The sequence below is a fragment of the Ruditapes philippinarum genome, unplaced genomic scaffold (assembly GCF_026571515.1).
Source record: "Ruditapes philippinarum isolate M1 unplaced genomic scaffold, ASM2657151v2 ctg3552_1_1_1_1, whole genome shotgun sequence".
Taxonomy (NCBI): domain Eukaryota; kingdom Metazoa; phylum Mollusca; class Bivalvia; order Venerida; family Veneridae; genus Ruditapes; species Ruditapes philippinarum.
In genome coordinates this window covers 18,563-79,545 of record NW_026853167.1, presented here as the reverse complement: position 1 = coordinate 79,545, position 60,983 = coordinate 18,563, and the positions used below count along the sequence as shown (strand labels likewise).

Genomic DNA, 60,983 nt, shown 5'->3' with positions numbered 1-60,983 from the left:
CATAAACCCAAAATTTAATTCGACATCTCAATGTTTCAAAATTAAAAAAATTTAAACCATTTTTCATGTTTTAAAATTTTAAAATTCCCTGCAAAGGGCCCGGGGAAAGGGGAATGGACGGGAACAGCAATTTTCAATTCCGTCCTGAACAAACTTAAAATCAAACGAGCCTCAACAATTTTCAATTTTTCAATTTTGGGGAACTTTTTTTAGGGATTCCCGTTTTTTCTCTTTTTGTTTTTCACATCAAGTAGATTATCCATGTTTTAATCTCTACACACTATAGGAGGCCACAAAAATGAATATACATTGTTCATTAAAAAAAACTGGCTGTTTATTTATAGAAAAGGCCAAAATTTTACTATACCTGTACAAGAGAATGCAGTTTCGCATGATTTGTAACATTTTTTAATTCAAAAATTAGGCATGTTCAGTAAGAATTTAATTGATTTTAAAAATTTTTTTTGCGATAAAATTATTTTACTCAAAGATGAGCAATAGAATATATTTAAAGAAATAATATTTCGTCTAGGCATACAAAAGTCCTTCTGAATACGTATGCGAAAAGGACTGCTTTTCGCTATTAAGTCATACCAGGAAAAAAGTATTACAAACAGCTATTACATTTCAAGGAGGCACTTTGTTTACATTGATATTTTCGCTTGACATGAACGGGTTTGATAATTGTTAGCTGCGGTGGTTTTGTTTTTCCTCATTGCAATTTTTTTGCCATGGGCTTCCAGAAAACGATGATACGATAAAAGCAATAAAAAACCCAGTGGAAAGGGACCAAAGGCGGACCCCAAAAAAAAAAAAGGGACGGGGAAAAACCAGAGCAGGGACAGGTTAATCCTAAAGATTTTTTTTAATTTTGTAAGGGGATTAAAATTTCCCAAAAGAAAAACAAATAAATGATTGAAAAAAAGGGCCCCAAAAAGGGGAAAAGGGGGCCAGGAACAGGAAAGGGGGGGGGTTTTTTAAATAAAAAAGAAAAAAAAAACCGGGGGGGTATATGGGAAAAATATTTAACCGGGTATCGAGAAAAAAAAACCAAGGGACCAAAAGAAAAAAGGGGTCACCAAAACGAATGAAAAACATAGATAAAAATCTTAAAGGAAAACAAAAGGGGCGCCACTGGGAACGGTCAGCAGCATAATAATGAGCTGCTGGGGAGTTTTAAAACCAATGGTGCACCAACCTCGCTCTTAGCCCCACAATGTTCCTATAAACGAGACAATCACCTACAAGGGCCCCCGACGAAGCAAGGCAGAAGACGAACATTAAAACAATTCAGTCCCCAAAGGGCTTTACGGAACTATCCATCATAGAGTCTCCCACTTGGTCCGTCAGATGTAGTCAAAAGAGGAAAGCGTAGTGTTCAACTGTATAAGGGTTCAACACTAAACATGCAGTATGTCTTACAATAGTAGGGTCATAACCTCTTTTAAAAAAATGTTTAATGATTTTAGTAAAAAACAGCAGAAAAATTAACCATGACCCAAAAATTTTACGAAAGTTTGTAAATCACATCGCCATAAAAAACCAGGCTGGGCTAATCCCTTGTCGCAGAAGAATTTTTAAATCACTATTGAATTTAAAAATTAAATCAAAGTTACGATTGTAAAGTTGTAAGTTCCTCCTTTTGTATAAATTCCGGGTAACCATTGCTTGGCTTGTAATCTGTTATATGATTATGGTACCTAAATGTTTAAAGATGACGCTAGTTTGCTGTATTGACACATACAATATTTTTGCAGAAACTTAATTTGAAGGATTATCAAAATGTTAGTGGTATGTGTTGTGTTCATAGCTTGTACTGATATGGTGATGGAAAATTAATATTTCTAAGTCTAACACACCTTTAATTACTAGATATTTTCTGCTACTTGTATATATATTAATAGACTAAAACAGCATTACTCCTTTGCCATTGTGTTATATTGGTCTACACTGTTCAAGGCATAACACTTTAGAACGACTGATCAAGGTTTATAACAATTTCGATGTAAAATGGAAATTAAAAAAAAAATCATAGACCCAAAATTCTGTTTATTTCCGGTCACATTTAAAAATGAAGTGGCGTCAATTGAATGTTTTCATCCTTTATACATCTAAATCAAAATATTTTTTAAGTGAATTACAAAATTTATGTGTATTAAATATAATAAATAAAAGGCAAGGATAATGTTTAGTCACAGCTTTAGTCTTTCTGCTCACATTTCCTTTTTATAGTGCTGTCCTATCAGGCCTATGTTCAATTAATTTTGAAAAAGTAATAAACTGTTTACTAAAAGTCGATATGTAAATATGCCAGTTAAAAACTTTTAAAACGTTGTTTTTATTAATTAGCTTTTGATATTAACAGTTACAATTACATTCTTTATAAGGAAAATGACTTGACTTACTAAAAGATATTCTTATCAACAATCATTTTCATTTATTTATTATTTACCTTTAATTCCCAGACAATTATATAAATAGTAATAAAATTTATATGCAAATGGGGATGCTGCCCTTATTAACAATTCAGTTTTGGTGCTTTAATGTCATTCTTTTAAGTGATGTAACATCTCTCTTCAGCTATGGGACTTTGTCAAACACTCCCCCACTTCTACCTAAGTACTTGTATTATTATTGTTTTGGATTGATCAATAATTTTTTAAAACAATTTGCAGTAATTTATAATTAATTTTTAAATGAAATTGGATTGAAGTTGGAAAGTAACATACAGTACTTGTAAATTCTATAAAAACGTTATCTGTCGTATTTTAAAATGAAGTAATAAACATTTTATTTTTCTAGAAAAGTGTGAAAAAAATTATTGAGAGAAGGGACATAGTATGAATTAAATGTGAATAATATTATAATATTTGCACCATATTTAATAACATGTAATTTCAAATGTCTCAAGGGAATGATGCACAGTGGTTCAGGTCCATACACAAGTATAAAATTTTATGTCAGCTCTGGAAAATTGAAGGCCCCTCCATCACACATCAAATGAAGAAACGGGAACTTTGAAGTTTGAACCTCATATTGGGAAAATGTTTTGTTGTAAGGTCTTTGTGGCTGTGCTATACATGAAAGAAATAGAACTTCAGAAAGAAAAATGACAGGTAAAATTGTTTAAGAGGTGAAAATTAATATTAAATTTAATGTTATGTGATGGTCCAGGTGGTGATTCAAAAAGGCTTCATGATTCACAAATGATACCACAAATCATGTTATTGTTCTGATATTAAAGGGAATTGTGTAAAAGAATTATATTTAATATTCTAAATGAAAACTATAATATGCAAGAATGACATCTACATAGTTCCTTTAACAATAGTTTAAAGTTTAAATTTAGCTTAAAATAAGTGATGATTAATAAATGAACACCAGAAATGAATTGTCAAGGTCTGAATTGTGAATATTCAAATATTAGCCTTGAGTTTGGTGGTGTTTAGTGATTTTAGCAATATTGCCATGTAATATTGCATTCATTTTGGTGACATCATCAAATCATGATCTAACAAGGTTCATATTAAAAAAACATGTTCTGTGCCATTTCTTAAAAAAACATTTTCATTTTTTACATAATATTTGCAAAGATTTATGTGTTCCCATAATCATAAAAATCCGTTGTGTGTTCTTTCTAAGGAAATTTCCATTCATTGATTATAAATTTAATTTAATTCATTCGCATTAAAATATAGTTTGGTTTATTACATTGATAACTTCAAAGTAAAACCATAAATTGTAATTCTACTATCTACTGAAAACCATTTAATAATTTGATGCCTTTCTTTTTAAAGCCCTGGAGAATGTGATGTTGCCACTCCAGTGAGGGGTTAATTTAAGTATGATATGGGATGGCAATAGCGTGGAGCCGGTCGTGTATACGACAGTTAATCTGGTGTCGGGACAATGATAGGACATTTATCTGGAAAAGTATGTGGGTTTAATGTTCGGTCCAAAGACTGCAGAAAATGTACTTATCATATAAACAAAGGGCAGTTTCTACCTGACCACAAGTGTAGCAAAAATTGGGATGGGTCTTCAAAATGTATGGAACCAGATGTTGCCGCCCAAGTTGTAATGAACATTGAACATAATAAAAACGTACAAGTGGGTGTATCGATAATGGATGATGACACAACAACTGCTGGTAAGCTTCGAGAAACGCTTAACTATTCATTTGTCAAGCGGAGTGATATGAATCACACAAGAAAGCATCTTGGCAACAGCCTTTATGCGTTGCAAAAAAAACCAAAACAAGACAAGTGCCTAACAACAAAAGTAATTCAATATATTCAAAAATGTTTCAGCTATGCAGTAGCCCAGAATAAAAACAATTCTGAGGGGCTTGCAAAAGCATTGAATCAAATTGTTCCACATGCTTTCGGATTACATGAAAATTGCATGATACTTTGTGTGGTTACATTAATGATCCAGAGAAACACAAACACAGTTCTTTGCCCTATGGTCGAGACTTAGTCGGTGATGAGCTTCGTACAGATTTAAGCTCATTTTTGAAAGTTTCATAAAAAATGTTGATAAAATATCACCAGCAGCATCAACAAAAGATGTAGAGTCTTTCAACAATATGATAGCATCAAAAGCACCAAAACGTTGCCGTTACTCTTCAACAAGTAGCTTACAAAACAGAGTTAATTGTGTTATTGCAGAAAAAATTTAGGCTCAACATATGTTTCACAGGTGAACAAATCAATTGGTATATCTCCAGGAAAATTCTATTCAAAACATTTTGAAAGAAAAGATAATAAACGAAAAAGGCGTTTAGAATTTGAAAATACGCTTACTTTAAAAAAAAGAAAAATTGAAAAAAATGAACAAAAGTAAACAAAACGCACAAAAAGAGTTAAGAGAAGGTGTAACTTATCAATCATCAATAGACTTAATAGGTAACAATGAAACTGATATTATTGAAATACCAAAACTAAGTTCAGCTCCAGAGCTAAGAAAAATAGAAACAAACACTGACTGTTCACATGTTTATTGTGATATTGAGACAACAGGTCTTTATAAATCATGTGATATAACACAAATAACCGCTGTGTCCGGGAAAGACAACTTCAACCAGTATATTCTTCCAACTCAACCCATAACTCTTGGAGCAACACAGGTGACTGGATTGACAGTGGTAAATAATTGTGCTACAAAGGAAAGCCAGTACATTCAGTGTATCTAAGAACAGCCTAGGAACAGTTTTTAGTTTGGTTAGAAAAAAGAAATCCATGTGTACTGATATGTCATAATTTTAGATTTTTTGACTTCCCAAGGCTAGTAAGGTCATTTGAACTATGTAATTTATTAACCTCTTTTCAAAACTCTGTAATAGGTTTTGTGGATACTCTGCCGTTGTGTAAAGAAAAATTTCCAGGTTTAGATAAATATAGTCAAGAATATCTTGTGAAGAATTTAATGAATGCTCAATATTCTGCTCATAATGCCCTTGAAGATGTGTGTAGTTTACAGAAACTTCTCATATTTACTGTAATACCCTTTGACCAGATGTGTGCCGTTGTATAACAATGGATGCAGTAATAGACCCATACATACTTGAAAAGAAAGCTGATGTAAACTTGGTATCTCTAAGTAATATGCAACAGGAAAACAAGTAGTAAACAAATGGCAATGAAAATAGCCAAAAGTGGATTGTCATTAGCACATCTGAGACTGGCAGTAAATCGTGGAGGTCGCGATTGTTTATACAAATCATTTACGGAGAAAGTAAATGGAAAAGTGAGGGTTACCTCTGCGAAGAGAATAATAGACAGTGTGTTTAGTTATTTATGTCTTACTTCTGATTTGAACCTATAAACATCTCAAATGTATGTGTACATTGATATGTGTAACTCTTGAATGCAAAATATACATGTGGTTACAATAAAATAAACAGTTGAACAAAGTTATTATTAACATAACTGCAAAATATGGACAAATTATTCCAATAATTTATTTTCATTAACTATCACCATCACGGTTTATCTTTTCATTCATGTAATTGACAAGGTTGTTGTTGTTCACAGGTAATTTAAACACAAATTGTCTAGAAATATAAACTGACTAAACATGATTATTTCAAGCAGTGTTCTTGAAAAGTTTCTTTTTTTTAATTCGCTACTTTTGTATTATTAGTGGAACGATTACCATGGAAACCAGAAAAAGGTATGTCTGTACCTAAAGAGTTTATTTAATTTTGAATAATGTATTAAAAGAATGACCATCAGAATATAGTAACTATATGAATTTATGAAAGCAATGTTCAAGTATTTTCATTTTTTGTGAAATACTTACTTTTGTTATGATTTGTTTATCGAGAAACTTTTAAAAGAAATAAATATGGCAGACTTATTTAAAAAATGTTCAGATTCACTTCATGTAACATCAAAAGAAAATGTCATTTGTAATAAGTTTGTTTATATATAACAATGCATTTGGTACAATTAATTGTTTTTAAGAAAGCATGCTTATTTTGACAGAATTGGTATTTGCCGTTACCATGGAAACTGCCAGTTTACAAAGAATCTAACACGTCAACATATATTTTTCTTTTTTATTTTTGAATTCACCGTTGAATTTCACATAATATATTTAAAAAATTAGAAAAATTCTATGAAAGAAATGTCTTTATAACTTTATTTATTTACAGGATTCATGTTCAGTTTTCTCATTTTTTTGTTTCGTGAAGAAATATGAAAAACTTATTTTGTAGAGAAAAAGTTATGTTTTGATTATTCTTAAATCAATACAGCATCAAAAGATAAAGATATTTATGTATGAAGTCCTGTTTGTTGTTGATATTAAGTTGCCTTGTACCTTTTTATTGATTTATAAGGAAAATGTGGCAATTTTGAAATTTTGGAGATATATACGGTTACCATGGAAACTGCCATTTGGCAAAAAACCAACGCGCCAACATATTTTTTTTTCATTTTTGAATTCACCATTGAATTTTACATAAGATATAAAGGATATAGAAAATTCTATGAAAGGATTTTTTTGATATCTTTATTTTTTTACAGAATTCATATTGATTTTTCTCATTTTTTGTCAAGTTCAGAAATATGTAAAAGTCATTTTGTAAAGATATATGTTCAATTTATTGTTTACTTCATATAGAATTAAATGATCAAGTTATATATGTACAAAATAATGTTTGTTGTGTATATTTAGCTATCTAAAACATTTTTTTTATTTTTATAGAAAATGTGGCCAATTTTTGACCGTTTTGAGATATACCGTTAACATGGAAACTGCCATTTTGCAAAAAAACCAACGCGCCAACGTATATTTTCTTTTTCATTTTTGAATTCATCATTGAATTTTACTTGCATCTTGTTCATAAATTTATTGGGGTGTAAACAAACGAAACGGTCAAACCGCGTATATATTAACTGTATCCCAGACATATTTTTTTTCAATACACGTACCTGAAAATAATTCATTATTATGATGTTTAATTCTTGGTTGGGTTTACCTGCTTCATCTATAAAAAGGTACACATGAACAATATTTCATTGACAGTTACTTTAATAAAATGAGAAACTTATAGATAACCTAGCTAATAAAAACCATAAAGGTCACCAACCAATTTTAGAAAGAATGTTATGATAATATAAGTTAATATGAAATTATCTTTATTCCTCAGACACTTGCTATAATGTATTTAAGATTAAATGAGTACACACGTTTTCGACATTTCTCTCCTGTCCATCCTGGTATGCAGCCGCGGGTACACCACCCATCAGTATTGTTACATTCCTGTTTATCACATTGTTGACTACATTTATACGCACATCTGTGTCCATACATTCCACTGGAGCATGCTAAGAAAAATTATGAATAATAACTATTATACACCTTTTAAAACATAACCAATGATTCTTCAGCAGTTAGATAGAAATCATTTTCTGATGGAATCTTATTTATTCAGCCTCGTTATCATTTTCAGAATCCAAAATATCCAATTCAGATAGACACCGTCCTCCATGTAGCCTCAATTTTATATTCAGGGTAAAAAATCTTATCAATTCCTTAATGTCCTTTAAATTAAAAAGAACTGTCAAATGATGAAGATATATATTATGCTCGAATTTGATATTTGTAAGTATTAAAAATTGCTACACTGTCTCTATTTAAAGTTTATAACATAAAATCTAAATAATTCGACATCTGCGAATGTTTCTAAATTAAAAATTTCACCATTTTTCATGCTTTAATGTTGAATTCTGCTAAGGCCGGTACAAGGGCGAATGGACGGGAACATGCAATTTTCATTGCCGTCCATGAACAAACTTAATCAAACCGAGCCTGCAACATTTTCAATTTTGTCAATTTTGACTTTCTTTAGGGATTCCGTTTTTCTCTTTTTGTTTTTCACATCAAGTAGATATACCATGTTTTAATCTCTACACACTATAGGAGGCCACAAAATGAATATACATTGTCATTAAAAAACTGGCTGTTATTTAAAGAAAGGCCAAAATTTTACTATACCTGTAAAAGAGAATGCAGTTTCGCATGATTTGTACATTTTTTTAATTCAAATTAGGCATGTTCAGTAAGAATTTAATTGATTTTAATAATTTTTTGCGATAAAATTATTTTACTCAAAGATGAGCATAGAATATATTTAAAGAAATAATATTTCGTCTAGCATACAAAAGTCCTTCTGAATACGTATGCGAAAAGGACTGCTTTTCGCTATTAAGTCATACCAGGAAAAAAGTATTACAACAGCTATTACATTTCAAGGAGGCACTTTGTTTACATTGATATTTTCGCTTGACATGAACGGGTTTGATAATTGTTAGCTGCGGGTGATGTATCCTCATTGCATTTTTTTGCCAGTGGGCTTCCAGAAAGACGATGATGACGATAAAAGCAACAAGAACCAGTGGCAAGGAGCCCAGGCGGACCCCAAACAAAAAAAAGGACAGGGCAAAGACAGAGCACGGACAGGTTAATCACTAAATGATAAATAATTTGTAACTGATTAGAAATTCAAAGAAAACAAATAAATGATTGAATAAAAGGCCCACAAAGGGGAAGGGGACAGGAGACAGGAGGAAGGGGGGGGGGGTTAATCAAAGAAATAAAAACCAGAGGTAATGGGGAAGATACTTACCGTATACGAGAAAACAACAAGGGACACAAGCAAAAGTGTCACCAAAACAGTATGAAACAACATAGACATACATCTGAGGAACACAGAAGGGCGCCGCTTTGGAACGGTCAGCAGCATAATAATGACTGCTGGGGAGTTTAAACCAATGGTGCACCAAACCTCGCTCTTAGCCCCACAATGTTCCTATAAACGAGACAATCACCTACAAGGGCCCGACGAAGCAAGGCAGAAGACGAACATTAAAACAATTCAGTCCCAAAGGGCTTTACGAACTATCCATCATAGAGTCTCCCACTTGGTCCGTCAGATGTAGTCAAAAGAGGAAAGCGTAGTGTTCAACTGTATAAGGGTTCAACACTAAACATGCAGTATGTCTTACAATAGTAGGGTCATAACCTCTTTTAATAAAATGTTTAATGATTTTAGTAAAAACAGCAGAAAAATTACCATGACCCAAAATTTTACGAAGTTTGTAAATCACATCGCCATAAAAACCAGGCTGGCTAATCCCTTGTCGCAGAAGAATTTTTAAATCACTATTAAATTTAAAAATTAAATCAAAGTTACGATTGTAAAGTTGTATGTTCCTCCTTTTGTATAAATTCCGGGTAACCATTACTTGGCTTGTAATCTGTGATATGATTATGGTACCTAAATGTTTAAAGATGACGCTAGTTTGCTGTATAGACACATACATTATTTTGCAGAAACTTAATTTGAAGGATTATCAAAATGTTAGTGTATGTGTTGTGTTCATAGCTTGTACTGATATGGTGATGGAAATTAATATTTCTAAGTCTAACACACCTTTAATTACTAGATATTTTCTGCTACTTGTATATATATTAATAGACTAAAACAGCATTACTCCTTTGCCATTGTGTTATATTGGTCTACACTGTTCAAGGCATAACACCTTAGAACGACTGATCAAGGTTTATAACAATTTCGATGTAAAATGGAAATTAAAAAAAAAATCATAGACCCAAAATTCTGTTTATTTCCGGTCACATTTAAAAATGAAGTGCGTCAATTGAATGTTTTCATCCTTTATACATCTAAATCAAAATATTTTTGTGAATTACAAAATTTATGTGTATTAAATATAATAAATAAATAAATGGCAAGGATAATGTTTAGTCACAGCTTTAGTCTTTCTGCTCACATTTCCTTTTTATAGTGCTGTCTATCAGGCCTATGTTCAATTATTTTGAAAAGTAATAAACTGTTTACTAAAAGTCGATATGTAAATATGCCAGTTAAAAACCTTTAAAACGTATTTTTATTAATTACTTTTGATATTAACAGTTACAATTACATTCTTTATAAGGAAAATGACTTGACTTACTAAAAGATATTCTTATCAACAATCATTTTCATTTATTTATTATTTACCTTTAATTCCCAGACAATTATATAAATAGTAATAAAATTTATATGCAAATGGATGCTGCCCTTATTACAATTCAGTTTTGGTGCTTTAATGTCATTCTTTTAAGTGATGTAACATCTCTCTTCAGCTATGGGACTTTGTCAACACTCCCCCACTTCTACCTAAGTACTTGTATTATTATTGTTTTGGATTGATCAATAATTTTTTAAACAATTTGCAGTAATTTATAATTAATTTTTAAATGAAATTGGATTGAAGTTGGAAAGTAACATACAGTACTTGTAAATTCTATAAAAACGTTATCTGTCGTATTTATGAGTAATAAACATTTTATTTTCTAGAAAAGTGTGAAAATTATTGAGAGAAGACATAGTATGAATTAATGTGAATATATTATATATTTGCACATATTTAATTAACATGTAATTTCAATGTTCACAGGAATGATGCACAGTGGTTCATGTCATACACAAGTAGAAAATTTTATGTCTTCAAGGGCATTATGAGCAGAATATTGAGCATTCATTAAATTCTTCACAAGATATTCTTGACTATATTTATCTAAACCTGGAAATTTTTCTTTACACAACGGCAGAGTATCCACAAAACCTATTACAGAATTTTGAAAAGAGGTTAATAAATTACATAGTTCAAATGACCTTACTAGCCTTTTTTTTACTTTTATTTACTGTTATACCCTTTGACCAGATGTGTGCCGTTGTATAACAATGGATGCAGTAATAGACCCATACATACTTGAAAAGAAAGCTGATGTAAACTTGGTATCTCTAAGTAATATGCAACAGGAAAACAAGTAGTAAACAAATGGCAATGAAAATAGCCAAAAGTGGATTGTCATTAGCACATCTGAGACTGGCAGTAAATCGTGAGGTCGCGATGGTTTATACAAATCATTTACGGAGAAAGTAAATGGAAAAGTGAGGGTTACCTCTGCGAAGAGAATAATAGACAGTGTGTTTAGTTATTTATGTCTTACTTCTGATTTGAACCTATAAACATCTCAAATGTATGTGTACATTGATATGTGTAACTCTTGAATGCAAAATATACATGTGGTTACAATAAAATAAACAGTTGAACAAAGTTATTATTAACATAACTGCAAAATGTGGGACAAATTATTCCAATAATTTATTTTCATTACCTATCACCATCACGGTTTATCTTTTCATTTATGTTATTGACAAGGTTGTTGTTGTTCACAGGTAATTTAAACACAAATTGTCTAGAAATATAAAGTGACTAAACATGATTATTTCAAGCAGTGTTTCTTGAAAAGTTTTTTTTTTAAAATTCGCTACTTTGTATTATTAGTGGAACGATTACCATGGAAACCAGAAAAAGGTATGTCTGTACCTAAACAGTTTAATAGTATTTAATTTTGAACACTATTAAAAGACTGACCATAAGAATATAGTAACTATATGAATTTATTAAAGTATTTTCATTTTTTTGTGGAATACTTACTTTTGTTATGGTTTGTTTGTCGAGAAACTTTTAAAACAAATAAATATGGCAGACTTATTTAAAAAATGTTCAGATTCACTTCATGTAACATCAAAAGAAAATGTCATTTGTAATAAGTTTGTTTATACATAACTTACAATGCATTTGGTACAATTAATTGTTTTTAAGAAAGCATGCTTATTTTGACAGAATTGATATTTGCCGTTACATTGAAACTGCCAGTTTACAAAAATCTAACACGTCAACATATATTTTTATTTTTTATTTTTGAATTCACTATTGAATTTCACATAAATATTTTAAAAAAATTTAGAAAAATTCTATGAAAGAAATGTTTTATAACTTTATTTATTTACAGGATTCATGTTCAGTTTTCTCATTTTTTTGTTTAGTGAAGAAATATGAAAAACTTATTTTGTAGAGAAAAAAGTTATGTTTTGATTATTCTTAAATCAATACAGCACCAAAAGATAAGATATTTATGTATGAAGTCCTGTTTGTTGTTGATATTAAGTTGCCTTGTACCTTTTTTATTGATTTATAAGGAAAATGTGGCAATTTTGAAAATTTTGGAGATATATACGGTTACCATGGAAAACTACCATTTGGCAAGAAACCAACAAACGCGCCAACATATTTTTTTTTTCATTTTTGAATTCACCATTGAATTTTACATAAGATATTAAAAGATATAGAAAATTCTATGAAAGCAGGATTTTTTTGATATCTTTATTTTTTTACAGAATTCAATTGATTTTTCTCATTTTTTTGTCAAGTTCAGAAATATGTAAAAGTCATTTTGTAAAGATATATGTTCAATTTATTGTTTACTTCATATAGAATTAATGATCAAGTTATATATGTACAAAAATAATGTTTGTTGTGTATATTTAGCTATCTAAAACATTTTTTTTTTATTTTTATAGAAAATGTGGCCAATTTTTGACCGTTTTTGAGATATACCGTTAACATGGAAACTGCCATTTTGCAAAAAAACCAAACGCGCCAACGTATATTTTCTTTTTCATTTTTGAATTCATCATTGAATTTTACTTGCATCTTGTTCATAAATTTTATTGGGGTGTAAACAAACGAAACGGTAAACCGCGTATATATTAACTGTATCCAGACATATTTTTTTTCAATACACGTACCTGAAAATAATTCATTATTATGATGTTTAATTCTTGGTTGGGTTTACCTGCTTCATCTATAAAAAAGGTACACATGAACAATATTTCATTGACAGTTACTTTAATAAAATGAGAAACTTATAGATAACCTAGCTAATAAAAACCATAAAGGTCACCAACCAATGTCAGAAAGAATGTTATGATAATATAAGTTATATGAAATTATCTTTATTCCTCAGACACTTGCTATAATGTATTTAAGATTAAATGAGTACACACGTTTTCGACATTTCTCTCCTGTCCATCCTGGTATGCAGCCGCGGGTACACCGCCCATCAGTATTGTTACATTCCTGTTTATCACATTGTTGACTACATTTATACGCACATCTGTGTCCATACATTCCACTGGAGCATGCTAAGAAAAATTATGAATAATGACTATTATACACCTTTTAAAACATAACCAATGATTCTTCAGCAGTTTAGATAGAAATCATTTTCTGATGGAATCTTATTTATTCAGCCTGGTTATCAATTTTCAGAATCCAAAATATCCAATTCAGATAGACACCGTCCTCCATGTAGCCTTAATTTATATTCAGGGTAAAAATCTTATCAATTCCTTAATGTCCTTTAAATTAAAAAGAACTGTCAAATGATGAAGATATATATTATGCTCGAATTTGATATTTGTAAGTATTAAAAATTGCTACAACTGTCTCTATTTAAAGTTTATAAAACATAAAATCTAAATAATTCGACATCTGCGAATGTTTCTAAATTAAAAATTTCACCATTTTTCATGCTTTAATGTTGAATTCTGCTAAGGCCGGTACAAGGGCGAATGGACGGGAACATGCAATTTTCATTGCCGTCCATGAACAAACTTAATCAAACCGAGCCTGCAACATTTTCAATTTTGTCAATTTTGACTTTCTTTAGGGATTCCGTTTTTTTTCTTTTTGTTTTTCACATCAAGTAGATATACCATGTTTTAATCTCTACACACTATAGGAGGCCACAAAATGAATATACATTGTCATTAAAAAACTGGCTGTTATTTAAAAAAAAGGCCAAAATTTTACTATACCTGTAAAAGAGAATGCAGTTTCGCATGATTTGTACATTTTTTTAATTCAAATTAGGCATGTTCAGTAAGAATTTAATTGATTTTAATAATTTTTTTGCGATAAAATTATTTTACTCAAAGATGAGCATAGAATATATTTAAAGAAATAATATTTCGTCTAGCATAACAAAAGTCCTTCTGAATACGTATGCGAAAAGGACTGCTTTTCGCTATTGAGTCATACCAGGAAAAAAGTATTACAACAGCTATTACATTTCAAGGAGGCACTTTGTTTACATTGATATTTTCGCTTGACATGAACGGGTTTGATAATTGTTAGCTGCGGGTGATGTATCCTCATTGCATTTTTTTGTCAGTGGGCTTCCAGAAAGACGATGATGACGATAGGATCGATCCTCTGTTCCGTGATATTTCCTCAACAATCAGCTGATTGTCAACCAATATCTCTTACAAAGGCTCACATAGACATATCCGCATTATGAATGCCAATCATTCTGTTGTTGTCATTTATGGAATATCTATGCTTGATAATAAGCAAAGAAAGCTAACGTTTTTATGTATACTAAAATTTGCTACATTATGTTTAAACTTGGTTTCGAATGAGCACTTGATATAAGTTTGTAAGTGTTGAAGGATTTTAACCATGCACTGCACAATGAGCTAAACATGTCAATTTATAAGATATTAATACACGACAGAGTCGGGCTGGAGGGTGATAGTCGGCCCGCATATTGAATAATGGGCTTTAGCCCGATGGCATTGTTTATTCTGGGTCGATTATCGCTTTCCAGATAGATAAAATAGTAGCACAATTTTCAATTATTTTGATATGTCTTTGTTTTAGATTCATGTCGCTGTACTGCACAGTAACTCAGAAAATGTTACTTCCCGTTTGTTGATTCAACGCCCGCTAGATCCAAGAAGCTTGCAAGTTTTATTTTAACGGTATAACATTTATTTCATTTTTTATATTTCAGAGAAACTGTTTGTACAAATTGTGCTTAGGTTCTAAACATAAATCACTCCGCTGAATGAAACCTACTTTCACTTCAGAGCTAGCTGTTTTGATGATGTCAAACGTGATGTCATTGTTACATTTTTGCATGTGCTCGTGTTCTCGGGTCGATTATGATATGACCCACTAACTCATTATCTGTCACGTGACATAATCAGTCGAAATCATAGTCAAACTTGTTAGTATTTTAAGTAATATTTATTAAGTTATATTTATAGATATATTTTAAGTAATTATTTTGATACTTTAATGACAGTTAAAACATCGCGTGTTGCGATACGTTTTACCCAGTGCTTTACGGTAGTTTTTTGTTATTGTCCAATGGTGTGTTGCTTTAAACCAGTAAACATATTTCAATTGTAATTTAACCTACAGCTTTTGTTTTCACAGTACCACTATGTTAAATAAAAGCAACATATCTTAACTTAAATAATGTTCTGAAAGATAAATCTAAAAAAACAACAACAACGAAACATAACCTTGGTCACACAAAGGTGCTGTCCATCCAATCATGCATCCAAATTTGCAGTTTCCATCAATTTTGTTACAGTATCCTTTCCCGCCATGACAATAGTCACTACATTTGGTAGAACAGTTCTGACCATAATAACCTTCATAGCAAGCTGCATCATAATAATGAGTTTATTTGTTATATGATTTGAAAAGCACATTTAGTATTAAATATAATAAATATGGAAGTTATCAATACAGACCAAGATTTCAATAAAAAAAAAACAATAAATGATTTACAATTTCTTCCAATGTTTTGTCTTATATGTTGATCACATTATTAATCATTATAGACGTTTCTCCATTGAAATATTGGTTAGGCATTTATTCAAATACGTTTGCTTTGCAATATTTAATGCAATAATTTGAACGTATCTAATCAAAATAACAATAGCTATAACCTTTGTGACGAATATTCATTAATAATAAATTACTAAATTAAATATTTATTAAATTCCAGGTACGTATTGTTTATGTTATTTGTATGGTATTAGAATATAAGAAAAGGTTCTCGAATAAAATATTTTTGCTTGGCGTGATCCTTTACATTAGAAGTTTTCAAATATGGCTATTTTTTTTTGGATATATTTACTCAACATATTACGAATACGATGAAATTCAATATCAAGTGATTGATAAAGGAAAATTTCTGTCACGTGTGAGAAGGTTGATTAAAAAATTTGATAAACAAGATCGTCAAGGAAAGGCGGCGTGCAATGAACACAGCCCCCACCGACCCAGTAACAAGAGTCAGTGGCAAGGAGCCCAGGAGGACCCCAAACAGAGCATAAGACAGAGTACGGGCAGGCAAACCACTACCTTAGAATAAATAATTAGAAACTGATAAGGAACTAAAAGAAAACAAATAAATGATTGAATATTAGGCCCATGAAGTCAAAAGGTACTGGGAAAGGGGAAAATGAGACCCTGGGAGGGGGAATATAAATAGAATAATAAAACAAGAGGGCCATGATGGCCCTGAGGTCGCTCACCTGTATATAGCCCTCCCCACCCCCCCCCCAACGTTGCAAGGCCAATTTAACCCAAGGGCTTTTATTTGCACAATCTTAGAAGATGTTTCATGCTAAACATCTAAGCTCTAGCTCATTGGGCTTTTTAAAAGAAGATTTTTTTTAAAGTTTTTACTATACACATATAGTTAAAAACAATGACACCCCTGGGGCCAGCTGGCCAGTTTTGACCCCAGGGCTTTTATTTGAACAAACTTTGTAGACACTTACTAGAAGATGTTTCATGCTTAATATCTAAACTCTAGCTATTTGGGTTTTTTCAAAGAAGATTTTATTTTTTGCTATACACATATAAAGAAAATCTATGACCCCCGGGGCGGGGCCAATTTTGAACCCAGGTCTTTTATTTGAACAAACTTTGTAGACACTCACTAAAAGATGTTTCATGCTTAATATCTTAACTCTAGCTATTTGGGTTTTTTCAAAGAAGATTTTTTAAGTTTTTGCTATACACATATAAGGAAAATCAAATGACCCCCGGGCGCGTGCCAATTTTGACCCCAGGGCTTTTATTTGAACAAACTTGGTAGACACATATTAGAACATGTTTGATGCTAAATATCTTAGCCATAGCTCTTTGATTTCTTTAAAAGAAGATTTTTAAAGTTTTTTACTATATGCATATAGGGAAAATCAATGACCCCCCGGGACGGGGCCGATTTTGACCCCAGGGCTTTTATTTGAACAAACTTGGTAGACACTTATTAGAACATGTTTTATGCTAAATATCTTAGCTCTAACTCTTTTGGATATTTAAAAGAAGATTTTTTAAGTTTTTACTATATGCATATAGGGAAAATCAATGAACCCCTGGGGCGGGCCAATTTTGACCCAGGGCTTTTATTTGAACAAACTTGGTAGACACCTATTAGAACATGTTTGATGCTAAATATCTTAGCCATAGCTCTTTTATTTCTTTAAAAGAAGATTTTTTAAGTTTTTACTATATGCATATAGGGAAAATCAATGACCCCCCGGGGCGGGGCCAATTTTAACCCCAGGGCTTTTATTTGAACAAACTTGGTAGACACTTATTAGAACATGTTTCATGCTAAATATCTTAGCTCTAACTCTTTTGGATCTTTAAAAGAAGATTTTTAAAGTTTTTACTATATGCATATAGGGAAAATCAATGACCCCCTGGGGCGGGGCCAATTTTGACCCCAGGGCTTTTATTTGAACAAACTTGGTAGACACCTATTAGAACATGTTTGCTGCTCAATATCTTAGCCATAGCTCTTTGAGTTCTTTAAAAAAGGATTTTTTAAGTTTTTACTATATGCATATAGGGAAAATCAATGACCCCCCGGGGCGGGGCCAATTTTCACCCCAGGGCTTTTATTTGAACAAATTTGGTAGACACCCATTAGAACATGTTTCATGCTAAATATCTTAGCTCTAGCTCTTTGGGTTCTTTAAAAGAAGATTTTTTAAGTTTTTACTATATGCATATAGGGAAAATCTATGACCCCCTGGGGCGGGGCCAATTTTGACCCCAGGGCTTTTATTTGAACAAACTTGGTAGACACTCACTAGAAGATGTTTCATGCCAAATATCTAAGCTCTACCTCTTATGGTTTTTGAAAAGAAGATATTTAAAGTTTTTTCTTTCGGTTGCCATGGCAACCAGAGTTCTGCATGGAATTAAATTCTTTGACCCATTTTTAAAGGTGACCACCAAAGGAACATTCCTGTGAAGTTTGGATGAAATTGGCTTAGTGGTTTATGAGGAGATGTCATTTAAAGTAAAAGTTTACGGGCGGACGACGGACGACGGACGGACGGACGCCGGACGAAAAGCGATCACAAAAGCTCACCCTGTTACTTTGTGACAGGTGAGCTAAAATAGGTTAAAGGGGAAGATACTTACCGTAGACGAGAAAACAACAAGAGACACAAAAGAGAGCCAGCTTTATTTAAAAAAGACACATTAAATATGATAAACAAGATCAACAAGGAAAGGCGGCGTTCAATGAACGCAACCCCCATACGACCCAGCAACAAGAACCAGTGGCAAGGAGCCCAGGCGGACCCCAAACAAACAGGACAGGGCAAAGATAGAGCACGGACGGGTTAATCATTAAATGATAAATAATTTGTAACTGATTAGGAATTTAAAGAAAAGAGATAATAATATGCCCACAAAGGGGATGGGACCGGTTGGGGGAAGGGGGGGGGGGGGGGGGGCGTTAATCAAAGAAATAAAAACTAGAGGCAAGGGGAAGATACTTACCGTAGACGAGAAAACAACAAGAGACACAAAAGTGTCACCGAAACAGTATCAAACACATAAACAAACATCGGAGGAACACAGAAGGGCGCCGCCTTGGAATGGTCAGCAGCATAAATACTGCTGGGGAGTTAAAAATGGAGAAAAACAGAATCCCTAAAGATTGTCCAACACAACAAAATTGAAAATGTTGCAGGCTCGGTTTGATTGAGTCTGTTCATGGACGGTACTGGAAAGTGCAAATTACCGTCCACGCCCCCTAGCACCGGCTAAGCAGAACATATAACACGAAAATGATGAAATTTTGAATTTAGAAACATCCGCAGATATTTACATACGGCGATTATCATGGAACCTTTAATGTGACACAGTAGTGCCATTCCATGAAAAGCAGCGTATGGTCCCCAAGTAAAAGAATGATTTTGCCCTCAACGAGAAAACAATGGGCGGAACTAAATATAATGGAATTTTGAAAGGGGATCTGAGGTTATGAAGCCTGCATATCACAGATATGGATATGTTTAATGGTGCACCAAACCTCAATACCTCAGAGCCACTTGACTCCAGACGGTAAATTTAAATAAAAATTTAAACAAAATTTCTTTCAAATAAACGGTAAATTACGATTTAGTTAGGTTAATTGCTTAAATCCATCCATTATTACTGACATCTTAATTCAAGAACGAATGTTGACAAAAGCCTCAATATATCGTGTGTTTTTCTTTGCATAATCTACTACGTTACTAACGCAGTAGGCAGAAGATAATTCATGGTCACGTGTCACAACAGTGGTTCGGAAAAATCCCGGTATCCGGTACGCCCGGGGTCGTATATCAACGTTCTTCAATGAAAAGGCCGTAATCATGTTTCAAGCTCAAGTTTAAATCGATATACTGGTCATCATATATTTTATAAAATTAATTAATTATAAAATTTTAGTGCAACAAAATTCAACACATGTCAAAACCAAAGCAGTTTATTGTTCCCCTCTATGCTTGATACGATCCCGATTTCCGTGCGTTTCACTGGTCGCGATACAGTCATGTAAAATGAGGTTGTACTAGAAAAAGGCCCTGATCAAGGAATTCCGTGGGAAAAAATTGAAGGTTTATCCCGTTAGCGTAAACTTTTTGTTTTCAGAGCAAGAATGTTGAGATATAAACATTTTGAAGTATCATTTTTTACTTCTTTAAACAATATCATGTTTTTGAGTATGGATTCTGAAATATTGGTATGACGGTTGTTTTTCTGTTAACTTCTGGAGGCCTGCTGGTTTAAAACAGAGAAAAATACCGATGTTAAATAAACAAAAATATAAAATTAACTATACATAGAATACCCAATAATCTTTGTAACCATAAATGAGACACTACAGGCCTAAGATTTTCGTAATTTAATTCCTATGTTGTACACAAATATTCACATAATTTAATAATTTGAAACACTGATTTTGAACTGTATAGGGACGGAGTAATTAAACATTTTAGAACAGAAGCTTCTTTTAAATTTAAACTAGAGAAGGAAAGGACTCATGATAAAGGTTTTATCTAGATACCTACACAGTATGTGTACAGGTCTATAAACTTGATGTGTGATACCTTAGAAAGTAATGATTATGGTCAGACAAAAGAGAGCCAGCTTTATTTAAAAAAGACACATTAAATATGATAAACAAGATCAACAAGGAAAGGCGGCGTTCAATGAACGCAACCCCCATACGACCCAGCAACAAGAACCAGTGGCAAGGAGCCCAGGCGGAACCCAAACAAAAAAAGGGGACAGGGCAAAGATAGAGCACGGACGGGTTAATCATTAAATGATAAATAATTTGTAACTGATTAGGAATTTAAAGAAAAGAATAATATGCCCACAAAGGGGATGGGACCAGGGGAAGGGGGGGGGGGGGCGTTAATCAAAGAAATAAAAACTAGAGGCAGTGGGGAAGATACTTACCCTGGACGAGAAAACAACAAGTGACACAAGCAAAAGTGTCACCAAAACAGTAAGAAACGACATAGACATACATCTGAGGAACACAGAGGGGCGCCGCCTTGGAACGGTCAGCAGCATAATAATGACTGCTGGGGAGTTTAAACCGGTTTCGAAGTACTTATAGCAAGAATAAGTTTGAAACCTTCTGACAAGGGAATCTGGCATTACTCACTAAGTTCTGTACATGTGTTTATAAACATAGCTTACTAGAAAATGTTTTCTAAATTCATTAGTCATATTTTTGAAAATAAATCTTAATATGAGGGAATATTACACTATAATCTCTTTAAATAAAATAACAAAACTGTTTAATTTTTGCAAATGAAAAGCAATTACTCTGATGTGTATAACTGTAATATTGATTATTTTTTAAGTTTAAGTTAAAGAATTATTTACTTTCTGTTGTGTCTGTTCTTTTCATAAGAATTCATGCATAACTTTATTTTGTTTAAAAAAACAAAAAACATTTGTATTGTTCTACATGTATAATGAAAACACAATTTTTATCAAAAGGATTGCACCAGACTTTTTTAAACGCTTTATCAAGATTATTCAATAACGTTATACCACGATCATTATTGACGTTATTCAAATCATCTTTTTTATCTTGTCGTATAATGAGAACTTCGGAAAGATACCTGCATCATGAACAATGTTAAATTAGGGCCTAATTCCCCGCGTACGTTTGTAAATCAATGTTAGATACATCATCAGAACTGATAATAATTTCATCTGTGGAAAGAAACGTTTCAACTGCATGGATGCATTTAAGTTCACGAGATGAAATAAAATTACATCTTATACAACAAACAAACAAATCTGCTTAGTTTATGCTTAAAAACAAGTTAAAACGAAATTCCCATAATATTAACATTTATATTAAAATCTGTTTTCCTATTGAGAGACTCATTTAGTCGAATTCTTATAAAATACAAGAAAGTATTGGGCTGAACAATAAGTTCGACAATCAACGTTAAATGGCGGTGATATTATTCATTTTATTTAAAAAATATGAATGATCGCTTGTATTAATGATAAAACAAACAATTCTATATGGAGAAAAAGTCCAACCATCCATCCATATTTCTGTTACTTACTGCGAAATTATTAGACCTGGCTCTGTTAAATGTAAGGGCCGCCATTTTTAAAGGTTGTGTATTTCACGGGAGGAAAATGATTGTGTTTGATTAAGATTTGGATATGTTAGTCATGCACTTATAAAAAAAGAAAACTTATTTGAGGATTGTAACAGACAATAAATAAGTGTTGACAGATGTGTAAACATTCAAAAAGCGGCTAAGAAATTGGAAAACTTGGAAGGCTGCCTTACGAACGCTGGGTTGTTTACTTATTCTTCGGGCTGATGGTTGGCATTGCTTTTCAAGTTTTTCACAAAGCATACGGCAGTTATTGCTAGGATACTTAAATATGCCCAAATGTCAAGAGCTGTTTTGCATGTAGAAGGAATTTTTTTTCAGACTGTAAAAATGAAACAAAAAAATTAAGAGACGCTATTTGGCGATGGTAATTTCAATGCAAAGAAGTATGTTTTCTTCTTGTTATTACTTTTGACATTATGTTATTTATCAACTTCATCTTTGCTTTTCTCTAAACAGCCTAACATTGTCGGAATTGTCAGCAAATATAAATTGAGGTACCACATGGGAAAAATCTTAAAAAAGTAGTTTTGTTTTTGTCATTGAAAAGTGTGAAATTATATTTTGATCATTTTCACTGTGAAATTATCAAATATCATTTTCACGGATAAATCAGTAATCCAGTGAAAAGCATTAACTAAATGGTAATATGTGGCGATTTCGTTGAAGCGTTACAATTGAGACTGAAATCATTGCTCGAATATTGTGACAATTGGGGGTTAGTGAGAAACACTGCGAAAACCAAATTGGTTACTTTTAGAAAACGAGGACCAGTAAAACGAAATTTCGTTTATTATGATGCCCGCTGATGACTTCATTTTTTTCGAAGTAACATTGAAACACATTGGTACTGTCGATTTTAGTGTTAAATGTCTAAAGGCAAAACACTCAGGGCAATGCACGCGTTATTATATTATATCATAAGATATAACATACTTCAGGATATTTCATTGCAACATTTTTTTTATTCGTCGGATCTAAATTGGTTTATCGTTGTCTTATGTTTTGGAGTTTACTAAATCTTTTGAACTGGAACGCATTCATTTCCAGTTTTGCGAAATAACTCTTGTATGTAAAGCAATCAACAAGTAACGCAGCTATATATGCAGAATTAGGTCGTTACCCTTTAAATGTATTTCGTTCTGTACATATTATTAAGGATTTCAAACCCTAATGGAAATTCTAAATTTAGAATCATTTTGTTTGCTTCGGACTTTTTTCTTATAACTGCATTAGAAGCGCATGGTCCAGAGGAAACACGCTCGTTTAAGAAGTGAAAGTTCTAAAGTTCAAATTTCAGTCAAGGCAACTAATGTTTTTAGATGTTTTTTTTTTTTTTCAAATGTCTTTTTAGCGATTTTAACATTTTTTTTGGAATTAGCCACAATGTGCAAGTATAAAGTATGGCTGTCATAAACATGTATATAAATGATATTATTATTATTATATAATGCAAGGTAGAAAGTTCTTATATAAAATGGTTATAAATTTATTAAATGACTTTTAGTGCGGAGTAACGTGAAGTTTGATGACAACCAAATTCATGACACACGGGCAACACAATTTAAATTTGAACAAAGATATCGTTGTCGCCTTGTTGTTATTGCTGTTACCATAAATAGTTACACAAAATCCCAAATATTGATGCAGAATACGTTTTTACGTTAACCATTTCTATTTAGCTCTGCATTTCATTACATGATTATATATGCCACTTGTCGTCCGTTTCATACGTTATGAAAAACGGTGGCCTTGGCCTTTACATGATGAAGCTAAAGCTGTGCTCTTTACATCGTCTCATTATGGTTAACAATTCTGTTAAAGAGTTTCAATATTTTGTTCAAAAGATACAGAGCGGACACAAAATTGCTAGCAATCGGTCGGTCGGACGGACGGACCACAAATTGCATAACAATATACGGGCGTAAGCCTCGGTTAATATCATATTAGCCAGGTCCATTTACTTTAATATGTAACTCATCATCATTCAATAAATCTATATTGTAGTTTTTAACATGAATTATTTTTACAGACTAGACTTTAAATGTTTTATTTATGCAATACCTTCATCGCACAAGTTTCCTTTCCATCCATCGTTACAACCTCCAAAACAACTTCCATCAGTAGTGCTACAAAAGCGACGTTGGTCTCCTTTGCAGTTCTTATTACAGCGGTTCATGCAATTTCGTCCATATCGCCCACTCGCACAATCAAAGGTTTCTTCGGCTTCTTCAAATTGAATTATGATATTTATATCAATATGTAAAACATTGTACAAGTTTACTTTTTTCTCCTATATTTCTTAACATTGTTCATGCCATGCACGGCGTTAACATCCTTTTTGACCCTTTTTGTAACCTTATTCTGAATACCGATAGTTAAAAAGAACATCGGTTATAAAATATAAGGTCGAGATTTGTAATATTCATTTGAAACATCAAACGTTATCACTAAATGATAACAATTTAACATCGAATGTCAAAATTGGACAAATATTTCATAAATGCAAAGCATACAGTGAGTATTATTAAATATGTTTGTTTTCTAATCGAAACTCTGGTGTGTAAATACTATGCAGACTTACTCCTCGTATTACAGTAACGCAGGATGTGATAAAAACGCAGACATTGTGCAATAGTGACACACAAAGTGTTTTTACTGATAGACCAAACGAGCACGAAAGTAAGTAAACGAAGCAATATATTTGAGAGCAAATCAATCTTAAGGAACTAAATTAGCTTGTGCGGTTGCCAAGACATTATATTTTAAGTCTCATTAAATCCACATCTGGGGTCAGTATCTCGAAGCTATCGTTAGCATAATGACTGCTATCTCGACGCTCTCGTAATTAACAAATAATCGTTAATATGCCCACTTATTAACGGATGCCTAGAAGGTGTCGTAAAGCTCTTGTTTACTTATAGAGTAATAAAGCTGCGATTTAAAATAGACAGAAAATGAGAATTATATCAACTTATGGAAAAAAATGATGAACCTACATAAATATGATATTTTATGTATTTTTCTCAAATATCAAATACATGTAAGAGATCTTTAAGATTACATAAAGAACTATATTTGAAACGGATGAAAAAAATCACATCATAACTAATAAACTCCGTAATGTGTAATTTTGCACAAGAAAATATAAATAAATACCTGCATGTACATAATGTTAAAATTCGGATTTTTTTACAGAATTATATTTCGAAAAGTAAACTTTGACGTAATGATTTAATGGCATAATGAAGAAAAACTTATTACGTTACGGCAACAAAAAGGCATTAAAACAATACATTTTATTTGTTTTACATTTCAGATTGAAATATATTTCTCTTACGAACACTAGCTGTGATATTTTTAGTTGTTATATTTTAATTTGTAATACATAATTCTTTGTTAATCCATTGTTTAATTCAAAATGAAAATGTATCGCTAAATTAACAGCAGCCGTGTACATAAGATTTATAAGTTATAAAGATCGTTGACAGGTTATATGGCCCTATATAAACGGCTATTTGTAAATATAGTAAGATTTCTTTATGAATCGACAGTACCCGTGTATATTATAAGTTATAAAGACTTTTGACAGGTTGCATGCCCTTATATAAACGGTTGTTTTGTAAATAACATATTTTTTATCAAGTTACAATACTACACATAAAACACAAAATTTCACAAAAGGCGAGGGTTATACTGCAAACAACCGTTTATATACGGCCATATAACCTGTCAGGAATATTTAACGAAGAATAACGAAGTTATAATAATAATACAGCAAATCCCTTTTAAAAAAGTAAGATTTCCAGCACTTGATAATATATGGAATATGTGGAATTTTATCATTTTATTCCATTTTTTATGGAATTTGTTTCCATATTTCACTCAAACGAAAAAAACATCTTCTGAATATTTCTTTTAAAACTAAACCCATTGTCATATCATTATCATAGTCATAATCATTTATTTTATATCACGATGGTTTTCTTTTAACTTTAGAAAAAAACTATATTGTTAATGGTGAGACCATTGGCATATGCCATTACATACTCCATTTATGCAGCGCCTATATTGTATACTTAGCAAAGTTATGACTGGAATTTTAATTCATTGTCCCTTATATAAAATTATGTTTAAATAAACAGACTATTCAAAAAAGAAACTATGAGGACTGAGTGTGCGCTAGTAAAATTTATTTAGATATTTGCAATTTCAATATTTCATCAAGTCGGTCAGAATTTTGGCTTTGATTGTGTAAAGTGTTTAAAATGTCTGACACCACTGGCAGCCGTTGCTACTCAATCTTCAGTCTCTGCTATATCCACTCGTTTTTCCTCCTTATCTAGTCTTGCGGTTGTATTTTAGGTTTTTCCCTCTCAATAGAAACAAGTAGAGATTTTGATGCTAAAGCATCAAGTCGCCGGATAGAAAAATGATTGTTTTATCATAAAGATCATAAGAAAATATCAGTTTAATGGTTCAAGTACAATGTATAAAAAATTGGAACAATATGTTGATTATTTGTAAGGCAAGTGATTGCTGGTAATTCTACTTGTAATTCTTCTTTATACATAAACTGTTGTACCATACATTGAAATCTTTATGAGTTACAAGTTCAGGATCTGATAATTACTAACAAATAATTACCGATCATCGAATATTTGCAAAGTGACTATGAAATGAAACAATGCAATTCTACTTTAAAAGTGTTATACATCATTATTATGCGCTATCGAAAAAATATATAATTTAGTTGAAATTCCCATCGTTACATACGATCTAATTAACGTTTAATTAATTGCCTTTCAGTGCGATTATCTATCAACACAAAGATAGGTTTTTTTCTATTTTTTTTAATTCTTTATAATGTATCTAATACGATTCCGGACCCCTACTGTCATACCGTTTTGAAACCTGCGCGACGGAAACCGACGGAATATAACAAAATCAACGATTACCATTATATATTTCAATAATGTGCCTCTTAAGCACAAACTATTTGTTGTTAAATCATCGACAATTACTGGTGCATGTTTTTAAACTTTTTTTTCATTAACAAGGTGTAAAGATGTATATAGAGACCAGAGCAGATCGTGACATATGTTTAAAACGTAACTTATAAGTACAGTGTTCAGTTGTCCCTTTTCTTTTCACACTTAATTCCATTTCGAACGTGTTTGATTAATTTCTACAATTGTATAAAATTTCTTAAAATATTGCATGTAAACAAAGTAAATATCCACTGATTAACATCATGTATAATTTGTACTCCCTAATCGCTTGTCCGAAAGTCAGTGCAGGTGATGGAGTGGTGATTAGGTAAAATCTATTTTTAGAACAGTGTTACCTTCAGATCGAAGGCTATTATACAAAATTACAATTATTTGCATCTCATCAGCCGCTATACATTTTGCCAACCATTAACAAGTTACCTGTATGTCTTATGCAATCTGTTTCTAATGATAGATTTTATAACGATGTAGTCACGTGATTCAGAGAGAATTTGTTTATAATTAGATAAAATAATGAAATATAATAGGTCTATAAAGTTTAAACAACCAAATAATTTAAAAGTGTCATTTCAAATATCATTCATGATTTATATATCATAAAATAGCAACGCTTGAAACATGGAAAAAAATTAAAGTATCCCTAAATTCAATGACTGATCCTTAGGGATACATTATTGATTCATTTTATGAATATTGTAATGTTGCTTTTTTAGATGTCAATATGTGGATATCTCATTTCATTGAGCAAATGTATCATATGTTTGATTTTTTTAGATTACTGAAAATGAATGTGGTCTTTAATGGTTCAGTAATTGATTTGCTTTTATCTTCAGATTTTAAGGGCTTCTCCTACCATAGGTATAATATTAAACTGTTACAAATATAGTCGCCGGTTTCTACGGCGACTAGTCACGTCAGTTTTATAGGAACTTCCAACATTTGCAATTTATGGTAGCTGAGTTGGTACATTGCGCGTTTCATTGTCAATAGCGACAACGCAACCTATATGTTATCGCCTTTTTGTCTTGCTGTGGTGACAGCACGACAAAGTGCCAAACGGCGCGTTGTCGCACTGTCGTCTTGTCGTCCTGTCTCAAGCGAAGCACGCTAAACGGCGCGTTGTTGTGCGCCGCATTGTCGCGATGTCGCCCTTACGCTTGGCTTATAAGCCAATCCTTCGATTTGAACCGAGAGACAATTTGACATCGCGAAAACACACCGCACGACAACGCGCCGTTTGGCGTAAATCGTTAGCGACAGGACGACAAGATGAAAGTCCGACAACGCGCCGTTTGGCACTTTGTCCTGTTGTCGCTAGCGCCAACACGACGCACAAAAGCGTTCAAATTAGCCCCCATGGCAATTCTTCTTGGTTTACGTCTTGTTTCGGCAATTTTTTCCTGCTTTAACACACTGTTCGCGGTATTTAAATGATTGCATAACTCAATCGTTAATAACTAATGAGTAAGCAACGAACTATTGCTTAAATATTATACGAGATACCCGCGTTTCTCGTTAACCAACCTCTCGTTAACGAGAGACAAGATCTCGAAAGCGATATTTAAGCAATCGTTCGTTCCTTACTCGTTAGGTATTTACGATTGAGTTATGAAACCATTTAAATACCGCGAACAGTGTGTTAAAGCAGGAAAAATGTCCGAAACAAAACGTTAACTAAGACGCTGGAAATTCCTCTGAAACTGACTTGAATTCTACTGAAAGGGTAAAACTTAAAATAGAAACTGCAAATATAGAAACGGAGGAATAACGACTGTATATAGAACATCAGAGACTGAAGATTGTGCAGCAACGGCTGCTAGTGGATTCAGAATTCAAACACTTTACTCAATCAAAGCCAGTATACTGGCCGAGCTTCTTCTCAATACCCGGCATAAAATCTAGGGACAGATAACCCTCTCTCATTTTTTCAGGCTATAGCAACATGTTGTTTCAGGATGCCAGTACACATTCAAGATTTAAACTTGAAAATAATGCTTTCATGGATGAAATATTGAAACTGCAAATATCTAAATGAATGTAAATAGCGAACACTCAGTCGTCGTAGTATCTATTTTGAATCGTCCGTTTATTTCAACACATATAAGTACAATAAATTAATATTCATCTTAGTCCAAGCTTAGTTTACAATGTAAACGCTGAATTAATGGAGTATGTACTGGTATATACGGTGGCACAAATGTGACATGTGTGTGTTTTTATTTATCTCGTGGCCACGAGATATTAAGTCGTGGCCACGAGCTACTAAGTCGTGGCCACGAGATAGCTAACTCGTGACCACGGGATACTATGTCGTGGCCACGAGTTACTAAGTCGTGGCCACGCAATAGCTAACTCGTGGCCACGAGATACTATGTCGTGGCCTCGAGTTACTTAGTCGTGGCCACGAGATAGCTAAGTCGTGGCCGAGAGATACTATGTCGTGGCCACGAGTTACTAAGTCGTGAGAACGACATAGCTAAGTCGTGGCCACGAGATAATTAACCAATCAGAATACACTATATATATTATGAATTGTTTAAACTTAACAACTTACTTTTACATGCAACATTAATCTTTGAAAATACTGAAGATATTCACTTTGAACTTGTCTTTAGGATCATATTAGAAAGTCACCTTCCAAGGCCCATCAGACAATAATTTGGACTATAACCCTTTGTTGGGATAATTTTGTAATCGAATTGGTCAGTGTGTACGTACTACGGCCTGTAAACCTTGTGTAATATACGATACTATGAGGAGGAATAAGTCCTGGTTTATTTTATTTGTAAGGGACATTGCCAATGGACAGTAGAAAGCCTATAAGGTAAAATCCTTGTCTGATGAATAATTTAGAAGGGGTAAGCCATGGTTTATATAACCCAGAGAGATCATTGCACCTGATCAGTAGATGACATCTAATAATTTATAGGTCATTTGGTCAAAAATCAGGGTCAAAGTGAGGCTAAATGTAAAATTATTGACAAGTCAATATAAATTGTATAAATGACTCTTTTACAGGCTGGTAAAGTAGGGGCATCCTTGTACTATATAGCACATGTCTAGTTAATTAGGGACATTCACATAAATGGTGTAATCTGATTGGTTATTTATCTCGTGGCCACGACTTAGCTATATATTGGCCACGACTTAGTAACCCTTGGCCACGACTTAGTAACTCGTGGCCACGACATAGTATCTCGTGGCCACGAGTTAGCTATCTCGTGGCCACGACTAAGGTATCTCGTGGCCACGAATTAGTAACTCGTGGCCACGACTTAGTAACTCGTGGCCACGACATAGTATCTCGTGGCCACGAGATAAATAATAACACACACATGTCACCTTTGTGCCACCGTAGGTATATGCAAATGGTCTCACCATAAATAATCTAGAATTTTTTTTGTAATGTAAGTTAAAAGAAAACGATCGTAATCGTAACAACGATGGGTTTAGTTTTAAAAAAATATTTTCACAAAACATGATGAAATTTCATACATTTTCACGAGCTGGAAATCTTACTTTTTCTTTAAAAAAGAAAGTTTACAGATTTGAAAATTCGTTATAAACATTCCTGATATGCTATATGGCCGTATATAAACGGTTGTGTGCAATATAACCGTTTATATGAGGACATGTGTGGCGCCGTTATATGTCGCAACGCCGCTAAATGTCGCACTTGAACCATGCACTCACAGGAACTTGAATATCCAAAATATACCCCCTATATAGTATTAATAAACTATATAATGGTATATTTTTGATATTATCGTTAATATTGATAGAATATCAAGTTCCAGTGATGCAATCTGTCAAAAATCTTTATAACTTATATTAAAATATCCTCACTTTTGTATCGTCGATTTTCACTGGATAATCACTACGTTTATATAGTTTATATCTTATATACACGGCTGCTGTTAATTCATGGATAAATTTTCATTTTGATTTAACCTTTTACCCCATGAGCATATTGCGAAAAATGGCCATTTTCACTGAAAAGCCTCCTGTAACAGGTTCAAACTGTTATGAAACTATGAAAAATGCTTCAATACTAATGAAACTTGGCACAAATGTTGACTACACCATAGCCTCTGTAACAGCATGCTCAATGGTAAATTTCCTGTTACCATGGCAACGGAGGGACGTCTCAAAATTGCCAAAAAACACTGTTTTGCACTGTTTTTTTCCATCAAAACTGATTTCAAAGTGCTGCAACTTCTCTATGAATTGAGATAGAGTAAAAGGCTTTTCAGCGTCGGTTACTAGCTACCCTAAAATCGACCTGAGGCCATTGTTAGCCTGTCACATGTCCAAAATTTTCTTGGAGATGAGGGGGACTCCGCCCCCCTTCAAACCCCCCAAACAGAAGGGGCCACATCCCCCTTCTGGCAACCCCCTGATATATTATTTGGATGGGGGACGGCGCCGAAAAAGTGGTCACTTTTTTAACAACATTTCTCAAACGAAAAACAGTGTTTGGGGCCTAAATAGGGCATTTTTTCACTGTTTGAGGCCTCAAAAAGGGGGGGGGGGGGCAAAAGCCGTCGAAACACGCTTATATAAGGGAAAAGGTTAACAAAAAATGATGAAAAATCTTGGAATTACACAAAAACTAGATTTTCCATGTTAACACATGCCCTAACACCGAAATTTGGTGAAAAATTGTTGTTTTTTGACATTTTTTATTTTTTTAATTAACAAAAAATGATGAAAAACCTTGGAATTACACAAAAACTAGATTTTCCATGTTAACACATGCCCTAACACCGAAATTTGGTGAAAAATTGTTGTTTTTTGACATTTTTTATTTTTTTAATTAACAAAAAATGATGAAAAATCTTGGAATTACACAAAAACTAGATTTTCCATGTTAACACATGCCCTAACACCGAAATTTGGTGAAAAATTGTTGTTTTTTGACATTTTTTATTTTTTTAATTAACCTTTTACCCCATGAGCATATTGCGAAAAATGGCCGTTTTCATTGAAAAGCCTCCTGTAACAAGTTCAAACTGCTATGAAACTATGAAAAATGCTTCAATACTAATGAAACTTGGCACAAATGTTGACTACACCATAGCCTCTGTAACAGCATGCTCAATGGTAAATTTCCTGTTACCATGGCAACGAGGGGACGTCTCAAAATTGCCAAAAATCACTGTTTTGCACTGTTTTTTTCCATCAAAACTGATTTCAAAGTGCTGCAACTTCTCTATGAATTGAGATAGAGTAAAAGGCTTTTCAGCGTCGGTTACTAGCTACCCTTAGATCGACATGAGGCCATTGTTAGCCTGTCACATGTCCAAAATTTTCTTGGAGATGAGGGAGACTCCGCCCCCCTTCAAACCCCCCAAACAGAAGGGGCCACATCCCCCTTCTGGCAACCCCCTGATGTAATATTTGGATGGGGACGGCGCCGAAAAAGTGGTCACTTTTCTTAACATTTCTCAAACGAAAATCAGTGTTTGGGGTCTAAATAGGGCATTTTTTCACTGTTAGAGGCCTAAAAAAAGGGGGGGGGGGGGGCAAAAAGCCGTCGAAACACGCTTATATAAGGGAAAAGGTTAAACAAAGGATTAACAAAGGATTATGTATTATAAATTAAAATATAACAGGTGTTGGCAAGAGTAATATATTTCAATCTGGAATGTAAACCAAACAAAATTTCTATATATTTCATGCTTATTTGTTGTACTGATTTTTGCAGAACGTAATGCATTTTTTTCATGATGTCTTAGATCATTACGTAAAAAGTTACTTTTCGAAATATAATTCTGTAAAAAGTACCGAATTTTGTTGAATTTTTAACATTATGTAATGCAGATATTTATTGACATTTTCTTGTGCAAAATTGCACATTACTGAGTTTATGTGAGAAAAAGAAAATAAAATATCATATTTATGTATGGTCATCATTTATTTATCAATAAGTGGATATAATTATCACTTTCTGTATATTTTGAATTCACAGTATGCTTACGTTTGTGCCAAAGTGATAGTAACGATAATTTAACGACACCCTCTACGTATCCGTTTATAATTAGGCATTTTAACGATTATTCGTTAATTACGAGAGCCTCGAGAAAGCAGTGAAAACCTTAACGAGAGGCTTACGACAGTCGTTATGCTAACGATAGCTTCGAGATACTGACCCCAGGCTGATTCGGGAATTATGCACCGAAATAACGATTGTTAACTCATTAAAGATACTGAATCATATTTATCTGTTCCTCAGTGTAATTTATGACACTTGTAGATTGGCAAATACCTAAGGTTTACAGAACATGAAAAACAAAATTATAAATGATTACTGTACTTATTTATGCCGACGAAACCAGGGAACCTTCAAAAAGGTAGCCGGGCTGTCATTTCGTGTATGATTTCACAAAATAAACATATTATTTAAAATATTTGCAATACTGGTTAATATCACAGCAGTCGTATTTGTGTACTTATTTTTTAATTTGATTTACAATTTTAAATTACTTTGCACATATTCATCGTGTTTTTTTTTGCACTTTTTTACGTTATTTTAAAATTCATGCTTTACTAAATATATAGAGTGTAACGGGAGAGTTACAAGAACCTCAATATTATTGTGCATGTGTTTGATCCTTAAATAATAATCTATTCGTCAGAGAAAATTATTTCATTAAGGGTATCAGGTGGCCTCATTACTAATAAACTGTAGTTTTAGAATTTGTTCTGGTTTAATATAATTCCAATTTATGTTTAAAGCCCATGGTTTGTTTACAAGGATTTGTTCAATTAATAGTTTGCAGTTAGGATAATAAATGAAAGTGAAATCGAAAAATGCACCACACTTTCAATAATAACTATTTGAAATATATGTTTATTTGGGCCAATCAGCTGTTCCTTTTATCATTGTTTTCATGCGGCCTTTTTTCAGTCAATTTATTGCTATTTTACCCCTTTGCATCTTGATGATACCAGCGAACGATAATAAACATAAACTGAATTTTTCATTTTCTTTTTCACTTTAATCTTGATTTGTCAGCATGTTGTCAATTAGGGTAAATATGAAATTTAGTTATAAATGATATAAATTGTATATTAGGTAGTCTTAAAGGCATACTGTGGCAAATTAATAACAAAAATCTCTAAATTATCTTATGTACTCAAATCACGCTAAAATTACATTTGGTAAAGTCTCAGCATGAATGTCTGTATAAATTCTACATATTTTGGGTTTGAAGCGTAAATATATCTATTATAATAAATGTTGAACGAAATTTAGACGTTGACAGAATCACCGAGTATTTTTAAAACTAGTTTTGTGACTTGAGCAAACCCTGGAAGTTACATAAACAGATATTGTGAATATTGTATGATTGAAACAAACCTAAATCATTCATGAGACATGTTCTTAAACATTTCCAGAGCTCAATGTGACAACTATTGTAAAATCTTAACGCTCTAACCTGATCCACGTGTAATTTCTACCAATTATCGAAAAATTAGACAAGCCGATTTTTTTTCGATTTTCGTCGTATGCAATGGCAGATTTGATCATTCATATTAAAATATTTAAGAATTATATAATAGAACAGATATGTACTTTTTAGCTATCGCTTGGTCAATATTATTTTTTTCAGTAGATATCACATCATATTCAGCAGCTTAAAAGTCCATATTTGTATAATGTCAATTTGGTTATAGCATTGCACAATCCTTTAAAAGAACTTATCACATCTAAATATAACATTAATATATGATCTAAATATAATTGCAATTCCATTGGTCCAGAAGTAAAACAGATATATTTTTAAAACCATATTCAATGGTAGAAGTTCCATATTTACTGGCTGAAATAGATTTTTCCAATCTGAAAATAGATCGAGACACATATTCAATCGTAGGCTGTTTAATTACGGGTGAGCATAAAAATAATTGTTGCATTTTGTTCTTTATATCATATTTCTCGATTAAAATATCATTACTTTTTATAATAGTCAAAGCAGGGTTCGCAGTTTGCGCAGCGTTCGCAAAGTCGTTGAACGCCCGATGTCAACTTGTTTACGATGCGTTATTTCCCGGGATTAATGAAAACGGACACAAGTTGTATTTAGTATTTCTATCATAAGGCTTTGCTTTTTGTGTTTTTTTTTATAATCTTAGACTATTCAAATAGTAAAACAATTATTGATTAGTGAACCATTACATATGATGTGATATTTACCGGCAGGAAGGCATATTAACTAAGGCTGATAAGCCATCTTAATATAGAACAGAATATACATTCAGCGGACAGTTTTCAGTCGTCATTATAAAGATTTAAATTATTCTAAATGTTTTCAAAATGAACAAAGACAAAAAAATTGAAAACGTACGTATGTTACACTGAGAACCTTCCCACTCGTCAGTACACCCATTGGAACAATTTCCTGATAGCTTGTCCCATATTGTTGCATCTCGACAATGACAAGGTTTCTTGCAATCGTATCCGCACATATTCTCCTGACAATCTAAATTAGGTAACAATGCCAAATAATAGGATTGTTAACAAACCATTCCTTTTATCATTTTCAGATGTAATGACTTAAACATGTATATTTAATAAAAAAGTACAACCAATCTAATACTAAATTAAATGTTTAGGTGACCGTTCAAGATACATATCTTTATGTGACACTCTGTTCATTAATACAAAACAATGAAATTAATATAAACTTGATTGTCTTTAACAATATCAGATTATGAATCTGTTCAGCTATATTACCGTCATAAACATAAACTTCGCATATGTGTAACCGTCCTTTCACTTCCCTCGTCAAGTTAACGACTCTGCCAATCACATTTATATTTGTGTCCACATTCGCTGCTGCAGTAACCACACGATGGAAATTATTAATACCTGTACTGCTTTTTATTTCAATTTGATACGTTTGTTTGACATCTGTAATTTCATAAAAAAACACACAGTTACATAAGAAAATTTCAATGGAATGTTCAACGAATCCAAAAACAGAAATTTTAGAAATTATTGTTGCGATGGCTAAATTCAATGTGTCTTACTTCGTTTAGCAATTTCACAGCGTCAACATGTATTTTTTCTTCGGCGCTATTTAGGTGACTTCATCATAGGCTAATCATATGACGTAATGATTGGAGATAGATAGAGGATATTGAATGAATGCGAGCATAATATTGTTTTATTCAACGAGTTCAATAAATATAGTATTGAATCTACACGAATAGAATATTTTTTTATCACATATATAAAATGAAACGGTAAACTGTTAACAAGAGTAATTTTTATTTGACGTTCCTATAGTGTAACGCTAACATTAGCGCACTTTATCGCTATGTTTATAACACAAATTACGTCACGTCATACACGCCCGTTTAACTCACAACGAGTGAAAATTGTATATCGGTAAAAATGTGAGCAACTTCCGTCCCTCGTTGTGAGCACACATCTATGACGTGTGACACGATAAACAAGGTGAGTTTTTTATAATTTTTGAAGATTACAGACATTTATGTAAAAATATCGGAATGCAGTTAGCTAGCGATGTGTTTTCCGAGTATGCACATATAAAGATATTGCCTGTTGGTGGACAATTTGATGGAAATACCGTGCGACGCAGTCACTCGGGGTAGCTGGAAAACTGGAGACAACTTCTCTTGGACCTAATATAACATTGAAAACGTCGATTCTGGTGACGTTGTGTGCATTCTAACCTAAAACAGATGCCCACAAGTCTTCAGCATAAATTATTATCTGAAAGTTTTCATAGAAACGAAGATAAACCCATTTTTGCTCAAATCCTCGTTGTGAGCATCATAACCTCGTTGTGAGCAAGACAAGCACAGTGCGTGTATGGTTTTGATATGTAATCCAGATGGTGAAAATATAATGTTCAATCTACCAAAGCAATTAAAACGTTTTTGCACAGCAGCATTTCTTTGCAAGACGTTGTGCATACCCCAAAGGGAGGCATATTAGTTTTGAACTGTCCGTCTGTCAGTCCGTCAATCCGTCCGAAAACTTTAACATTGGCCATAACTTCCTTATTAGTAAACGGATTTGATTCAAATTTGAACACATCATCCCTTAGGACAAGACCTTCCTACGGACCCGTATTTTTTACCTTGACCCCTGAATAGCCTTTACCTTGAAGGTCAAATTGTCCAAAAACATTTAAGATTGGCCATAATGTCCTGGCATAATGTTTAGGCACAACACCTCTTTGGACAAGGCCTTCCAACTATCCTATATTCTTTTGACCTTGACCCCTGAATGACCTTCACCTTGAAGGTCAAATTGTCCAAAAACTTAAAAATTGGTCATAACTTCCTTATTAGTATACGGATTCTACTCATATTTTGACACAACAACCCTTTAGGCAAGACCTTCAAACTGATTTGTATTTTTTTTACCTTGTACCCTGAATGACCTTCTAGAACATCCAAAAACTTTAACATTGGTCATAACTTCTTTATTAGTAAGTGGAATTAATTCATATTTGGACACAATGCCCCTTTGGACAAGACCTTCCAACTGACCTATATTTATTTCACCTTGACCTTGAATGACCTTCACATTGAAGATCTAATTGTCCAAAAACAAATAATCTATCTGGTCCATAAATCAAAGGACAAAGCACCACTTCGGGGGCATTGTCAACTTACCGTGACAGTTCTTGTTCTACTTACCTTGGTCAGTCTTCAGCCCAGGATAAACACATGTATGTGTGTATCACACAGACTGTTAAATTGTTGAAATATTCATAAACTCCCTGTGATGTTCACTCGTACACGAAATAAATACCTGATTTACTTCCACTGATTAGTTTATCTGTTAATCTGATGACTTGTGAATATGAAGAATAATTTTCAAAAAAAAAAGAAAAGAAGAAGAACTATTGCAAAGAAAAACTATTGTACAAAAACATTTTGATTGCTTTATATAGTAACAATTAATAAGTTTATCCGTCAAGGCTTTGTTAAGCTGATAATATAGACAGCAGTAGGATAAATTCTGATCTGAACCGCAACATATGACAGATATTGTTTTATTCTGATACTGTCAATATTAGCAGCCTTGCCTTTCTCATTTGATGACGTCACATGGTTAGCAGCAAAACAAAACAACATATACATTTAGACGATGTTTTATCGGGGAAAAGTAAGAAGGAAGCCATTTAAATAATCTAAAAACATGATCAAGGTACACAAAAGCAGGTTAAATCAAATACATCGTTGATATCGGAATGGACCTTTCCAATGTTTACAGATTTATGTAAAATTTTTATCCAATTGCTACACTGAGAAAGTACAAAGAGACTGATTGACCTGGTTTGCACAAAAAACACATGGTTCACTTTGGGATCACTTTGTTTCCAGATTTTTATACTTCACAACAGCAGGTGTCAAGTGCTGTGTGGCAGCTGTAAAAAGGTGCCCCGTACTTCACTTCAGTGTTGTTATATTTTTCTGGTTCTTCGGGATCATTGATGCCAGCACTATTGATTGTTGAGAATTGAGTACCGCTCAAGCCGGTGCTAGGGGGCGTGAGAGATGTTGCACGTATTCATTATCCCTCATGTACAGACTCAATCAAACCGAGTCTGCAATTCTCTTGTAATTTTGTTGTGATTAATGCTTCCGAGGGATCACTTTGTTTCCAGATTTTTATACTTCAAAACAGCAGGTGTCAAGTGCTGTGTGGCAGCTGTAAAAAGTTGCCCCGTACTTCACTTCAGTGTTGTTATATTTTTCTGGTCCTTCGGGATCATTGATTCCAGCAGTGTTGAGAATTGAGTTCCGCTCAAGCCGGTGCTAGGGGGCGTGAGAGATGTTGCACGTATTCATTATCCCTCATGTACAGACTCAATCAAACCGAGTCTGCAATTCTCTTGTAATTTTGTTGTGATTAATGCTTCCAAGGGATCACTTTGTTTCCAGATTTTTGTAGCAATGAATGGAAAAGGTGTGGCTAAATGTTCCGCTACGAAAAACCGGAAAGGTCCATAGGAAACGGTTTATCTGGTACGCTGCGAAAGTGGATCTTAGCTTGCTAAAGACCGCCAAGATACACTTTCTCGGTCACCGGATAAACCTTTTCCATCCCGACATCAACCATGTATTCACTATATTATTTACTATCAAACTGGCGTTTTACCCAAGCCGGAAATTGCATCTGGCATGGAGTTCGAGGCTGCCAGATGAGTCGCGTGCAATACTATAAGAATCATTCACTAGCTGCTGGTACAGATCGGAATATCTAGCTCGAGGGTAACTGTTTACGGCGGTAACGAGGCTCTGCTAACAGTTACCCGAGAGCAAGATTAATAATATCTGTCATATTTTGCGGTTCGGATCGGAATATCCGTCCCGAGGTGACCCACCCATTGGGTAACGAGGCTTGCCGAGGGACGGATATTCCGATCCGAACCGCAAACATATGTCAGATATTTTTTCTTGCATATTCTACCATATTCCATTATATTTTAAATTCTTTATCTTTATTTTCAATGAAAATTTATATCATTACAACCGTAACAACTTTCATTCAACAGCGTATGAATTACAAAATCATTCATAACGTGAAATGACATCATCTTTATCGTGCCATTGTAAGGCACGCGACTCATCTGGAACCCCCCATGCCAGATGAAATTTCCGGCATGGGTAAAACTAACGGAAACGCCAGTCTGATATGCAAGAAATTCCCGTCTGTACCTACAGCTGGTGTTTGATTCTTTTTTCCATATTATAGATCTATTAGTTATTTTCAGAACAGACATTACAAAAACTGATATTCTCATTACGCACTTTTTTCTTATAGTAGCGTATGGACTTACAACTTCATTCATAACTTTTAAATGACGTCATCTTGAAACGCAATTTATTCATAAATGGCGCGCAGCAATAACGTCATTTAAAGCAAGCGACATTTTACCATTTCATGTTTAAATGTTGAATTCTGCTTAAGCCGGTGCTAGGGGGCGTGGACGGTAACTTGCACTTTCCAGTACCGTCCATGAACAGGCTCAATCAAACCGAGCCTGCAACATTTTCAATATTGCCGTGTTGGGCTTTCTTTAGGGATTCTGTATTTATCTATTTTAGATGGAGACGTACCCCATGCAACATCTTGACTTTTGTATAGTTAATTATCCACATTTAGATGGAGACGTACCCCATGCAACATCTTACGGGGTTTATGTTTCCCAGTTAATTAGATTCGCTAGAGCTTGTAGCAACGTAAAGGATTTCAACGAGCGGAATATTTTTATTACCAGCAAGCTTCTAAAACAGGGCTACCGCTATCATAAATTACGGAAATATTTTACTAAATTTTACAATCGTAACTTTGATTTAATTTCCAAATTCAATAGTGATTTAAAAACTCTTCTGCGACAAGGGATTAGCCAGCCTGGTTTTTATGGCGATGTGATTTACAAACTTCGTAAGATTTTGGGTCATGGTAATTTTTCTGCTGTTTTTACTAAAATCATTAAACGTTTTATTAAAAGAGGTTATGACCCTACTATTTTAAGACATACTGCATGTTTAGTGTTCAACCCTTTTACAGTTGGACACTACGCTTTCCTCTTTTGATTGCATCTGACGGACCAAGTGGGAGACTCTATGATGGATAGTTCGTAAAGCCTTTGGGACTGATTGTCTTAATGTTCGTCTTCTGCCTTGCTTCGTCGGGCCCTTGTAGGTGATTTCTTGTTGCTCTGTCTTCCTTTAGGACATTGAGTACTTTTGTTATGGTCATTGGGTTTACTTTTATATGTTTCTACATGATCATTTTAAGCGTTTTACTTATTTAACCTTTTGTAACCATGACAACTGTTAGAATTTCACTTGGCGGGGATTCATTTTATTTACACTGTCTCGTTTATAGGAACATGGTGGGGCTAAGAGCGAGGTTTGGTGCACCATTAACCGGTTTAAACTCCCCAGCAGTCATTATTATGCTGCTGACCGTTCCAAGGCGGCGCCCCACTGTGTTCCTCAGATGTATGTCTTATGTTTTTTCATACTGTTTTGGTGACACTTTTGCTTGTGTCCCTTGTTGTTTTCTCGTCTACGGTAAGTATCTTCCCCATTGCCTCTAGTTTTTATTTCTTTGATTACTCCCACCCCTCCCCGGTCTCCTGTCCCCTTCCCCTTTGTGGGCCTATTTTTATTTTCTTTGAATTCCTAATCAGTTACAAATTAATTATCATTTAATGATTAACCTGTCCGTGCTCTGTCTTTGCCCTGTCCTGTTTTTGTTTGGGGTCCCCCTGGGCTCCTTGCCATTGGTTCTTGTTGCTGGGTCATGTGGGGGTTGCGTTCATTGAACGCCGCCTTTCCTTGTTGATCTTGTTTATCATATTTCTTTAGGGATTCTGTTTTTATCTATTGTCTTACATGGGGTGCAGGACAGGTTTCTCTAGCACCGGCATAAACGGTAGATAATCCTGTCTGACATGCAAGAAAATGGCAAGCCTACAATGTCTTTATTTTACCGTTTTGAATGAAAATGTAATTTCATACACTGATGTTAGAAAATAGTTACGAGTATAATAGCCTAAATTTCCATTGTAAATTGTTGTAGAAAATGCAAGAACAAATATCTGCCACTGTCTGCGGTTCGAACGGGGATTATCCGTCCCTCGGGACCCGCCCATCAGCGGAAACTTGGCAAGCCCTCGGGATTGATTTTCTGAAACGAACCTTAAAATATGACAGATATTATTACTTTTGTTGGTCTAGTGAAAATTAACTTTATTTAACTATCCTTGAAATTGAAACTTACACGACATATTTTTAGACTCGTAACTTTTCCTTTTAAAACATCGATCATACCCTCTATTTTACTCAATACTGATACCTTTAAAACCCACAATATGAAGGTTATGAATTATCGCTTCAATACCAAGATCTACATTCCACCAAGGATTCTCTTCGTCAGAGCTTAAACTGCATTTGTTCCAAAACCACTCATTAGTTATCCCATCAACAGCATTTTTGGCTTTACATTCATTTTGAAAACAGTCTTTATGAATCGATACTTGAGAGGCATTACGTTTAAACGCCAAATTTCTGCCTGAAACGACCAAATGTACAAGTATACGAAGTATGAAACAAAAGTACTCGGCCCGATATACTTCTAGCCACTACACGTACATTAACACACGATACGTCGAACCGATATATTATTGAATATTACTGACCGACCGAGCTACACGCGGATTTACATAGATTAAGTAACATAAAACACACTTTGATCAGTTAAGGGGTGAGTCATTCATACCAAATTGAGAAAGTTGAAACCAGAGCCGTCATTAGATACCTCTGTTTAGAAAGGGATGTCCCCCAAGGAAATCTATGAAGACTTCATGGATACAATTTAGAAGGAGTCCCCTTCCTATAGCACTGTGAAAAAATGGGCTGCTGAATTTAAGAGGGGCAGTGAGAGCATTGGGGATGATGAGCGGCCTAAGCGGCCAAAAGCGGCCACAAACGATGAAACTGCCGAAGCTGTGCGCGATCTGGTCATGTGCAGAAGTTGAGACCTGCGAAGCATTGTTAGGGAAGTGGGTATAAGCTTTGGTTCAGTTCAGCAATCTGACTGATGTCAATGACATGTCAAAGGTGTCCTCTTCGCGGTTTCTCAGACAGTTTACTGACGACCAGAAACGGGTCAGACTTGACATTTCAAGATATATTTTGTCTCGTTACGAGGATGAACCTGATTTTATCTACCGGATCGTAACTCAGGATGAAACATGGGTCCATCACTCCGATCCAGAATCCAAATAAAAAGAGAATGAAGTGGAAACACCCTGGATCACCCCCTCCGAACAAATTCCAGAGGGTGCCATCAGCACTTCCTTGTTGATCTTGTTTATCATTTTTTTCAATTATTTGGGATAGACTATATTGAGCAAATTGTACCATGGAGGCGGTCAATGAGTTCTTTGAGGACCAAAAATGAGAGTTCTATTTTGAAGGATTAAACAAGTAGTAGCACAGGTGCGCAAAGTGCATTGATGTAGAGGGCGATTATTATCCCCCGCCGATGGAATCGGGAGGGAGATATAGTTTTGGCGTTGTCCGTCCGTCCTTCCGTCCGTCCATCCGTCCGTCCGAATTTCGTTTCCGAAGTAGTTCTCTGCAACTACTGGCTGGAATTCAACGAAACTTTATGGGAATCATCAATATCAAGAGGAGATGCGCATATCGTCGGCTTGTTCCGGTCCGACACTTTAACTAAGAGTTATGGCCCTTGATTAGTTATGTTGTATGCATATAGAGTAAAAATCGTTTCCGGAGTGGTTCTCTGCAACTACTAGCTGGAATTCAACGAAACTTTATGGGAATCATCAATATCAAGAGGAGATGCGCATATCGTCGGCTTGTTTCGGTCAGACACTTTAACTCAGAGTTAACTCAGAGTTATGGCCCTTGATTAGTTATGTAGTATGCATATAGAGTAAAAAATCGTTTCCGCACTACTTCTCTGCAACTACTGGCTGGAATTCAACAAAACTTTATGGGAATCATCAATACCAAGAGGAGATGCGCATATCGTCGGCTTGTTCCGGTCTGACACTTTAACTCAGAGTTATGGCCCTTGATTAGTTATGCAGTATGCATATGGAGTAAAAATCGTTTCCGTGCTACTTCTCTGCAACTACTGGCTGGAATTCAACGAAACTTCATGGGAACCTTCAATACCAAGAAGAGATGCGCAAATCGTCGGTTTTTTTGGGTCAGACACTTTAACTCAGAGTAATGGCCCTTGATTAGTTATGCAATATGCATATGGAGTAAAAAATCGTTTCCGGAGTAGTTCTCTGCAACTACTGTCTGGAATTCAACGAAACTTTATGGGAATTATCAATATCAAGAGGAGATGTGCATATCGTCGGCTTGTTCTGGTCAGACCCTTTAACTTAGAGTTATGGCCCTTGATTAGTTATGAAGTATGCATATAGAGTAAAAATCGTTTCCGGAGTAGTTCTCTGCAACTACTGGCTGGAATTCAACGAAACTTTATGGGAACCTTCAATACCAAGAGATGCGCATATCGTCGGCTTGTTCAGGTCAGACAGTTTAACTCAGAGTTATGGCCCTTGATAAGTAATGCAGTATCCATATAGAAAAACATTTGTTTCCTCGCTACTTCTCTGCTACTACTGGCTGAAATTCAATGAAACTTTATGGGATACTAAGAGGAGATGTGCATACAGTCGCCTTGTTCCAGTCAGATACTTATAACTCGTATTTATGGCCCTTGATAAGTTATGTAGTATGCATACATCTCATTAGCATTTCCAGATTTTAATATTTAACACAAAGTTATGGCTTTGTTATTGCCCTGAATATTTATCAAGTTCAAAGAATATTACTGTTTATGCCATGATTAATATTTAAATAAAGCCTTATGTCTTCAGTTGTTGTGTTAGTAATAACCAATACTCGGCGGGGGATATAAATTCAACGAATTTGCTTGTATTGAAAAGTAAGACCATCAGTTGGGTTCTCTGACTACCGGACATACATCGGGCCGAGAACTTTCTGATCAATCCTCGTACATCAACATAAATAATAAATATTAAATCTACGCTTTTATTTGAAATCGATAGGGTAAACGCATGTATATTATGCGATTACTGCAACTGCAGATTGCTGCAACTGGTAAATTGCATACTTATTATATGGTACAAAATGTAGTATTATTATGGAAGACCACATTACTCACTATTTATATCATTACACGTATCTTCTAGCACTAGCATACAAGATTTCAACCAGTTCAGCATAAAATTCACTGCGAAAAAGACATGGATATACGGAAGTGTACGGAATTCTGTATATCATTAATATACGTGTAAGAATACGGGAAACTTGAAATACGGAGATGTACGGGACCGTATATTATATCAGTCCGTATATGACTAGTATACGAACTCCGTACACTCGTAATATACGGGAACTTTGATGTACGAAGTCCGTATTTTACTAATATACGGATTCTGTATATAGAAATAGCGAATGAAGATTTACTTCTGAATCGCCTATTTCCTGTAAGAGTAAAGAAACTGTCTGATCTAATATTTGTCAGACATTTGACAAAATAACATAAAACAGGAAAGCTTTAACACAATGCAAAATTTCCTGGAGGTATTAACGCATCAACTGCATACTTATAATACTTTCAGTGCACAAAACGTGTAAGACACCCACCTGTAGCATGCAGACGCGGTATTCTAGCTCAATACCGCTGTGTTTGCTTTTTAGCATACCCGCAGATAAATAGCGAATACTTTACAATTGCGATTGACGATTAGATAGTACTGTTTTTGTATTTTGCATCTATGGTGAATCATGTTATTTATTTATTGTTTTTTCATTATCATTATAATATTTTATAATGATAAGCCAAACATGAGAAAATGATAAAGTTGAAACTGTGATGTTCAAAACATGAATAAATTATACTAAAATCGTGAATCTTTGAAGTTGAAATCGTGAAAGTTAAAATAATTGTGAAATCACGAACATGAAATCGGGATTGTCCACACAGCATTTAAATCTTACGTTTATATATTTCCTATAAAAATAGGCTATACATAATATAAAACATGTACTTGCATATGTAAAAAAAAACAAACAATGATATCTCATTCATTCATCCATTCATTCATTCATTCATTTACTGAATCAGGCAACCAATTATTCATTCATTTATTCATACATTCATTCATTCATTCATCACTCATTTATTCTTATATTTATTTATTTATTTATTTATCTATTATTATTTATTTATTTATTCTATCTTTTATTTCAGGAAACATAAGGATTTGCGTTTTTGTACACAAGTTTTGAATAGAATTCTTATGAAGTTCCGAGTTTCCCTATTTTGATTCTTTTCGCGCGGTCTCATTTATGACATAATATTGTGTAATAGACACGTGCTGTATTGCGATAATCGAAGCCAATACTGATTGAGCCGGATATTGATCCGGATATTGATCATAAACGCAGCAGGGTATAACGAGTATCGGTTTTCTCCGATTACGTAAGTTAGCGCAATTGGTGTTGAATGTCTTAACTGTAATTTTGACTGTTAATTTCTGATATAATTCATGTATGAAATAAGGGAATTAAATTGTGATCTCATAACCGAGTCTCTATGTGATTTTGTTGCAGATTTTATAAAGACTCTAACCTGACATATTAAAATGAAACAGGCATAGGTGCTGTATTCTTTCCAGTGTTTTTGCAGCGTCGTGTTGTTGTTATCCTTCTATCTGGCGGAATTTGTCATTTAAACAAGACACAATTAAGATTTATCTTAAAGTAAATTCTGAAGTATCCTGCCGCCAGGTCCAATTATACCTTAGTTAACAAGCTAGAATCAGATGGATGTCACTGGGGTGTAGGTACATGTATTGTTGAAAGATGATGTCAAATTATTCGAAATAGCATTTCTTATAAAATATCGTCATCATCACCCGAGTTCATCGTCTCCTATCAGCCGTTTTTCTGCATAATTCGGTGACATTGTTCAGGACAGGGTTTTGGCCGTGCTATGTAAATTAACCATGGTTCAAATAAAATTATGAATCTTGGAAACAGTTTTTGCATAAGTAATTTGTTTAAAAAATAAAAATTGTCGTGGTTTGTTATAAAAAATCAAGTTAAGAACATACTAAATTATATATTGATAGTAAAATCACTTTTTTAATTGGACTTTCGAATTTTTACCGATGTTTGAGGAAACAGTTATTTAATATTTCGTTATACATAAATTTAAACGCTTGGAAAACTGTATTGACCATTTGTACTTCACAAATTTTTCGACATTCCATATTTTGACTTATATTTCATATAAAACGATATGGTAACACACGCACGCATGCACGAACACACAAACATACGTAACTACATTTGCACATACAAGTGAACACGTTCCCACATTATAAACACTTTCGCACATGTGATCACTTATGAAATAATTTCAATGTGCTCTTTATGCTTAAGTTATATTATGATTTTTTTTGCAGGACAGGGTACAGCGTGTTTGAAGTCTTCCAGAAATGCAGCTGTGCCTTCCTTACAGCAATTATTGATAAAGCAAAGTATGGTAGCAAGTTAAAAAGATGTAAGTTCACGTATATACATTGTTGTATTTTGTGAATAAAATAAGACAATAACACGGACGTACTGCCTGCCCAGACTCATATATTCCAATTCGTACTGACAGCATGTGTTTTATGGCAAAGTCAAACTTCCTTAATTACACGCATTTTATTTTGACATAAATAAATGTGGTTAGTAATAAATTACGTGGGTGTTATTTATATCTTATTAGAATCAATTCTTAGCCAGAAGGCATTCGGAACTGCTTCGGCTATTATCAATAATAACCTCGGAAACAATACGGATTGAAAGTAGTTCTCCCACGTGTTTCTTGAAAACAGAAACAGAGTTTTAATGAAAAAACAAATGTATATATTTAAACATCAAAATGTCTTTCCGGGTCCCCCCCCAATTTTTTGAAAAATAGGGCCTGACAAAAAAATTTTTTAAATTTTAAAAATATGCCCATGATGTTCTTTTTTTAAACAAATCCGCCCAAAAAATGTCAACGGGTTTTGGTTTTTTTTGTAACTTTTCGGTTTCCTACCCCCCAATTTTAAAATTTAAATTTACATAAATAATGTATTTTTTTGTTTTTTTGTAGGGTATAAAATTCCCCTTTTTTTTTAAGGTGGTTTTTTCTACATTTTTGGGAAAATTTAAAACTTGAAAACAACTCCCCCCAATTAAAATTACTATTTTTTTTAACATTTTTTAGTTTTTTTAAGCGTGGGTTTAAAGCCCGGGGGAATTCCGCATCCTTTTTCTGTGTTTTCCCATACTTTTGGGTTGTTCCGGGGTCCTTATCCCGAAAACGAGGGGAAAAGGGCCGAGTATTTTGCGATGAGCCAGGGGGGAAATGTCATAAAAAAAAAAATAGTAAAATAACAGAAAATAATCATTTTAGATGTTTAAAAAGAATTTTATTTTGTACAAGTTATACATATATTGACAGCAGGAGGACTTATAGGTAGATTTTATGATAAATAAGTCTTGAGGCTGAGACTCGTGTAAGGGTGGAATAGTACCCGGATAGGAAGGCGTTTTCGGACAAACGTGTACGAGTGGCTGGAAAGAGGTTGAATTGACATTATATAACTTTTCATATATCCCTACTGTGTTTATATGTGTATGTGCTTGATAGTGTGGATATAAATTGATAATCTGATTATAACTCGGTGCATTAAACCATGGCTGATTCCAGGGATAACACTCCAAGTCTATTCAAATCAAAAACTATGAGTTGTACACCCAATAATGATGAACTCTTAAATGTTTACCCTAACAAGGTGCTAACAGATCTAGACTCTGAATCGTCAGCTGAATATGTTGCTGCAATCATGTCACCATGTCCTGTTCACAAGGTATGTTCACCTAGGAGAAAAAGAAACAGGTCTGAGCCAACCACAAGTGATATAGTCTGTGACACCTCCATAAAGAAAGCCAGAACTATTGACATAACAAAGTGCTCTCCTACATCCCACAACAATTTGAACAATGTAGCGTTTTCTGTAGAAGTTTGTGAGAACACCTATGTAAATAAAACAGTTGATGGTGGAACCAACGATACTGGGCTTAGAAATGAAATTTTGAATTTAACAAGACTGGGAATCTTGACTCGTTAACTGATAATATCTACAGTAGAACGGACAAACTTGAAAATTCACTTGAGAGCAAAATAGTGCATAAAATGGCAGGGGTAATTGACAAACGTATGAATACTGAAGCAAAAAAATATTCGTAAAGAGTGTGATAATAAAAATACAGAATTTTAAGGATGACATTCGGCAGGATATCTCGGAAATAGGAGCCAAATTGAACTCAATTACTGATGCAACAAAAGCTTTAAGTCCAACATCAAGTAAGAACAACAGAAGAGACTGTAACTTTGTTATAAAGGGTCTACCTTTTCATGAAGGTGAAAATTCTAAATGCTAAGGTAAACTCGTTAAATAAGTGATGGTATGGGAATTAAATCAATAACTGTTCTCAAAACCCATAGAAATTCAAGTGATGGAAGTGATGGTATAGTAATCGCTTCTCTCCAAGCTACTGAAGAAAGGAAAACTATTTTGAATGCTAAACGTAAATTAAAAGATTCAGAACAGTACAAGAAAGTGTTTATCTATAAAGATCAGACAACAGAGGAGAGAACTGTCAACCGGAATTTAAAAACCATTGTTAACGTGCTACGAGATAACGGTTGTAATATCTCAGTACATGGAGACCGTGTTGTTGAGAAAAACTGTAGATCTCACAGAGAGGTACCCATGGTGGAAATTCGCGTTATCGTGCTAATAGAAATTCTAGTAATTATATATTTAGTGACAGACAAAATTCTTTTTCAGGTTACTCGCGCAAAAATCATTCTAGTAATGCATACTCCCAAAAATATACAAATGACAGACACTTTCTTTTTCAGATAATGATAATCATCATAATAGCTATGATAGAGACTCTCAGAAATACTTTCGTCAGCACGGTTCCAGTTTTTCATGACAGATCAAGAAACAAGTAAATTTTAACAGAGACGGTCATTTTTTAGGTCAAGTGTGAAATTTCCTGGAAAATGTGCGTGGGTGGAGTTTCATGTAATAATTCAGATAGTCATATTCTTAGACAAAGTTGTATAACATATCTTGATTTTTGATATTATTAGAATTGCTGAAACTCCATCTATTAGGAAATACAAGTATTTTGGTTGAAAATTATAACATTTTTTAATCATAATAGAAAGCATATCCGAGAAATGCCAAGCAAGCATGGCTCCGGCGGTGTAGGTTTCTTTGTAAAAAAAAAATAGTCTTTTTTATCTGAATTTAGTGTGAAAATAGTAAATAATTCTGTTGATGGAATTTTATGGTTAGAATTTAAACATAAGGTAGAGAACTTTTATATATATACTTGTGTCTGTTACCTTCCACCTGAAAACTCTTCACGATATTCTGATTGTGTCACTTTTTATAATGATTTGTTGCAATGTATTTATGAATATCAAAATAAAGGTTTTTTGTATGTATGCGGTGATTTTAACAGCCGCTGTGGAGATACTGATGATTTTATTGCTGGAATTGATAATATTGAACCAAGAAATGTTGTTGATTTTAATACAAATTCATACGGGGACCACCTAATACAGTTTCTCATTGATAGTAACATGTGCATTCTGAATGGACGAAATTATTTTGTAAATGATTTTACATCTGTTTCTGTAAAAGGATGCTCCGTAGTTGATTATTGTCTTGTAAGCCATGAGAGCCTTAAGCATTTTTACTGATTTTAATGTTATTACAACTTCAGATCTTATATAGATTAGATGTAAGAAATTTTTTCCTAGAAATATTCCAGATCATTCTGTGTTAAATTGGAACATGAATATTGATATCGGATTGCAGTCTTCTCCCAGTTCGGTTGATCAGGAAACTTATGCTCCAGGATTTGATAAGTTTGATTTAAAAAGCATCCCTGACTGCTTTTTTGTCCAGCTATAATGTTATGGGAAAAATCAATTTGGTTATTGAAAAACTTGAGCAGGGATTAAGATTGCAATCTGACCTTGATATTGCGTATGATGAATGGTGCAAAATTGTCAAATCTGAAATGTATGAGAAACTAAGTTATAAGACTGTTTATCCAAATGACTCTGTAAAGCTGTCCAATAGAAAACGTAAACCTTGGTGGAACCAAGAGTTAACTAATATTTGGAAAAGTTTACATGCAGCAGAACATAGGTGGTTAAGATGTAATGATAGAGCTATTAAATCTACTCTAATGCAGGAATACTCTGTTTTACGTAAAACTTTTGATAGAAAGGTACAGCATTATAAGAGAGCTCATGTCTGTAAAGTGCAGAATGATATTTTATCAGACTTGCAGAATAATGATACCCAGTTTTTGGAAAACTATTGGTAAAAATGGTATTGGTTCATATCGTAATAAATGTATTCCTATGCAGATAGTACTTAATGATGGTAGTGTATCCAATGATGTTAAGTGTATTTTGAACAAATGGAAAACTGATTTCAGTTCAATTCTTAATGAAAACAGTGTTATAAATCTGAACTCTGTTGATGCTACAAGTTTTAACATCTGCGGATGTTTCTAAATTCATAATTTTACTATTTCATGTTTAAATGTTGAATTCTGCTTAAGCCGGTGCTAGGGGGCGTGGACGGTAACTTGCACTTTCCAGTACCGTCCATGAACAGGCTCAATCAAACCGAGCCTGCAACATTTTCAATTTTGCCGTGTTGGGCTTTCTTTAGGGATTCTATATTTATCTATTTTAACACCTACTCAAGTAATAATGATTTAGATGCTAATATAAGCATTTTTGAAGTTATCAGAGCTGTAGAAAAAGCAAAGTTAGGTAAGGCATGTGGAATTGACTGTATTCCAACTGAAGTTTTAAAAAAAATGATACTTCTTTGTTTGTTTTACATAGTATTTTTAAACGTTTGTTTTTGAGACTGGACAGGTACCATTAATATGGTCCAAGAATATTATAAAAATCCCATTCCTAAATCTGGTTCTAAAGATTCAAAAGATCCTATGTCTCACCGTGGTAAAGCTTTAGCTCCTACTATGTACAAGATGTATAGTAACATTTTAAATGAACGTATTGTAAAGTGGACAGAAAGTAATGATTTAATTGTTGAAGAGCAAAACGGCTTCCGGAAAAAACGTAGTACTGTTGACCATATTTCAAGTCTTACAAATATAATTGAAACAAGAAAGAAAAACAAACAGTCGACATTCTGTGCATTTATTGACTTTAGAAAAGCATTCGATTCAGTCAACAGGTCAATTTTATGGCGTAAACTTAATGAATGCGGAATGTCAACCAAGATGCTCTCAGCCCGTTTTGGTTTTCTTTATAAAGGGTTGTTTACATGTGTTAGAAATAAAAGGCATGTGGGACCGATTGGTTTAATGTTTAAAAATTGTGTAAAAACAAGGTTTTCTTCTGTCTACTTTAAATTTTTAAAATTTTTTTCAAAAAGACTTAAACTATTATGTTGAAAAATAAAAAACAAAAGGGAAGCTTTTTGATGGCCCCAAAAAATTTGTAAAAAAGTTTATTTTGCCGAGAAAATTGTAAATTTATTGCTAAAAAAGAAAAAAGAAAATTTTCAAAAAAATTTTTTTATCAATGTTAAACCCAAATTTGGGGTGAAAAGGGAAAAAGGAATTTGGGGAAACAATGTTAGGGGGGGAAAGGGAAAAATTGTTTCACTTTTTGAACCCAAAATTTAAATTCCCAAGTCATGTTTTTTTTTTTTAAATGTGGAAACTGGGAAAATTGGGAAAATGCTTCTAAATATATGGGACCTTGGTTTTGGGTTTAAAACCCAAAACAGATTATAACATAACCCGCTAAAATAGTTGCTCAATTTTGCTGGAAAGTGGGCCCCCGGGTCCTCATTGCTAAGGGACAAATTTGTTTGGTGGAAATACCCTTTAAAGGTTTATACAAAAATTTTACTATTTTGTGTGGTACCAAATCATCAAAGTAAAGCTTAGCAGTAAAAGGGTTTTTTAAATCTTTTTTTTTTGTGGGCAATGCCGTTCATCACAGAGCAATTTAGGTTCTTTTTTTGGTACTGGTAAATAAAAAACCTATTGTTGCAAGGGCCAAGGTGAAAATGGGGTTTGGGAAACCCAAATTTTTTATTTAAGTGGAATCTGATTAAACCCTTTGGGAAAATGTTTTTTTAAAATAATGGTTGTAGGAAATTTAAAAAGAAAATTTTTTTAAATTTGGGCAGTTAAAAAAGGGAATAATAGATGTAAAAAATTTGGGCCCTTTTTGTGGGTAAATTTGTTTTAAATTTGATTTAGAAAATGTATTTGGCTTCCTTTTGATTAAAAAAAAAGATGTTTTAAATGTTTGTACTGATTGATGAATAGTTTTTGTTTGGTGATTTTAAAAAGATATACAGGTGTAAATTTGGACTAACCACAAAAAAGCTAAGGTGTTGTTTGGGTGGGTTTATACTGAGCTATATTGTAAAAATGGGAAATTAAACCCTATTTTCAAAAGATTTTTGGTATCCAAAAATTCCCGGTGTGGGGTTGCGCAGTTGAATTTAAAGGGTTTAATAACTGGTAAACTTGGGAAAAGTTTGTCCAAAATTTTTTGAAGAGTTTATTGAGAAAAATGCATGTTTTATTACAGTGCCCGTTATGTAATCAAATACGTGATGTCATTTATGAAAAAGCTCAATCTGTAGACAATAGTTTTTATGATATGTCTGATAATGATAAATTTGTATTCATGTTCTCTAACCCAGACATGGTTAGAATCCTCGCAAAATCCTGCTGTGATATATTTAAAAATTAGAAATAATATTTTATATAGTAAAAATTTTAAACTGTAATTAATAATATTTAGTAATTGCAAACAATTTTATTATATGACATACAATTTAAAATGTACAGATGAAATATTTCCAGTGTTTGACGTTTTTAAATGTTAGCTAGCATGTTATTTAGTGTCACTCAAAAGTACTAGGTTACCATTTGGCTATCATTTATACAAACATGATTTTAATATTTTAAGCTGTCTAACCACTGGTAAATGTTTAATCTTAATATTGGTTTTACCATGTATGATATAGTGTTTTAGATGTTTAGTCTCTTATAATTCTTATAGAATGGCTATATACATGTATTTTATGTTATATTGTATATAGATGAGACTGGAATAAATAAATAAATAAATAAAAAACTTCATGAAATGACGTCAATTAAGACATAAGCAGTTAGCAGCTCATTTGAAAATGCTAAAACATCCTTGCTTGTAATTTGCAAAAATCAAATATATAAAATATAAGAAACAACTGGAACACACACAGTGGTTTGATATAGAATAAAATGCACAATGCATGCGACTTTATTTTATTAAATTAGTTTTTTTCTTACACATATTACTGTATCAAAAAGATATGAGCCGCGTCATGACAAAACCAACATAATGGGTTTGCGACCAGCATTGAGACAGACCAGCCTGCGCATCCGCGCAGTCTGATCAGGATCCATGCTGTCCGCTATCTTTACTTGTTATAGGGTCTGTAAGGGAAAAGTTTGGATTCTGATCAGACTGCGCGGATGCGCAGGCTGGTCTGGATCCATGCTGGTCGCAAACCCATTATGTTGGTTTTGTCGTGACGCGGCTCAATTATGCATTTCTTTACAGTTAAAATAGTGAGAGTGACGTTACATTTTCTTTTGAACATGTACACTAAAGTTAACAACTTTTGTCTGAATAGGCACAGGGGTTTCAGAAGCGAATATAATGTAAGATAAGAATGTCTTGATGGCAAAGTTAGTAAAGTCATTAGAATGTCATACACATTAAATTTTATTTTAATTTTATATGTTCCACAAGTTGTCTCACTTTTTTGCGTTTTTTCTTTCCCTATTTTTTTTAAAACTTTTACATTAGAAAAATGAATTGGGATATAAAGGCAGCTTTGTTATGATATTAAAAAATTTAGATATACATGTACCGATAATAGTGATTTTCATCCTGAATAGTGTAATGTATGTAGTTGTCATATTTCTTTTGCAGTGTTAACTATAGTTGAAACAGTCTGTGTACATATATCATGCATTCCGTATAAGTTTGCACCAGCTTGCTAAATAGGGCTTAGTATGGCTACATCTAAAGCAAAATGAGAAGTTGACAGAAAATAGCACAGTACTGTAGTTATAATTTTTACAAGAAATAATACAATTTTGTTTACTCTATTTATAATTATAAACCAACATTTTTGAGAAAAATGTGCAATCCGAACCTGGCTGTCTTGCATTGGTATTTACCACAACCTTACCTACTGCGTTACGCTGACAGTTGGTATATTGTTGATAATTTAATTTATATAGCCAGCCTGTTTGAAGATAATAAACACAATATGATAGCTGTTTTACACCTGGATAGAGGACTTGGCCACCTCGTCACTTCATAATTATACTAAACGCACAGTACCTGTGCGCACGTGAAACATATTACGTTGATACGTAAATGTTTCACGTGCGCACGTTATACTGTCGCATTAGCATGTATTAACTTAAATATTTCCTATGTTATTTTATGCAATTGTCACATATGATACGTATATTTTATTATCTGAATTTGATTTTTCATATTATCAGATTAATGCTACAGACAAGGGAGGATTGGATTTATAATTTTTGCGATCATGATCATTTTATTTTTAGTGATGGTACACTGTAAGAGATTCTATTGTCAACTTACATAGTTAAACAGTCTTAACAATAAATACATTTTAATCTACACTATTGCATATATTGAAGGTATTCATTCGTTGCTGTGAAGTTGTGATGAGATAGTTTTTGAAATAATTGAAACTGAAACAAACAATTATCCAAATTTGTTAAGATTTACGTTTTTATATTTAAGAGAAGTATAGCTGTGTAATCCGCCTTTTACTTAACTGGATTTCATTGTGCAAAAACGGATCTACATCTGAGTAGCAAATAAAGTTGTCCTTTCGCATATCAACGGTGGCACAAAGGTGACATGTGTGTGATTTTTTTTTATCTCGTGGCCACGAGATACTATGTCGTGGCCACGAGTTACTAAATCGTGGCCACAAGATAGCAAAGTCATGGCCAAGAGATACTATGCCGTGGCCACGCGTTACTAAGTTGTGGCCACGAGATAGCTAATTCGTGGCCACGAGATACTATGTCGTAGACACGAGTTACTATGTCGTGGCCACGAGATACTATGTCTTGGCCACGAGTTACTAAGTCGTGGCTACGAGATAGCTATGTCGTGGCAACGAGATGTCGTGGCCACGAAATACTATGTCGTACCCACGAGTTACTAAGTCGTGGCAACGAGATAGCTAAGTCGTGGCCAAGAGATACTATGTCGTGGCCACGAGTTACTAAGTCGTGGCTACGAGATAGCTAAGTCGTGGCCACGAGATACTATGTCGTGGCTACGAGACACTATGTCGTGGCCACGAGATACTATGTCGTGGTCACGAGATACTATGTCGTGGCCACGAGTTACTAAGTCGTTGCCACGAGATAGCTAAGTCGTGGCCACGAGATACTATGTCGTGGCCACGAGTAACTAAGTCGTGGCCACGAGATAAATAACCAATCAGATAACACCATTTATATCAATTTCCCTTATTGACTAGATATGTGCTATAGTACAAGGTTGCCCCTAATTCACCAGCCTGTAAAGGTGCCATTTCAACAACTTATTGACTGGTCAATAATTTTACATTAAGCGTCACTGTGACCCTGATTTTTGACCCAATGACCACGAAATTATTAGATGTCATCTACTGATCAGGTGCAATGATCTTTCTGGGTGATATAAACCATGACCTATCCTTTCTAAATTATTTATCAGACAAGGATTTTATCTTATAGCCTATCTACTGTCCATGGGCAATGTCCCTTTAAAATAAAATAAACCATGACTTATTCCTTCTCATGTTATCATACAAACAAGATTATCAGGCCGTAGTACGTACAAACTGACCAATTTGATCACGAAAACTGTCCCAACAAAGAGCTATACTCAAAATTAATGTCTGATGGACCTTGGAAGGTGACTTCCTAATATGATCCTAAAGACAAGTTAAAAGTGAATATCTTCAGTATTTTCAAAGATTAATGTTGCATGTGAAAGTAAGTTGTTAAGTTAGAAAAAATCATAATATATATAGTGTATTCTGATTTGTTAATTATCTCGTGGTCACGACTTAGTAGCTCGTGGCCACGGTATTGTATCTCGTGGCCATGACTTAGCTATCTCGTGTCCACCACTTAGTAACTCGTGGCCACGACACAGTATCTCGTTGCCACGACTTAGCTATCTCGTGGCCACCACTAAGTAACTCGTGGCCACGGCATATTATCTCGTGGCTACGACTTAGCTATCTCGTGGCCACGAGTTATTACACGACTTAGTATTTAGTGGCCACGACTTAGCTATCTCGTGGCCAAGACTTAGTAACTCGTGGCCACGACATAGTATCTCGTGGCCACGACTTAGCTATCCCATGGCCACGACTTAGCTATCTTAGTAACTCGTGGCCACGACATAGAATTTCGTGGCCACGAGATAAATAAAAAACACACACATGTCACCTTTGTGCCACCGTACATGTCTGAACATTTTGAACATTTTTTTTCAGAACGAATAGACGTCTACTAACTATGCTAATATACATTGTAAAAACGTTCAAAAAGATTATGTCAGCACTTTTTCCCAATACAATGTTATTTTGTATTAATCTATTTTTAATCAATAAAACATATAGAACAAAGCTACCATTATATTAAACGTGTAAAATGGATATATTCGAAAAGGTTTTATAACAAAACATAATTTCTCATCCGTCATAGATTAATCATTTCATTTAAATGCTGTGTAAATGGTTGCTTATAAATGACATTTTTATCCTAAAAATATAAAATAATTTTGAAATTTGAGTAAGAAAAGAAATTGTATATATGTATACGCTTAAACAAAATACTTGTGCATAGTCTTTTTGAAAGTTAAAATAACTATTTCATGACACTATTTAAACCTGATTTTAAACTCTCTCTTTTCAGATACACACATGCCAAATCTGGAGTTTACATTTTCTACGTCATGAAATAGACACCGTCACACTGGTCTACGTAACATTCCTATAGATGATTGATATATTGAACAGTGTTTGAATGACGAATTTTTGTGAATACGGGTCTTTAATTTTAATGATTATTATTAAAACTTTCTGTAATAATCGATTTGTGATATGGACTCATTTTCCTAAAACAATAAGTAATTGTTAACACGAACAAATAATATTAAAATCTTTAAAATGTTTTATGGGTGTGATATAATTGGCTAATGAAAATCATTGTTAAGATAAATAGAAAAGAACTTTATGTTGGTATAGTTGTTCTAGGTTTAAACAACAATGCAATTCATAAAGGTTACGGCCTGAAAATATCGAAAAATGTACATGTATAATTAGATTTTTGAAGGAAATATCGCGGTGCGGATGTTCTGCACTGTGATACATATTGCATTACTCTGTATCGCAACATACCGGTATATCGCCATTCCGTTGCAACGCTTCATTAATGTGTCCCTCTAGAATAAGCTTTACAATAATATATGATTGTTGTAGCGAAGACATGTTTATTTTGTTTAATATATGTATAAATATTGAATATATGTTTATGAAATAATAAATATTTTAGATTGACTTGATTTGGTTTTTTCTTTATTATTTGAAATACTCCAATTGTGAAGACAAAGTTCTTAAGCATATGAATTTACAGTTCCCATTCACAATGTGTAATCAAACTTGTTCTATTGTACGAGCCTGCATTTTGGTCATGTATACGTGTCACTTATATGTAAATGCTTTTGATATAATCTGTACCCTCTTTTATCTCGAAAATACAGTTCTGTTTACCCTGTGTACAACTCAAAAATGCAATTCCGTTTATATCGAAAATACGATTCCATAAATCATCTGTATTTGTAGGAAATACGATTCAGTGTATCTTCTGTATATGTAGAATATACGATCCCGTATACCCTCTGTATATGTAGAATATACGGTTCCGTTTATCCTATGTATGCGTAGAAAATACGAGTCCGTATATCCTATGTATACATAGAAAATACGAGTCCGTATATCTTTGGTATATTTGTAGTATACTAGGGATAACAACCTTGATAAAGCCCGTATACGGGATTTTATTCTCCGTATACTTCAAAAGAACGAACAAATATACGTACATGTATATGGGGCAAATACAGAATTCCGTATATGCCTGGTGCATATACGGACTTCCCGTATACCCGGTGTTCCCTATAGGGACTCGTATACTTGGTCCGTGTATTCGACAAATACATCCCGTACACGCCCGTATATGTCAAAAATACGGGACCGTATATTCCCGTATATCAGTATATTTTTCGCAGTGAAATATATTTTATGTTTGAGTTTTTAACAACTGCAACGTCTGGTTCAAATATTACTTTTCGTTTGTTGTGAATCCTGTGAAATTCAATGTACAATATTTTCTCTGTACATTGAATTTTACCGAAAATGAAGAAAAAACTATTTTTATAATAATGAACATATACAGATATGTATAGTCTGGTAGACTTGGGCTTCGAAAGCCAATGTCCTATCTATTTAGATGCCGTTGCATAATTTTCGTTTACGTCAAAGTAGTGAATATATATAAACTTTTGAAATAAAAATGGCCATGGAAATGAAGATGACCATGAACAAAGATATTAAAACTTAAAAAATATTTAAAACAGCCATATTCATTTCAAAAGTTTATTCACTACTTTCGAAAATAATGCATTGGTATTATAAAACTTATTTATCATAAAAGGTTTTTAATCTACAAAACACACTTCATTTAGCTATGATATTTGCTTAACCTGAATATGTGCATCGATTTTTATAGCAATCAAATGTCATTGATCCACGCCCACAGGCGCATAGCTATTTGTGTTAACTATCTTTTTTGTCCATGGACCCGATTTTTATCGATTAATCCCTTCGATTTACAGCTAATAATAAATTCGGATGCAATAATTCCTTCCGATTTCTGTTATGTAAAGTCATATAATGGTCTATTCGCAGTATGTCATATTAATGAATGAACGGAAACAAATTTCATATATAAAAGCAGTATAAAAGACAAAATAAGAAATAAAACTAAAGTTTGGTAATTTATATCTTACATTTGTATCTTCTACAGGAAATAACTAATTATTTGTAGTACACAACGGGTTATATATGTATTTATTGTTGTATAGAATTTGAAAGCTATAAAAAGATATGACCTTCACATTGTGAAAGTCCGAAAATCTATTTATAATAAGGTAATTTTGTTGCGCTATGGTAAGAAATAATGAACTGGAGAGTTTTGCAGGCAATGAAATGCAAACATATTCAACCATAAATTGCACTCTTCATATTTATCAAAAGAAATTAAGTAGGCCATTTTTACTGTTGTTATATCATAGAATTATCATTTTTAAGATTTCACAATAGTTGTCAAAGTGAACTTTGGAAACGTTAAAGAACATGTTTTTTTAAATGGGTTTCTTAGACTTGTATCAATCATTTCATATCCACAATATATGTTATTGTAACTTCAAGTGTTTGTTCAAGTCACATGACTTGTTTTAAAACTCCTCGGTGATTCTGTCGGCGTCTAAATTTCGTTCAACACATATGGATATTCAAAACCAAAATATATATAGCATTTATAAAGAAATTCACGCTGGGACTTCACAAAATGTCATTTTAGCGTGCTTTGAGTACAGAAGATTATTTTTATATTTTTGTCATTAAAATTTGCCTGTGTATCCTTTTAACATAAGGTGTTAAAACTGGACGAGGATTTTGAAGCAATTCAACAACGTAGTAGATTGCTCTCCCAATAAATCAATTCACAATAGCTCTTTATTTCTTATCAATGTTAAGTTGCTTTTATATCTTTGACTTGCTTGAACCTAATGTTAGTGAATTTCCTCATATCTGTCTAAAATTCAGATAACAGTCTTTCATTGATAAGTAATGTTTCACTATATCAACATGACATGCAAATTTATTCTTTATTTTAAATGTATCATTAGTTTTTGTTAA

The 60,983-nt window shown here is 33.5% G+C and overlaps 2 protein-coding genes and 1 pseudogene across 2 annotated transcripts in view; 1 reads left to right on the top strand and 2 right to left on the bottom strand.

Annotated features, from left to right (window-relative positions):
• The first annotated feature begins 3,849 nt into the window (after positions 1 to 3,849).
• On the top strand, positions 3,850 to 5,268 carry LOC132735964 (uncharacterized; annotated as a pseudogene).
• Positions 5,269 to 6,647: 1,379 nt separating this feature from the next.
• On the bottom strand, positions 6,648 to 46,406 carry LOC132735963 (multiple epidermal growth factor-like domains protein 10). Its single transcript, XM_060723003.1, has 8 exons — positions 46,400 to 46,406; positions 42,050 to 42,265; positions 35,930 to 36,106; positions 35,541 to 35,675; positions 24,242 to 24,406; positions 15,737 to 15,880; positions 13,430 to 13,567; positions 6,648 to 7,835 (listed from the first exon to the last, which is right to left on the bottom strand). The coding sequence occupies exons 1-8, from the start codon at positions 46,404 to 46,406 to the stop codon at positions 7,654 to 7,656; spliced, it is 1,164 nt and encodes a 387-aa protein (XP_060578986.1). The 3' UTR covers positions 6,648 to 7,653.
• A 14,410-nt stretch (positions 46,407 to 60,816) lies between these two features.
• The window catches only part of LOC132735965 (uncharacterized), a 9,774-nt gene continuing 9,607 nt past the window's right edge, over positions 60,817 to 60,983 (bottom strand). Inside the window, exon 5 of the mRNA XM_060723004.1 lies at positions 60,817 to 60,879. Within this exon, the coding sequence (XP_060578987.1) occupies positions 60,817 to 60,879 (63 nt within the window). The remainder of the gene's footprint in view (positions 60,880 to 60,983) is intronic.

Coding starts and splice junctions, on each gene's coding strand:
- LOC132735963 (XM_060723003.1), bottom strand. Junction 36,107..42,049: donor TCATATTGTGGGTTTTAAAG/GTATCAGTATTG, acceptor ATGAAATTACAG/ATGTCAAACAAACGTATCAA. Junction 24,407..35,540: donor AGGTTCTCAGTGTAACATAC/GTACGTTTTCAA, acceptor TTCAATTTGAAG/AAGCCGAAGAAACCTTTGAT.